Source organism: Balaenoptera ricei, chromosome 5, assembly GCF_028023285.1.
Source record: "Balaenoptera ricei isolate mBalRic1 chromosome 5, mBalRic1.hap2, whole genome shotgun sequence".
Lineage (NCBI taxonomy): Eukaryota > Metazoa > Chordata > Mammalia > Artiodactyla > Balaenopteridae > Balaenoptera > Balaenoptera ricei.
The window spans coordinates 140383976-140454756 of record NC_082643.1 but is presented as its reverse complement, the minus strand read 5'-3'; the positions used below and the strand labels follow the sequence as shown (position 1 = coordinate 140454756).

At 53.8% G+C, this 70781-nt stretch overlaps 1 protein-coding gene across 2 annotated transcripts; it reads right to left on the bottom strand.

The window, feature by feature from the left end:
- Positions 1–44865: 44865 nt before the first annotated feature.
- CPZ (carboxypeptidase Z) lies at positions 44866–68260 on the bottom strand. Of its 2 annotated transcripts, XM_059923665.1 has the most exons (12): positions 68066–68260; positions 62948–62980; positions 61660–62034; positions 58885–59100; positions 56306–56502; positions 55610–55771; positions 55041–55199; positions 51021–51156; positions 49180–49319; positions 47307–47363; positions 45997–46096; positions 44866–45319 (listed from the first exon to the last, which is right to left on the bottom strand). In XM_059923665.1, exons 1-12 carry the CDS (start codon positions 68151–68153, stop codon positions 44970–44972), a joined length of 2013 nt encoding a protein of 670 aa, XP_059779648.1. In that variant the 5' UTR covers positions 68154–68260; the 3' UTR covers positions 44866–44969. The 2 variants fall into 2 exon arrangements, with proteins under 2 accessions (XP_059779648.1, XP_059779649.1); XM_059923666.1 differs by lacking the exon at positions 47307–47363.
- Between the last annotated feature and the right edge of the window lie 2521 nt (positions 68261–70781).

Below are 70781 nucleotides of genomic sequence, written 5' to 3'. Positions count from 1 at the left end.
TGGTTATCAAATTTGCACTTGGCAGTGTCTCTGCCCCCTCTCCTGGAGGGAGGGATGACCCACCCACGCCCAGCTGACGCCCCCTGCGCAGAGGGGCTAGGGAGATGCCCCAGCTGGTGGCCTACCGCCTCCTGCACGGTGCTGCTGTGGGGACCTTGTTCTTTAAGTGTCATCTGTGTACCCAGCACTTTGTATTCAGCACGTGCCATCTGCGCTGCAATCTGGCAAGCTGGTGTCCCTTGGCGTCCGCACTTCACCCATCCGGGAACTGTCAGTGCCCGCATCCCTGTGGCTGATACGTGGCAGAGTTGGGACACAGACCTCCGAAGCCAGCACCCTTTAGGGAGCTGGTGCTGCTTCTCCATGTGGCCTTCTGTCCTCCTGTGGTCAGGGTGGGTCAGAGTCAGGTGCTGTGAGTCTGGGTGTTCCTGTGGGGGAAGGATCCCTGTCGGGAGTGGAACTCAAGGCAGCCCATAGTCTGACCAGAAGGGGGAAAGGGAATCAGGGAGGAGAAGGCAGGACAGCAGGTGCACGTGCCCACTGCGGGTCGCTCGGGTCCCTTCACCAGCCAGCTTGTGCTGCGTAACAGAGCACTGCAGGCACTGGGCAGGTGACGGTGAGCCCGTGACTCGTGTGGCTGTGGTCGGCTGGGGAGCGCTGACCACCGGGGGAGACGACAGGGAGCCCCACTCTGCCCCACGTGTCTCTCGTCCTCAACAGGCCAGCCCGGCACACTCTCGTGGCGGAGTACCCAGAGGGAGGTGCAAAGACACAAGGCTTCCGGAGGCCGAGGCTCTGAACGGGCGCAATGCCACTTCTACCTCATTCTGTTGCTGAGGGAAAGCACGACCGAGTTACACGGCAAAGGCCTCGGAGAAGGAGCAGGATTGAACCCAGAATCGAACCCATGCTAGAGCTGGCTTTGTCCCCAGGGTGGACACAACCATCTCGGCCACTGCCAGACTCCGGTGACCACCAGAGGCGCCCCAGCCATCCCCTTACCGTCATCTGGTCAGTTCATCTAAATGCCTATCATGTCCACCTGCATGGGTGTCCAAGCCCGAGGGGGTCCCTGACCCCGGCAGTGACCCCTGACCCTGCATAGCCGCGCTGTTTGCCACTGCGGCTTCACTGTCTCCCACCCGCGGGGCTGGGGCTCAGCAGACACCCGCTGACCGGCTGAGTGACGGCTGCGGCGGTGAGAGGGATGCGGGGCCTGGAGCCTTACCTTCCTGAATGCGGCCTCGTCCATTATCGGCCAGGGGCGCTTGTCATCACGCTCCGGGCGCAAATCAGAATCAAATGTGGTGCCCGAGACGGCGAGAATGCTCCATTTCACATTTGCAAAAAATCTGGGAGGGGGCAAAGCTCTTTTCTGTCAACTTGAAAGGGAAGGAGAGGCGGCGAGGAAGGAAAGAAGCTGCGATAATTCTTTAAAACTTTGTTTTTCATTTTCCCCTCCTGGCTCCTTGGGCTCCAAAAGAGAACGGACCTAATCCCACAAGAAAGACGGCTCAGTCGGGGCCTAAGCAAACCCACGTGTCTCTGCAGCTCTTTGGATGTCTTGAAATGTTTTTCAAGTGTCCAGGCCCCCAAACTTTCAAGCATGTTTGCAGAAGAACTCTTCCCCACCGAGGCTGAAAGGGGTTCGTTTCTCAGATCCCAAGCAGCTCCGGCCACATGCCTTCCATAGAGCCCCCTCTTTCCAACTCTGTTTGAGAGTCATAGAGATCGACTTTATTGATTAACAGCCATCGGGCACGTTATTCCTGTAACGTAGGCTAGGCCTCCTGGCGGAAAGGGGGGGTCCACACAGTGAAGTCCCTGCCCGGCCCCCCCCCAGCCGAGCATGTCCCGCGGGGCCCCTGTCCGGGGCTCAGTGCCTCTCCTAACCCCCAGTGGTCCTTCTGCACCTCCAAGGACACGCTGCTTCCTGCCTGCAGGAGCCTTGCATTTCCCCCAGGGCAGGCTCATCGGTGTGTTCACAGTCTAGTCATCACGGAGGGACATTCAGGTCGCTTGGTCTCCAGGGTAGCTTGAGTCCTCCACTTGCACTCTGGCTATTGTGTCAGAGAGGGCTCATCTGCTCCTCCTCACCCTCTCCCTGCCGTGGGAGGTTGACCTGGAAGGTCACATCCCCAGGACTCCCGTGCCCTGTGCCTTCCTGCTGGATTTGGCCAATAGTGAGCTCCAGTGGAGATCAGAGGGAGGGAGGAGAGCAAGGCCAGAGTCCTCAGGGCCCTGGGGCTTCCCCATGAGGTCGCCTAGAGCTGCGGCATCTGGAACTGAAGGTCTCTTCCCCTTTCCCTCTCTCTTTCCCTCCCTCCATCTCTCTCCTCTCCCCTCCTCGTCCCTCGCCCCCTCCCTCTCTCTTGTGCTGCAATAGCTGCTCCCTTCTCTTGTCCGGTCAGGACTAGAGGTGGTAACAGCTCGGCTGCTACCAACCTTGGCACTAAAAGCTCCCTCATGGCCCTCTATGCCCACGCCTTGGTAACGAAGCCCCCTCTAGGCGGTCCTGCCATCTGATCCTGGTGGTCCCTTGATGACACATGCACCTCCCTAGATAATGCTGTGTTAGGGGGGTGAGCAGAGAGCTCTAGAGTGGCCAGCACTGGGGTCCTGGCTCAGCCGCTGCCCTGGTGGAGATGGACCACACCTGTCACAGACTCAGCAAGCCTGGTGGGGACCCGCTGTGAGCTTCATCCAGCCAGGCGCACTGCACCCAACACCTGCTTCAACCCCTGCAACAGCCAATAGTTGGGCCTTAGTGTTTGTTCAGTGAACAAAGGAATACATGGATGAGGCAATTTCCAAGCTTTGCCAGGTTATGGCCCAGCAGGGGAAGAGAGGAGGCTTGAGCGAGCCGAAGGGTAAATACTGAGCAGGTGAGGGAGCCATGATGGGAAACAGAGGCTGCCCTGGGGCAGAAAAACAGACCAGAGCGCAAATCCTAGTTCTGCCCCACCAGCTGTGTGACCTTGGGCCGGTGTGTGAACTTCTCTGTGCTTCAGCCTCTTTACCTGCAGAACAGAACAGAGAAGTGCTGTCTAGGCTTCTTTCTGTGCCAGGATACTGTGCAGGTCAATTGAGGAAATGATTTGTAGATGATTAAATCCTGCTTGTGAAAATTATCAATGCCATTATTCATGACTATCACTGGCCGACCTGGGATTCTGACTCCTCCCAAGTGCCATTATAAGCTCACAGAAGACACACAGCCCCTTCTCAGTCTGTCACCCATACATGGCCCCAACCTCGGCATCCGCCTACCCCCATGCTTCCCACTCATTGAACTCACAGTGGACCATAGAACTAAATGTAAGAGCTAAAACTATAAAACTTATAAATAAACTTGGGGTAGGCAAATTCTTAATAGGACACAAAAACACTAACTATAAGAGAAAAAATTGATACATTGGGCTTGATAAAACTTTTGTTTTACAAAAGAAACTTTTAAAGATAATGAAAAAGATGAGCCACAGACCAGAAGAAAAGATTTATAAAATATATATACGGTAAAGAACTTGTATCCATCATATATATATATATATATATATATATATATATATATATATATATATATAGTGCAAGAGATTTGAACAGTATGTAACTAAAGAATATATATTCCAGGACCCCCTGGGCCACACAGCCAGATGCACTGGGCTCTGGCCTCACCCTCCAGTGGGCCAGTAGCCTCTAGACAAGGCAGGGCCTGGCAGCCAACCAGGCTGGAGACCAGCACCACCTACCAGTGCAGCCACAGTAGTCAGTCCTGCCACAACAGAAGGGCCCATGCGACCCACATAGGGGGCACCCCTAGAGTATACAGCTCTGGTGACTGGAGGGGACTGTGCTGCTGGGACCCACAGGGTGTAGCCTACATAAGGCCACTTCTCCAAGATCAGAAAATGTAAACAACCTAACAAATCATAGAAATAAAAACAGAGAATTAGGCAAAATGAGGCAACAGAGGAATATGTTCCAAACAACGGAACAAGATAAAACCCAGAAGAAGAACTAAGCAAAGTGGAGAAAATCAATCTACCCAATAAATAGGTCAAGGTAATGACCATAAAGATGCTCAACAAACTCAAGAGAAGAACGGATGAACATGGCGAGAAGTTTAACAAAGAGTTAGAAAATATGAAGAAGAGCCGAACAGAGTTGAAGGATAAAATAACTGAAGTAAAAAGTAAACTAGAAGGAATCAACAGTAGATTAGATCATACAGAGGACTGAATCAGCAAACTAGAAGACAGAGTAGTGAAAGTCACTCAAGCTGAACACACAGAAGAAAAAAGAATTTTTAAAAATGAAGATAGTTTAAGAGACCTCTGGGGCAACATCAAGTGTACTAACTCAGGGATCCTAGAAGAAGATAGAGAGAAAGGGGCAGAGAACTTATTTGCAGAAATAATAGCTGAAAACTTCCCTAACATGGGGAAGGAAACAGACATCCGGATCCAGGAAGTACAGAGAGTCCCAAACAAGATCAACCCAAAGAGGTCCACACCAACACACATTGTCATTAAATGGCAAAAATTAAAGATACAGAGAGAATCTTAAAAGCAGCAAGGGAAAAGCAACTCGTTATGTACAAGGGAACTCCCATAAGGCTATCTGCTGACTTTTCACCAGAAACTTTGTAGGCCAGAATGCAGTGACATGACATATTTAAAGTGATGAAGGGATGGGGCTTCCCTGGTGGCACAGTGGTTGAGAATCTGCCTGCCAATGCAGGGGACACGGGTTCGAGCCCTGGTCTGGGAAGATCCCACATGCCGCGGAGCAACTGGGCCCATGAGCCACAACTACTGAGCCTGAGCGTCTGGAGCCTCTGCTCCGCAACAAGAGAGGCTGCGATAGTGACAGGCCCGCGCACCGCGATGAAGAGTGGCCCCCACTCGCCGCAACTGGAGAAAGCCCTCACACAGAAACGAAGACCCAACACAGCCAGAAATAAACATAATAAATAAATAATAAAAATTTAAAAAAAAAAAAAAAAAAAAAAATAAAGTGATGAAGGGAAAAAACCTACAATCAAGAATATTCTACCTAGCAAGGCTGATTCAGAAGTGAAGGAGAAATAAAGAGTTTTACAGACAAGCAAAAGCTAAAAGAATGGCAGCACCAGTAAACTGGCTTTACAAGAAAGGTTAAAAGACTTCTCAAGTGGAAAAGAAAAGACTATACTAAAAATATGAAAATTAGAAAAAGAAAAATCTCACTGGTAAAGGCAAATATACAGTAAAGGTAGTAGATCATTCACTTTTCAAGCTAGTAGGAAGGTTAAAAGACAAAAGTAGTAAAATCATCTATATCCACAATAAATAGGGGATACACAAAACAAAAGATGTAAAATATGGTGTCAAAAACATTAAACATGGTGGAGGGGGAGCAAAACTGCAGGGTTCTTGGAATGCACTCAAAATGAACAGATTATCAACTTCAAATAACGGTGTATATATGTATATCCCTCCTAGTAACCACTAACCAAAAATCTATAATAAATATGCACATACAAAAAAGAGAAAGGAATCAAAACATAACACTAAAGAGAGTCATTATGTCACAAGGAAAGAGAGTGAAAGAAGAAGAAAAGAACAAAAAAGAACTACAAAAACAACAAGAAAATGAACAAAACGGCAATTAAGTACATACCTATCAATAACTGCTTTCAAAGTAAATGGACTAAATGCTCCAATCAAAAAAGACAGAGTGGCTGAATGGATACAAAAACAAGAGCCAAATATATGCTGCCTACAAGAGACTCATTTCAGATCTTAAGACACACACAGACTGAAAGTGAGAGTATGGAAAAAGGTACTCCATGCAAATGGAAATGAAAAGAAAGCTGGTGTAGCAATACTAGACAAAATATCAGACAAAATAGACTTTAAAACAAAGACTGTAACAAGATACAAAGAGAGATATTACATATTGATAAAGGGCTAAATCCAACAAAAAGATATAACAATTTTAAATACATATGCATCCAACATAGGAGCACCTAAATATATAAAACAAATCTCAGACAAAAAGAAATTGACAGTAACGTAATAACAGTAGGAGACTTTAGCACCCCACTTACATCAATGGACAGATCATCCGGCAGAAAATCAATAAGGAAATACTGTCCTTAAATGACACATTAGAACAGATGGACTTCATAGATATACATAGAACATTCCATCCAAAAGCAGCAGAATATACATTCTTCTCAAGTGCACATGGAACATTCTCCAGGATAGATCACATGCTGGGCCACAAAACAAGTCTCAGTAAATTTAAGAAGATGGAAATCATATCCAGCATCTTTTCCAACCACAATGGTATGAGACTAGAAATTAACTACAAGAAAAAAAAACTGCAAAAAACGCATGGAGGCTAAACAGTATACTACTAAACAACCAATGGGTCACTGAAGAAATCAAGGAGGAAATTAAAAAATACCTGGAGACAAATAAAAATGGAAACACAATGATCCAAAATCTACTGGACACAGCAAAAGCAGTTCTAAGAGGAATGCTTATAGCTATACAAGCCTACCTCAGGAAACAAGAAAAATCTCAAATAAACAACCTAACCTTACACCTAAAGGAACTGGAAAAAAAAGAATAATCAAAACCCAAAGTTAGTAAAAGGAAAGAAACAATAAAGATCCAAGCATAAAATAAATAAAATAGAAACTTAAAAAAAAAAATAGAAAAGATCAATGAAGCTAAGAGTTGGTTTTTTGAAAAGATAAACAAAATTGAAAAACCTTTAGCTAGACTCATCAAGAAAAAAGAGGACCCAAATAAATAAAATTAGAAACGAAAGAGACTACATTACAACTGAGACCCCAGAAATAAAAAGGATCATAAGAGATTACTATGAACAAATATACATCAATAAAACAGACACCCTAGAAGAAATGGACAAATTCCTAGAAATGTACAATCTCCAAAGACTGAATCAGGAAGAAATAGAAAATATGATCAGACCAATTACCAGTAATGAAGTTGAATCAGTAATTTAGAAACTCCCAACAAGTAAAAGTCCAGGACCAGACAGCTTCACAGGTGAATTCTACCAAACATTTAAAAAGCTAACATCTATTCTTCTCAAACTATTCCATAAAATTAAGGAGGATGGAACACTTCCAAACTCATTCTACAAAGCCAGAATACCCTGATACCATAACCAGAGAAAAACATCAAAAAGAAAAAAAAAGAAAAAGAAAGAAAGAAAGAAAGAAAGAAAGAAAGAAAGGGAGAAAAGAAAATTACGGGTCAATATCACTGATGAACATGGATGCAAAAATCCTCAACAAAATTTTAGCAGCAGCAATATGAATTCAAACAGCACATTAAAAGGATTATACATCATGATCAAGTACATACAACTCAACATCAAAAAAAAAACAAAAACAAAAAGAAACAACCTGATTAAGAAATGGGCAGAGGACCTGAATAGACATTGTATGTCCAAGGCAGACATACAGATGGCCAAGTACAAGAAAAGATGCTCAACATCACCAACAGGGAAATGAAAATCAAAACCACAATGAGATACCACCTCACATCTTTCAGAATGGTTATTATCAAAAAGACAACAAATAATGAGTGTTGGCAAGCATGTGGAGAAAAGGGAACACTTGTGCACTGTTGGTAGGAATGTAAATTGGTATATCTTCTATGGAAAACAGTATGAGGTTCCTCAAAAAATTAAAAATAGAACTACTATATGATTCCAAGCAATTCCAAGTCTGAGTATTTTTCTGAAGAAAAAAAAATACACTAATTCAAAAAGACATACACACCTGTATGTTCATTGCAGCACTATTTCCAATAGCCAAGATATGAAGCAACCTAAGTGTCCATCAATAGGTGAATGGATAAAGAAGATACTTTATACACACACACACACACACACACACACACACACACACACAATGGAATACTACTCAGCCATAAAAAAAGAATGGTTTGGGGGTTTTTTTTGTGACAACGTGGATGAACCTAGAGGGTATTATGCTAAGTGAAATGTCAGACAAAGAAGGACAAACACCACATGATTTCACTTATATGTGGAATCTAAAAAACAAACACACAAACACACAAACATAACAAAACAGAAACAGGTTCATAGATACAGAGAACAAACAGATGGTTTCCAGAGGGGAGAGGGGTGGGGGGATGAGTGAAATAGGTGAAGGAGATTAAGAGGTACAAACTTCCAGTTGCAAAATAAATGAGTCATGGGTATATAATGTACAGTGTGGAGAATATAATCAATAACTATGTAATAACTTTGTAGGGTGACAGATGGTGGCTAGACTTATCATGGTGATTGTTTTGTGATGTATAGAAATATCAAATCACTATATTGTGCACCAGGAACTAACATAGTGTTGTAGGTCAAGGATACTTCAATTTTTTAAAAACCCACAAACTAAACAAGCCAAAAACCAAAAAACAAACAAAAAAGAAGATATATTAATGTTCAATAAGCATGTGAAAAGAAGCCCAACATCATTAATCTTTGGGAAGATGCAAATTAAAACACAATGAAATGCCATTACACTCCCCAAGCATGGCTAAAATTAAAGAGACTGACCACACCAAGTGTTGGTGAGGACCTGGAACAAATGAAGCTCTTATCCTGCTGGAAGGATTACAAGTCATGTCATCTCTTTGGAGCCAGGTTGGCAATTTCTTATAGAGTCAAACAGATATTTACCATGCGACCAAGCAATTCCACTCCTATTTATTTACACATGAGTAATAAAATCGTATGTTCACACAAAGACCTGTACACAAATGTTCAGAGCAGTGTCCTCCATTGGTGGCCAATTGGGGGTTTTATTTTTTTTAATCATTATGAACTCATGAATTTAAACATATTTAATGCATCTTAGATCACTGCAGTTAATATCTGCATTATTCTTAGTGAAGTTCAAATTTTGCATGTTTGGCCAGTGGTGGCCTCATCTCTTTGATTTATGAGTCTTTTTTTAAAAAGGTCTTTTTAAAAACTGTGGTAAAATATACATAATATAAAATTTACCATTTTAACCATTTTTATTGAAGTATAGTTGATTTACAATGTTGTGTTAGTTTCAGGTGTACAGCAAAGTTATTCAGACTTATAGGTTATTATAAAACATTGAGTAGGGTTCTCTGTGCTATACAGTAGGTCCTTGTTGGATTTTAACCATTTTAAGTGTACAGTTCAGTGACATTAAGTACATTCACATTGTTGTATCACTATCTCACCACTATCCATCCGCGGAAATTTTCCATCATCTTTTCCAAATAGAAACTCTATCCTTGTAAAACACGAACTCTTCATTCCCTTCTCCCCCAGCCCCTGCACCCATCATTCTACTTTCCCTATAAATTTGACTCCTCTAGATACCTCATATAAATGGAATTATATAATATTTGTCTTTTTGTGACTGCCTTGTTTCGCTTAACATGTTGTCCTCAAGGTTCATCTATGTTGTAGCATGTGTCAGAATCTCCTTCATTTTTTAGGGTGGAATACTATTCTGTTGTATGAAAAGATCACACTTTGTTTATCCTTCCTTCCGCAGCCTCTGTGAGTGGAACTAGCCTGTGTGCAGGAGGTGCCTGGCGATACTTTTGAGTGGAAGAATGACGAGGGTCAGGGTACTGGATATGTCACTTCCTCTGTATCCCTTCTGCCTTATAGGACATTTGTTTACACACCTGCTTGTCTCCCCCATGTGACCCTGAGCTCCATGAAGGTGACGATAAGTCTAAACTATTTATTCTCCAAATACATAACGATGTACCTGGCAACACTGAGTGTTGGTGAGTAGACAGTTATAAACGGGATTTGGATGAGTCAAGGGGCCTGGAAAGGCCGAAAGGACGGGGCTAGGAGAGAGACTGGGCTGACTTTTGGAGAGGGGAAGCCCAGTTAGCCCACGCCTGCGGTCAGCACCAGGGACAGCTCCCGGCACCCACGCCCAGGGCTCTCCCATCAGCCCCATCTCTGTGTGGATGCCCTAGGCCTGAGGGCTCGGATGGGGAAGGCCCCTCCTGCGGTTCCCTGTGTCGCGTCTCCTGGGGTCCCAGGACGCATCAGACAGTGGCACACCCTTTCCTCGGAGGATGTGGATTCAGCTGGTGAATTCTGACTCCTCTGGCTGGTTGGGTGGGGAAATGGAACAGGAGACGGTAAATGGCTAAGAAGGGCAGTGCAGAGGGGCCGGTGAGGGCATTTTACTCACCTGGTAACTGAGGGCTAGGACTGCAGGACCAGATCCTGCTCCAGGCAGGGGCTCGTCCATCATGAGAAGAACGCTGGACTGGGGGCAGGAGGTTTGATCTCAGACCGGACCTTACGAAGTCGCATCACGTCTGCAGGACCGAAGCTTCACTGGTGGGTCTGGAGGTGGGCACTCCCACACCCTCTCGAGCTATGGTGTAGGGGACTCGTCTCTCCCTTCCGACCACCCACCTCTAGAGGCAGACCCAGGCTTTGACCCTTGACTCTGAGACGGTCGCCAGGGGAAATAAACCTTCTGTCCTGGTGGAGAGAAGAGAAGCCGAAAACGGGCTTGAGCAAGGAGGTGGGTGGGATCAGGCCCAGCCTCTCACCAGCTCTGAGACCTTGGGGTTATTCAATTACAAACGGGCACAATCACACCCACGAGGGAGACACGAGCTGGTGGTCTCCGTGCTTCACGCTCACGGGGCCCACGCTACGCAGAGGACCCGGCAAAGAAAGCAGCCCCTGCCCCCCCTTGCCCTCCCCGCAGTGGCGGGACCCCGTCTGAGTGTCGGTGGGCAGATGAGATTGTGGCCTGAGCTGTGTTCCTTTCCTGGTCTCCTGACTGTCAAGCTGCGCCCTCTCTTCCAGAAAAGCTTCTAAATTTAGGCAAACATCTTTTCCTCTGATGAGAAAGGCAATGCCGGTAACCAGAATAGCTCAGAGTGGGGCGGGAACGGCCCAGGTAGGACCAAAACGGGGAGCAGTTTCCCAGAGCCATCCTCAGATCGATCTCTGGCAAATTGTTCCTGGAACCGTGCTTTTTAAAACAAGGTGGCCACCTCCCTTTCCTCTGAGAGTGTCGGCCACAGGCAGGACGCAGGTCTCTGCCCCTTCCCACACAGGAAGTGTCCCCTTCTTTCTGGGAATTTGGTGGGAAGGCCGCAGATGTGGGATTCGGGGACCCCTGGCGGCCCATCTGTCCACTGGGACATGGGCTGGATGATGTGTGATGTCCTTTCCTGCTCAGGTCTCCAGGATCCCAAGTTTCTCCACCTCCCTGGTGGGGGGGGGGTCAATTCAGAAACGTGTATGATTTAAAGGACAGCTGTCATTTGAGGTATGCAGCCCGTGCCTGGTGATTTACTTTATTTTCAAACTCACAACAAACCCATAGAGTAGATGCCATTACTGCCATTCGACAGACAAGCCAGCTGCGGCTCAGATAGGTCACCAACATGCCCGGTCACAGGGGACAGGGCAGAGCGGGGACCAAACCCAGGCCTGTTTGACTCCAAAATTCTTCCTTTCCCCAGACTCCTCCCGTGCCCTCTTTAGTGAGCTCATAGCAGGTAACAGGCCCCGGGATGGTGTCGGAGATGCGGAGACAAGTCAGAAACAGCCCCTGCCTCAAGGCCCCACGGAACAGAGGGAAAGATTGGTGCTGACGAATGTTAACAAGATCAATACCCCAGAAAGAAGCTGTGCAGCGGGGTGAATAACATCCTCCAAATCCAGGTCCACCTGGAACCTCAGAATGTGGCTATATTTGGAAGTGGGGTGTTTTGCAGATTTAATTAAGCTAAAGATCTCAACACGAGGTCATCCTGGATTAAGCTGGGCCTTAAATCCAAGGACAAGTATCCTTATAGGAAGAGGACAGAACACACAGAGGGGAGGCCACGTGGAGATGCAAGAGAGAGTGGAGGGATGAGGCCACACGCCCAGGGACGCCTGGGCCACCAGGAACGGGAAGAGGAAGGAAGGATCGTCCCCTAGAAGCCTTGAGGGAGCCTGGTCCTGCCGACATCTTGATTTAGACTGCCGGCCTCCAGAACCGTGAGAGAATCAGTATCTGTTGTTTCAAGGCCCAAGTTTGTGGTCGTTTCTTACAGGGACCCTAGGAGTCTCACCCGCCGGGACCGGAGTGGGCCGAGCCAGCAGGTCCTGTGCTCCCACGGGGAGGAGACCCCTGGGCCCCTGTCACTTGCCCATGAAATGACAGAGGTGGAGATGTAAGGGGGTCCTGTGCAGCCCCGCAATGTGGAGTTCTCAAGCCTGGGGAGCGTCAGAATCACCTGAGAGCTCATGAAACACCGGCAGCCCGGCCCCGGAACGTCTGATTCCACAGGCCTGGGGCTCGAGAATTTGCCCCTTCCAGCAAGTGTCAGGGACCCCAATGCTGCAGCTCCAGGGACCCCCACTCCAAGCCCCTTGACCTGGTGGTGCACCCACCCTCCTTTCCTCCCCCACTGGCCCCCCAGCTGCTGGGGATGTTGGTGCTAATGGCTCCCAGACACCCTCCTCCCTGGGGAACAGCCCCCAGCCAGCCTGAGCCACCTGGCCTGGCGATGCCAAGGCTGAACCCACCCTTCCTCACCAGGTGGCCTGTGGCCATTGCCTGGCTGGCGCCGAGACAAACGCCCAGCCCTACAGCCTCGAGGGGCCCAGAGACACGCTGCCATCCTCCAGTTTCTCCTGAGAGCGTGCCCCCAATAAGCCACTTGCACAGAATCCCTGACTCAGGCTCTGCTTCCAGGGAACTGACATAATACTGAATACAAATCCACCCACCCATCCATCCAGCCATCCAACAAATAGTGAGCTGTGTGGGTCAGCAAGAAAGAAGACCAAGGAGGTCCTGCCCTCATGGGGCACAGCCTCACAGACACAGCCTCACAGAACGTGAAATCTTTTTTTAAATTTTATTTTATTGAAGTATAGTTGATTTACAATGTTGTGTTAGTTTCAGGTGTAAAGAACATGAAATCTTACCCGCTACAGCCAGCCCACAGTTCCTGGGAAGGGCTCCAGGGATCTGAAGAACGAGGAGGAATGAACCGGTGAAGCGCAGAGAGAAGGGCGGTCCAGGCAGAGGGAAGAGCACGTGCAAAGGCCAGGAGGCAGGAGTGAGTTGGAGGAATCAAGCCTGTGTGACTGGTGGGCCTGAGAGGGAGACGCCAGGAGTCTGGACACGTAGCCCCAGGCTCCCTTAGTAACTGCTCTCTGCCCCCAGAGCACTGGGCAGACCCTGGAGGGAGGGGACGGGGCTGGTGCTGGAGGGGACATGCCCCTTGAGAGGGTCACCATGGCTTCAAGGCTGCAGAACTGTCCTGTGTCTGGCAGTGGGTCGGGGGCACAGATGTGCGAGGGTGCCTGGCCATCAGGGTGTCCCAGGTACCACTGGGGAAGGTCCCCCAGGTCCCCCCGAGTCTCGATGGGACCCTCCCAGGGCGTGTAGCCCAGCTGCCGCTCCCCCCATCGCTCAGCCCCTCCCCCTCCCCCCGCAGCTCTCTGGCTCCTGCTTCTCTTTACAGCAGCGCATCAGGAGAGGCGCCTGAGTCACCGCCTCTCAGCACCTCCTGCTGCTGCTAACCCCCATCCAGCAGCCCCACCAGCCACTCCCCAACGTGTCCCAAAGGAGACCACCAATGGCCTCCACGTTGCAGCCCAGTGGCTGCCTCTGTGTCCACGTGACGTGGCCTCTCGTGGCACTGATTCAGCTGGACCATCTCTCCTCCAGGAAACACCTTCTTTACATGCTATCCAGGGCAATCGCCTCCCTCTTGCCTCAGTCTCCTCGCTGGCTCTGCCTTTCCCCCTTGACCTCCTAGCTCTGGAGCGCTCCAGGGTTCTGCCCTCGGTTCTCGTCTCTGGCCACGAGCATTCCAGGTGATCTCATCCATCTATAGCTAACAACCCCCCACCCCCTCCAAGTTCACAGCTCCAGCCTGGCCTTGAACTCCAGACCCACGAGGCCAGCTGCCCACTAGGCCTCTCCACCTGGTGCCAATAGACATTGTCAACCTAGGGTCCCTGACATGTTACACCTGCAGCCTCAGAGTTAGAGGGGACGTAAATCCCGAGTCATCTTGGGTGTCTGCACTGTCCTCCCACCCACATCCAAGCTGCCAGTAAGTCCTGCTGGCTCAGCCTTCAAAATACACCCAGACTTGGACCATTTCTCCCCTCTTCTGCTCCTCCCTGCCTAAGCCACCGTCATCTCAACCCAATCATTCCAGTCTCTTTACTGGTCTCCCTGCTTTACTACTGCCCCCAGAGACTGTTCTTGAAACAGTAGCCAGCATGATCTTTTTCTCACCTCACTTCTTTTCTCTGCTCCAAAGCCCCCAGCGATTCCTCATCTCACTCAGAGTAAAAGCCAAAGTCCTCCCAATGCCCTAAATGGTTACCCCATCTGGCCCCCATCACCTCCCCGTCGCTCACTCTGGACCGGCCACTCTGACCTCCACGCTGCTCCTGGAGCGTCCAGACACAGCTCACCCCAGGGCCTTTGCACGGTCTGCCCTTTCCATTCAGAGCCCTCTTCTCCAGTTAGCTGCCCAGTACACTCCCTGAAGTCTGTGTTCAAACAGCCCTTCCCAGTGAGACCTGCCCTGGCCATGGTGTTCAAAATTGCAACCCCCAGCTCCACGCCCACCCCCAAGCTCCTTTACCCTACTGTAAACACGTAAAACCTTCTGTTACACTATTGAAGTTGCTCTCCCCACTAAGCTGTAAGCTCTGTTGCAGGCAGGGATTTTTGTTCGTGTTGTTTTTCACGGCTGAATCCCCAGCACCTACGACATAGTAGACTCAGGTGCTCCAACATCTGGAGATTACTGCATAGAGGAGAAGCAGACGCAAAGAGGTCTGAGGAGAGCAGCAGGGATGTAGGTGGAAGCAAGGGGGCGCTCCTCCCACCCCAAGTCAGCCCATGCCCGGCACTCAGCAGCTCTGCTCCCCACAGCTTCTCAGGGCGCACATGTCTCTGATGAACAGGGGCTGGTGTTTCTCTAAGGCCGGTGCTAAACCTGGGCATGCATCAGAATGACCCGGGGGGCTTATTAAAACAGGCTGCTGGGCACCACCTCCCCAATTTCCGATGCAGTAAAACCGGGTTAGCGCTGAGAATTTGCATCTCTAAGTCCTTCTGATTGATTCTGATAACGTACCTCTATAGAACAGTGGAATTTCTAGGACATAGGGTATGCGTGTCTTCAACTGTACTAGAAATTGCTTTACAAAGTAGTCCTATCGATCTGTATCCCATCAGTATAGGATCATAAATCAAGTTTCCACATACACATAGGTCTGTGTCTAAATATTCCATTTAACTATCTATAGACACACCTTGTTTTATTGTGCTTTGCTTATTGTGCTTCACACACACAGTGTTTTTACAAATTGAAGGTTGGTGGCAACCCTGCATTGAACAAATCTAACAGTGCCATTTTTCCAAAAGCATTTCCTCACTTCATGTCCCTGTGTCACATTTTGATAATTCTCGCAATATTTCAAACTTTTTCATTATTACTATATTTGTGATGGGGATCTGTGATCAGTGATCTTTGCTGTTACTATTCCAAAAAGTTACTACTTGCTGAAGGCTGAGATGATGGCTAGCACTTTTTAGCAATAAAGTATCTTTTAATTAAGGTGTGTACATTGTTTCTCTAGATATAATTCTATTGCACACTTAATAGGCTACAGTATAGTGTAAACATAACTTTTATATACACTGGGAAGCCAAACGTTTTGTTTTATTGTGGTGGTCTGTAACTGACCCTGTAGCATCTCCGAGGTCTGCCTGTATGGTCTATTCATGCACCAATATCACACCACCGTTGTGACTATAACTTTGTGACACCCATGGTATCTAGTAAGGAGAACTCCTCCTACCCTCACCACCCTCTTCATAAGCGTCTGGCTAATTGTGCCTTTTTTGCTGTTCTACTTAAATTTTACAATTGGTTTACCAAGTTTTATTAACAAGAAATCTGTTGAGTATTTGATTGGAATTGTATTGAATCTATAGATTCACTAGGGGAAAAACTGACCATTGAGTTTTATCCACAATAGAACTCACCATTAGGTCTTACCTATTGTCTTCCAGTAAATATTTTATAATTTTCTACCTAATCTTCTGCACATCTTTTCTCAGATGTATTTTTTAATGCCTCATTTCTTGCTGCTATTAAAAATGAGCATTTTCTAACTGCTGTTGTCATATAAATGAAATTGACTTTAATTTATTCCTGTTCTAAATAGAAACTTTACTAAATTCTCTTATTAATTCTAATAGATTCTGTGTTATTATTTTGGGTTTTCTATGTAGAAAAACCATACTGTAGAATAATAATGACAGTTCTGTTTCTTCTTTTATAATTGTTATATAGCTTATTTCTTTTTCTTGTATTATACTGGCTGTTATTACCAATACAAAGTGAATAGAAGTGTGATTAATGGATTTTGTGTTAGACTTTAAAGAATTGGGGATTTTTTGTTTCATTACTGAGTATGATGTTTACAGTAAGATTTTTTTGTTTTGTTTTTCTTTTCATTTTTGTTTTTTAAATATTCTTCATCAGGTTATAGAAGCTCCAGTCCAACCCTAGTTGCTAATATAGTAAGTTCTTAAAGGACACAAATGGATTTTACTGATCAATTTTGTAAAATATTTTCTTTTTTTTTTTTTATAAATTTATTTATTTATTTTTGGCTGCACGGTTTTTTTTAAATTAATTAATTAATTTATTTTTGGCTGTGTTGGGTCTTCGTTTCTGTTCGAGGGCTCTCTCCAGTTGCGGCGAGCGGGGGCCACTTCCCATCGCGGAGCGCGGGCCTCCCACCGTCGCGGCCTCTCTTACTGCGGAGCACAGGCCCCAGACGCGCAGGCTCAGCAATTGTAGCTCATAGGCCCAGCCGCTCCGCGGCATGTGGGATCCTCCCAGACCAGGCCTCGAACCCGTGTGCCCTGCATTGGCAGGCAGATTCTCAACCACTGCGCCACCAGGGAAGCCCTAAAATATTTTCAATATCTGTTAAGATGATCATGTAAGAAAAACAAAAAGAAAAAAGATGATTATATAATTTCTCCTTTGATCTGCTAATGTAATGAATTACATTAATGTTTCTAATGTGGTAACAATTTTGCATTCTTGGAATGAACCCCAATTAATCATGACTTATTACCTTTTATGCATTGTAGAATTTGATGTGGTAGTATTTTTTGTTGGATTTTTACACCTATGTTCATGAGTGACATTTTTCTAATTAATCTAATTTTTGTATCAAAAATGAGCTGGAAAAGATGTTCCACGACATACGTCATCAGGGAAATGCAAATTAAAACAACAGTGAGATACCACTCCACACCTATTGGAATGGCTAAAAAGCTTTGTGTCCACACAAAAACCTGCACACAAATGTTTATAGTAATTTTATTCATAATCTCCAAAACTTGGAAGCAACCAAGATGTCCTTCGGCAATTGGATGGATAAATAAACTGTGGTGCATCCAGTCAGTGGAATATTATTCAGTGCTAAAAAAAGAAACAAGCTATCAAGCCATGAAAGGACGTGGAAACTTAAATGCATATGACTAAGTGATAGAAGCCAATCTGAAAAGGCTACATACTGTATGATTTCAACTCTATGACATTTTGGAAAAGGCAATGTGGAGACAGTAAAAAGGTCATTGGTTCCCAGGAGTTGGAAGATGTGGGGGAGGAAGGAGGGTGGGATGATGGGTGGAGTGCAGAGGATTTGGGGGCATTGAAATTATTTTTTATGATACTATAATAGTGGCTACATGTCATTGTACCCTTGTCAGAACACACAGAATGTACAACACTAAGAGCAAACCCTAATGTAAACTACGGACTTCGGGTAATTATGATGTGTCCGTATAGGCTCATCTACTGTAGCAGATTGTAACAAATGTGCCATCCGGTAGGGGATGTTGATAACGGGGGAGGCTCTATGGGGGTGGCAAGAGTTATATGATAAACCTTCCTCTAAATTTTGCTGTGCACCTTTAAAATGCTCTTTAAAATAGTCTATTTTTTTTAAAATGAACTAGAATATGTTTCCTATTTTTCTATTCTCTCAAAGAATTTGGGAGTGATTGGGGTTATTTGTTCCTTGAATATTTGGTTGTACTGACCTGTAAAACATCTAGGATTGTGCGTGTGTGTGTGTGTGTGTGTGTGTGTGTGTGTGTGTGTGTGTTTCTGGGAAGATTTTTAAACTATTGATTCTGTTTCTTTAATGCTTATAAGACCTCCTCTTGACTTCTTTTCCGTATTTTCTACATCACTGTCTCTTTGGGTTACATCCTGGGTGATTTTTTCATGTCTCTTTTGCCTTTCAGTAATTCTCTCTGTAGCTGTATCAACTCTGCTGGTTAATAGTTTTTCTAATTGCAGTCTTTACATTTTCAGTTTCTAGAATTTTTTTTTGCTTCTTTCAAACGGTTGATAATTTCTTCTCCTTGGTCAAATTTTCAACACCAACTTTTAATTCTTTAAATTTATTCATTGATGATTCCACTGTTACAGTCTCTGTGGATCTAATTCTGCAGATTTTAAATGTTGTGACTTTTCCTCAGGTATTATTTTTTCACTGATATTTTATATTAATTGTAACTTACTTTGCAGAAAATGTCTTGAGGCCTGGGTTGAATGCACCCCCTGGACAGATTTGCACTCCCCCCTGCCTGACACCTGGAGTCTCCAGTATCCTAGGACCACTCAAAGCCTCAGTCCCACCTTACCTTTGTTGGCTGAGGAGATGCACAGCAGTGTGACTTCAGGCCCTCGTGGGAGGAAGTCTCAGGGGAGCTTTCTCTGTTCTACTCAGAACTCACCATCTCCCTCTGTGAAGTGGTGTCTTTCTCATCCAGTTCCAGAAGTATTGGCTTAGGTAGGGGTCTCCGTCCCAACCTACGACCCTGCTTGGGCCCTGGGTTTGTTTCTTGTCCCCCAGTTATGTGGGACCCTTCAAGGCTTATCTCTAAGACACCCAAAATAGGCAGAGGTCTCCCAGTGAACCGTGCCTTTGTGCTGGCTTGCTGTCCTGGGTTCATGGTTCTCATCGTTTCTAGCCGTCGAGGGTTTCCCCTTCTTTTTTACTAGCTCAAATATGCATCTTAAAAGATTTTACTCGAAATGTATAAAATGTGTGTATAGTGCATATTTATTTCATCCAGCATTTTAAGTTGTTCTGAACTAGGATGATTTCTCCAGACATCTAGATCACTACCTTGCCAGAAGGAGGGTCCTTTAATTTCAAAGAAAGAAAAGCCCACTTATTCTTTGAGCAGTATGTGCATCGTTGAGCACCTACTGTATACTGGGCGCTGTAGCTGATGCTGTACCTGCCCTGGAGGGCTCCCCTGTCCAGTGAAGAGACAGGCAGAGTCACGACAAACTTACAAGGGTGGCCACGTGTCAACCAGGCTGTAGCTTTCACTTTAATCGGAGGCTATGGAAGCAGAGAGACGTGAGCCATGGTTATGCCCACCTCGAGGAGACTCAGCTAGGGACCTCCCTGGTGGTCCAGTGGGTAAGACAATGCACTCCCAATGCAGGGGGCCCAGGTTCGATCCCTGGTCGGGGAACTAGATCCCACATGCGTGCTGCAAATAAGAGTCCGCATGTTGCAGCGAAGATCCCGTGTGCCCCAACTAAGACCCAGTGCAACCAAAATAAATAAATAAATATTAAAAAAAAAAAAAAAGACTCAGCAAGCTGGTCGCAGTAGGTGGCCCTTATCTGAACTGTGTGAAGAACTGCCAACCCTTCACCTTAGCGCATGGAAAGATGACTCTGGGTCACAACCATGAAATTTACCAATATATCCCGGGAATGATAGCTGTTGCTTACGGTGAGGTCTCCCTGTAGGAAAACACTGACCTGCCATAGGAGCTGATCGAAGGAGGGGTGGTGATGCAGTCCACGGCCATCTGAGTAGTTTTCTAATTGCAATCTTATTCTCGTTTACCCTCTGAAAACTTAAGATGATTTATGGACCCTCGTTAAGTGCGGCAATCGTTGGATGGGCCTGAAGTCATTACCAACAATTAAGAAGCTGCCATCGATTCCACTAACCAGCAAATGGGCAGTCGAAGGCCACTGGAGACGTGTCCTCAAGGGAGGTCATCTTCCCCCTCCCTGGGGACCTGTGTGGACCACCCGTACCAAGTCCACAGTGGACGCTGGTGTGGCAGCATGGTGGGTGGGCAGAGCACAGGCTCCAGGGGAGGGATTCAGGTGCACACCCAGCAGTGACCTTGAGCGAAGCCTGCGCCTCTACTTCCTCCCCGTCCACACGAAGGCGAAAGTCCCCACCTCGTTGGTGATTTTTGACTACATGCCATAATGTGTGTGCCTGGAATATGGCGGTCGCGCAATCAGCTATCGCTGTTGCTATGTTTAAACAGGTCATCAGTGGGACCTGGGGTAACTGGAAAGCCAGCTGCAGTTACAGGGCTGCAACCCAACATTACATGATGGAAATCACCTTATATTATTATTAATACAAATACAACGTGCTGCTGGATGAGGCAGAAATGACCCAGAAGAATAAGGGCTCCCTCTCCTTGGACAAGGCAGCCCCACTCGTCAGCCTGACAGGGAAGACAAAGCCCCGCTGGCCCCCGTGCTGGGCCTCGGGGCCAGGCTCCAGGCTTAGTTAAACTGTTTTTATCTCCCATAAATCCTCGTAAGCTACTTTAAGGCTCGTCAGACCCCTCAATTGCCATTTAAGTGTTTTTTCTGTGCTAACTGCTTCTTGTTAAATAGTTTGACATTTATGCGTCTAGACTTTGGTTGTTTTGATATTGATTTGGTCCAGCATGGTAATGGAGGAGAAAGACAGCATTTGTTTTGCTGTCAGTGGCAGTAGCCATATATCTCAGTTAAGTGGATTACTTTTTTGTTTTCCCATGTTGGAACCCAAAGCGAAACCCACACAGGGTTTGGAAGAGGTTGCATCCTCCCAAATGGCTCCCCAACTCTTTGGGGCAGGGAGATGGTTCAACACAGGGGTTGAAGGTACAGTCCCGGGTGAGGTTTCCTGGCAGCTGCAAGCCTGTTCTCGCTGAAGGTCACAGGTGCCAGAGTCACAGGTGGGATGGTGGTGGGCACTTCAAGGGAAGGTGAAATTAGTTCAGCTTGCTTGCAGCCTCCTGGGCTTGCCAAGCCCTGTCATGCCTTTGTACCTTTGTCTATGCTGTTCCCTCAGACATGAGCACCCTTCTTTCCTCCATCTTGTGAACTCCTACTCACTCCTCAAGACCCCAAGCATATGCTCCCTTCTCAGCAGGTCCTCCTTTGCTTCCCAATGGCGCATGCGGTGATGTGGTGATGTGGGCACCCAGGGGCCTCAGAATTGTACGAGGTCAGCCAGACCCTCCTTGTCAGAATGTGGGTGGGAAAGGGTGTGACCTGCCCAAGGCCACCCAGCAAGCCTGAGGGGCAGCTGGGCCTGAGAGTGGGCTCTCCAGCTTCCGCCCTGACCCCTCTTCCACCATGTTCTCTGTACACCCTCCCCAGCTTACTCCAGGGGTGGCAATTCTCATGATCCAAACTGCTGCTGCAGACACCAGCCGGGGAGCTCGTGGCCAGAGAGTGAATTTCCGATCAATACCCAGGAGCCTCGCGGAGCCACCGGCCAGCGGCTTGCGTGAGTCATGCCTGCAGGAAGTGAGGGAAGCCCCTTCTTCTCTCCCCCTCTCTCCTCTTGTCCCTCACGTCCTTCGTCCTCCGGTGTCTCTTTCAGAACATTCTAAAAACACAGAAAAGCATCGAGGAAAAGTTCCACACTTGTTCCCAGCTCCCAGAATCCACAAATAGCCACATCTTATTGTTTGTATTTAGATCTGTGGGAATAAAGGAAATAAAAGTCACGGATACAGTTTGCACGTCTCCTGCCCATTCTTCTCTGCCTCCCCCCACCCCTCCCCCTCCCCCTCCCCCTCCCAAGGCCACAGGGTTCTGAATGTGGTTTCTCCTGGCGTTCACCTTCTCTTCTTCATGGATGGCCGTCTGGAAACGATGGATGGCATTGCATTGCATGTTTTAAAATGTATGCAAAATGCTCAGACCTTGTTTCAACTGTGCTGTTGTATTTCCCCATATGAGTGTACCTCCATTTTATTTATCCATTCCACACGATGGCCATACAGGCTGTTTCCAATTTTTTTTTGCCACGACCAGCAAAGCTGCCACCAGCCCCTCCCTGTGTGTGCCCCCCGGGTGTGTGTCATGGCCTCTGAGGGTGAATCCCTGGAAGGAAAGTGCTGGACGCTTCTCCTTCTCACATCCCTGGATGAGCCCACCTAACTGATGCCTGAACATCTGTCTGTTTATATGCTCGTTGGACATTCAGATTTCCCCTCTGTTTATATCTTTTGTCCACTTCCACGAGATTGTCTGCCTCTTCCTCCTCGGGTCACGGCAGGGATGGATACATCCAGGGTATTAATTTTCCTTCTGATGAATAGACCACAGATGTTTTCTGTGGCTCAATGTTTATCTTTGTTTTTGTCTTTTGTCCTACAGACCATTTAAATTTTGACCTAATCAAATCGATCACTCTTTCCTTTATGAGTTATGATCTTTGTCTCTTGACTCAGAATTTTCCTGCCCTGAGATTCTGAGCTCATCTTATGTATTTTCTTCTAATAGTTTTGTTTTCCACATTAAGATTTTAGATCCAACTAGAAGTTTTATGGAAGGCGTGGATCTAATTTTTACTGAAACAACTTTACATGTCTAGGATAAAGCTTGCTTTTTCATGATGGATTTTTTTAATAATCTGTTGACTGAACTTGCTAATCCTTCATTTAAGGTTTTATATGTGTGTGTATAGATTTGGCCCACATTTGTCTCTTCTTTTAAAGACAGGTCTAATGCCAGGGTGCACCACCTCTTCAAGCTGCTTTTATTTTTCTTCTCTGAAAGTTTGAATGAGGTAGATATCGTCTGCTAATTGAAGATGTGTTAAAACTCACCTTTGAAATGGCCTGGGGCTGCTCAGTTATTTTCATCGTTGTAGGTTTTCTGTTTCTCCTTAAGTAAAATTTGATATCATATTTTTCTGGAAAAAAATCTACTCCTTCTAATTTTTCACAATATTCGTATAGGACTTCCCTGGTGGCACAGTGGTTAAGAATCTGCCTACCAGTGCAGGGGACTGGGGCTCGATCCCTGGTCCAGGAAGACCTCACATGCCTCGGAGCAACTAAGCCCTCGCACTGCAACTACTGAGCCCACATGCCACAACTACGGAAGCCCACACACTCAAGGGCCCGTGTGCCGCAACTACTGAAGCCCGTGTGCCTAGAGCCCATGCTCCGCAACAAGAGAAGCCACTGCAATGAGAAGCCCACGCACTGCAACAAGGAGTAGCCCCTGCTCACCACAACTAGAGGAAGCCCGCGTGCAGCAACGAAGACCCAACGCAGCCAAAAAAAAACCCCACAATATTCATGTAAAGTTGTTCATAATAGTTTCTGAGGATTTTACAACACACTATTGTGCTTGTAGCTGTGTCCTCTTCTGCTTTCCATATTCTTTACTTTTGCCCTGTCTTTTTCTCTTAGTCAGTCTTGGTAAATATTTGTTTGTTTAATATTTCAGAGAACCAAATTTTGGAGCTTGTTGCTATTTATACTACCTTAGGTTTTTAACTGTTTTATTCTTGCTGTTGAAGGCAGAGCAGGGTGGTGATTGATAACCTGGACCCTGGACTGAATCGGCTGCTGCTTCAGCTGTGTGACCTCAGGCAAGTTACCCCACCTTGCTGTGCCACTCATCTATAAAGAGAAGAGAAGAGGACCCAGTTCATGGGTTGCTGTGAAAAAATTAATAAGGTGATACACAAAACGAGTTGTAAGTACTCTTTTAACCTTTAAAAACCAACTTGGCAAACTAAGACTAGAAGAGGATTTCCTTAACCAATATTGAGTACCCACCAAATATATGCAAACAGCCTGCTTGAAGGTGAACTATTAAAAACATTCTCTTACACATCAGGAGCCAGGCAAGTGTGTCCACCTCAAGTCAACACGACTAGGAGGTCCCAGCCAGCTCAGTAAGGCAAGAAAAAGAAAGAAAAGAATGATTTTAGGAAAAGAAGCCAGGCTGTCATTATTTTCGCATGACATGATTGTTCCCTGCCGAAACCCAAAATAATCTATAGACAAATTATCAGAATTACTAAGAGATTAGCAAGATGTCTAAAAACTAGATCAGTACGTTTAAAAAATATATTACTTTAAGCTAGCAACAGGTAACAGGTAGAAAATCTAATTTTTAAAATAGTAACAGCAATTAAAGAACACCTAGCAATAAATCTAAAAGAGGATAGAAAAAAGCTCTGTGGAGAAAGTCATTAAACATTATTGACAGACATTTTAGGAGACCTAACAAATGGAGAAATATACCATATTCATGGAGACAAATCCTCGCGAATTGAAAGATGTCAGTTCTTCCCAAATCAGTCTATAGATTCAGTACAATTCCAACCACATTTCTGTGTGTGTGTATGTGTGTGTGTCTTAATGAACTGATTCTAAAATGTCATATGTTGAATTGCATACATTTTTAATTGGTGAATTTTATGATATGTGAGTTCAATCTACATTTTTTGGACAAAGGCTCTATCCAGTGGAGAACTAGGAAAATGGACCAGAGTGGGCTCAGGAGGTCAGGGCTGTGCCAGCTTGTTCCCCAGGCCCAGGCGGAGCACAGTGTCTGACGCACGTCAGCATGTGATAAACGTTTGTTGACTGACTCGGCATGTTTGGTGCATGAATGACTGAATGAGCAAGGCCGGAGTGGTTCAGCATCTGCCCCTGGTCATCCAGCCGGCGGGTGAGTGGAGAAGCTGGGATTTGAGTTCTGCCCTCCCTGGCCCACCCCTCCTGACCTGCCGGAGGAGGGAGGGCAGCATGGGAGATGGGGGCAGGCAAGGAGAGCCGGGAAGGCTGCCGGCACATCGACCTGTCTGCGGGGGAGGGTGCTGGCCAGGATGTGCAGGCCAGTGCTTGGGAGTGACCCCGGGCGGCGAGGCTGGAGAGAGGGGGCCGCAGTCAGGACGACCCTGGCACTGCCTGAGCGGGGCTAGACTTCAGACTGGGGTCCAGGGGGACACTGGGGATTAGAAGAGTGAATGTCATCTGCGGCAGCCACATGGAGCGACCCGTGGGAACACGTGGCTGAACGACATTTCCCGAGTTGGAATGCGGGGCAGACGGGGTTACCTCCCGCCCGTGCTGTGACAGGCAGGGCTGGAGCCTGGGGTTTACTGAAGCCACCACTCTGCGTCCCCCCAGACACCGGAACAAACGCCTCCAGGGCTCAGGCGGCCTCGGAGCGAGAATTCTGACTCCCAGTCTCTGTAAGATGCTCCCATCTGATATGCAATAAGGCGAGAGCCTTGAGACCCTTTTTATTGTAAACTGTTGTAATGAAACTGTTCTTCCCTCACCTCCCAACCCACCAGGGACCCTCTAGGCCAGGTCTCCTGATTTATAAAACTTCAGGGTAAAGATCCAGGGTGGTCTCTGGTTTCCCCCGTGGTGGGAGGGAGGGAGCAGCGCTCAGGAAGGCCCGCAGACGCAGTCAGGTGATTTAGGTGGTGAAGCATGTATCCTCCTGATGCAGTGGGAGCCCTCCCCACGCGACCTGAAAACCAGCTGTTTTTGGCAGGTGCCAGGAAAAGCGCGGGGAGCCCTGTGACGAGAGATCCCTCTTGGGGAGGACGGCCCGGCGCTGCAGCTCACCCTGGGGGACCCGGGGCGGATCTCGTGGTCCCCAAGCCTGGGTTCTCTCATCTTGGGCTCATCCCGCCCCGCCCCCTGCCCAGGGCTTTCTCCAGCCGCCAGGCTACGTCTGGAGCACGAGCAGGGTGCGTTCACGGGCCGTCGCCTGGACAGGCTCGCTCGCTGAGATCCTGCTGTGGCTCCAGTGTGTGTGTGTGTGTGTGTGTGTGTGTGTGTGTGTGTGTGTGCAGGGTACTGTGTACGGCTGAGGATGCATTTGATTCTGGAATGTCTCCCCCTTGAAGCCTGGATCAGGACAGAATCAAGTCATCCGTAGCACCTGCAGAGCCCACCCTCCCCGCAAGACGCAAGGGCGCCCCTGGTGGGGGAGCAGCTGCCTGGGGGGCCCTCGCAGCCTCTGCAGGCGGGACTCCTCGTCACGTTACCATCACTACTCGCGGGACAGCCCACAGCAGCCTCAGGACCAGCCTCCTCATGTGGAGATTGGAACCAGGGCGGGGCTCCGGAGCCCTGTGCGTCCCCACAGCCTCCGCCAGCCCGCTTCCCCCCCACTCCCACCTCCCTCGGCTCCTGTGCCCCCCACCTCCGCTCCCACATCAGACCTGCCCCACCCCCGCAGAGAACCGCTGCGTTTCCCAGCGCTGCGCTTACATGGAGGACTCCAGTCAGGGCCAGTCGCTGGATCATCAATAAATCTTCCCCGAGCCCCCATACGTCTCTCCTCCATAACGCTTATTACCTAGAGCAGGCCCCCTCGGGGGTCTCCCCTTGGAGGGACACGTTCCTTTGATCAATCACTTCAGCCAGGGTTCATTCAGCACTCACACGGTTCATTAAGCAGCTGGTCTGTCCCAGGGAGGTGAGAGGACACAAGGATGCAGCTTCCTCTACCTTCTCCTGTGTGTGGACGTGTATGGAGAGGACGCTACTTGCTTACAGAGCTGACCACGGCACCATGAATCACGCTCTGAACGAGGTGTGCGCAATGAGCAAATAGCCATCAATTCCACACCAAGAGCCTGGTCAGAGGTGGCGATGTTTCAGTGGGGCTTTGAAGGATGTATAGGAGTTCATTAGAGGAAGCGAGTCCTAGGAACAAGAAACCACATAAGGAATGGCAGGAAAATGCATTGCACTTTGCATTAATTCTCTCCAGCTGCTGTAACAAACTACCCCAAACTTAGTGGCTTAAATTTCTTCTGACAGTTCTGGAGGTGAGACGTCTGAAATGGGTCCTACAGGCCTAAAATCGAAGTGTCAGCTGGGCTGGTTCCTTCTAGAGGCTGCAGGGGAGGGACCATTCCTTGTCTCTTCCAACTTCTAGAGGCTGCCGGCATTCCCTGGCTCCTGGTTGCATCCCTCTGGTCTCTTTTTCCATCGTCGTATGTCGTACTTCTGTAGTCGAGTCCCGCTCTGCCTCCCTCTTATAAGGACCCCTGTGATTACATGTCGGGTTCACCTGGATAATCTAGAACCGTCTCCAAATCTCAAGGTCCTCAATCACATCAGTAAAGTCCCTTTTTCCGTACAAGTGCCCGGGCATTGCAGTGGATCATGTACACCTCTGTCTCCAGACCCGCTGAAGGGCAGCCCATTCTCCAGTGGGGCCTGTCTACATCTCCCCTGGAGTGGTTCATAGTGTGGTGGTCTGCCTGGGACAGGAAATGTAACTTGTGTGTCTTGTTTTCCAAAATATCAGCAGGGTATCCTCTCTGGAGCTTTGGATTCAGAGCCCCAGGCCGAGGGGCCGCCCAGGGACCCTGGCTCCAGCCCTGATTTTCTATTTCCAGCAGTAAGGAAAAGTGCCCGGGGAGTGAGGGGTTGCAGCAGCTGCCGGGGCTAATCTTTCCAGTCCAGAAGTTTTGGGGCCACATGTTAAATTACTGTAATGGCCATGGTGACAGCATTTACTCTATGGAAGTCTGGAAACACTACAAGTCAGGGCTGCTTGGTTGGTTTTTCCTTTCTGGAGAGCCGGTTGTTAACATTCCCAGCACAGTATGCACACACACAGCCGGCCGACGGGGCTTCCACGGCCAGGTGCCCTCCTGGGGGCTTTGCGTGTTTGGAACCACTTGTCCTTACATCAGCCCTTTCTGATGCATACCTGCATCACCCAGCCCACTTTACAGAGAGGCTAAGTGACCCTGCAGCCAGTGGACGTGGCGCAACCCAGAGCTGGGCCTGGCGGTCTGATGGCGGAGGGCGTGCTCTCAACCACCACCCGCCAGCTCCTCAAGGCGGCCTGGGGACCCCCAAGACAGCGGGGACCACGGCCGCTCACCCCAGGGGTTCTAGCCCACGCCTTGGCCAAGACTGCCCGGCAGGGGCTCAGCTCACGTTGCTTGAGGTCTGAAGGCAGACAGGATGCAAGTGAGAGCGCGGGAGGGCTGGCCTGCGTGCGGGTGCCCCTCGGCAGAGACAGAGCAAGTGGGATGATTCTGGAAGGCTGGTCTGTGAGGCCCAGCTCCCCAGGCCTGAGTCAGGCCTGTCTCCCTGCCTGCAAAACTCCAGGGCTGCGGAGAGCACGCTGGGATTCAACACCCAGATCCTGTCTCTTCCCCACCGCGTGACCTGCAGAAAGTGAGCTCACCTTTCCACCTTGGTTTCCCTGTCTGTGGGGGTGATATTGACCACCTGAAGGTTGCGCTGCGCGCCTGGTTCCCAGGAAAGTCTGCCCTGCGCCGACAGGGGCTGAGCCCCCCAGCACGGCTCCGGGCTGAGCCCCCCCAGCATGGCTCACGGGGCTGAGCCCCCCAGCACGGCTCCGGGCTGAGCTGATGCTCCGGGGTCTCCAGCCCCGTGAGCCGAGGGAGCCGAGGGTCCACGTCCTCTGCTTAGCGGCCCCTCCCACAGGCCTCCCCGCAGACCAGCAGCCTCCCTGCTGGGTGCCCTGGAAAGAATTAGGCGCCTCCACCTTCTTGGTGGAGCTGGGTTTTGTTGTCTCTTTTCGCGGAGAGTCGCCCCTTCGGATTTTCACCCTGCGGATCTGGGCGTGCGGAGGAAGTCTGCTTCTTATTTTGGCAGCGCTGGAGCGAGCCGAAGCGCTGGGTGAGGAGGCAAAGCAGCGTTCTGGTCAGTGGTCAGGAGGCATCCGTGTCAGCCGCCCACGGCCGCGTAGGCAGATGGCTTTGATGTATGTTGGGTGGGTGGGAAGACGGAGCGTCAGGGTGGGGGAAGCCGGTATTCCCGGCCCTGGAACGCCCTCCTTCCCGGGCCTGGCCCCTCTCCTCCCGGCCCCCGAGACGGACGGCACCTGCCCGAGGTCTCAGCGCATCCCAGGCACCCAGTTCCGGGCTCCGGGTTCCATCCATCACCTCCTTTCCTCTCTCCACCCCGTGAGACTGGGTCAGGGGAGCAAGGGCTGGGACAGCCCAGCTGGTGAGCGCCCCAGCCAACATTCAAACCCCGGGGCTCACGCCTCCTTCTTCGCGGGAGAAGAGTCGGAGGTGTGGATACAGTGGCTGACAATCATGAGGCCGATCGCCAGTGTGTCCATGAACCCCATTGCTGGGGGCGGTAACCCACCCAGTGTCAATCTCCTGGGGTTTTCCTGGGTCGTGTGCAAAAAGGGGTCCCGTGGTCAAATAAGTTGGGGCACCGCTGGGCTAGAGTGAACTGGTTTCCTTACTCAGGGCTTCTCAGAGCCTTTAACATGATAATGTGCGCCGGAAATCTCCAAGATAATCCCCCAAATTTATTGGGCCAAGGGACCCCTTTGCTCTGGGGGACACCCCAAAGGCCTTCTCCTCCATGGCACGTGCTCCGGAATGAAGGCTGAGACCTGCAAGTTGACCAAGCCATCACATCTGGAAGACACTGCCCCTTTCTCTGCCCCATCCTCCCAGCCTGGGCTCCAGCTGACATAGCCAGGGCCGAGGGCACTTCACACCTCGGCAACTTCCCCACGAATGCCCTCTCCACTAGCCGCCCCACCCTCCCCGAGAGCTCTGATTGTGCCTTCAAGATCCACCCATGCCTCTTCCTCTGGGAAGCCCTCCTGGAATATACCCCCTTACCCCAGACTGCCTCTTATAGCTGCCTCTTATATCTTATATCTGTCCACCATGGGCTCGTGGTGGATGCACAACTGGGGGTTTAGAGGAAGGCAGCAGGCGCACAGCATGGAAGGTCCACCTGAGGTGACCAGGAAGGACCGCGGTCAGGCACTCTCTAGCTCACAGGCTTTTATTCGGCACAAGACCTGGGTGCACATTTCTTTGTGAAAGTATTGGAATGAATTTATGATTTAAAAGCCTTCCTTTGTTTTGTTCATTTCTGTTCTAGGTTAGCCCACATCTCTCGGTCAGCATGCAGACCTGGGTGCTGACTTCTGTCTCTGAGGTGTTTCAAGAATGATTTGAGGGACTTCCCTGATGGCGCAGTGGTTAAGAATCTGCCTGCCAATGCAGGGGACACGGGTTCGATCCCTGGTCTGGGAAGATCCCACATGCCGTGGAGCAGCTAAGCCCGTGCGCCACAACTACTGAGCCTGCGCTCTAGAGCCTGCGAGCCACGACTACTGAGGCCGCGTGCCACAACTACTGAAGCCTGCGCGCCTAGAGCCCGTGATCCTCAACAAGAGAAGCCACTGCAATGAGAAGCCCGTGCACCGCAATGAAGAGGGGCCCACGCTCGCTGCAACTAGAGAAAGCCTGAGTGCAGCAACAAAGACCCAACACAGCCAAAAAATACATATAAATAAATAAATTTTAAAAAAAAGAATGATTTGAGCAAAGAGTAGCAACTCCAGTGATGATTTTTATAAACCACGGTTGTTCTATCAGTGATTCCCTACAACTGAGACAGAAGGGTGAGGAATCTGATTCATTTAAATTTTTATACAAATTGGAGGTTAAAAGGAGAGGCCTGGGGATTTCAGTGGGGCCTCAGGTCAAATGGTGAGGGTAGTCCCTTCCTGCCACCCTCCTGTGTTCGCTGGCAAGCAAGCAGGACCCCCAGGCTAAGTGGCTTGCCTAAGACCCTCAGCTATTAAACGGGGCCAGACCCCCCCCCCCAGCCCGGCCCCCCCTGGCGACAGCCGAGGCCTGAGGCTCTGACTCCTCGTGGGAAGGGCTTTCTCAAGGCGGGAAGGGGGTCAAACCCAGGGTGGGTCACAGGGGATCGGCATTCTCCAAAAAGCCCTGTGAAGTAGTGAGCTCCCTGTCACGGGGCTGGAGGGGGGTCACCAGTCAGGATGTGGCCCCCGAGGACCGCTCCTGGCCCACCGTCTGGCCCCTCCACCCACTGGCGTCGCCCTCCCCTTCCCAGGAGCCGCGGAGCCGCAGGGCCCAGGGGGCCCGGTGAGGGCTGACACTGATGCGCTCGGGCAGCCGAGAGCAGCTGCAGACAACTTTCTTGGCCTTTCTGAGTAATGAGTCCACTCTGACCACACCACTTCCCCAAACAGTCAGGGAGCTGGCCTGCCCCGGAGAGGCCCGCAGCCAGCCCGTGGTCAGCCTGTCTGTCTGCACACGTTTGACCCTGGTCCTCCCGAAACCTTTCCTCACACCTAAAGAGCAGACCTCTGACCTGGGCCTGCAGAACTTAATCGGCGCCTCTGGAGTCTGTTTATCTTACGTATTAGTTCTGGCAATGTGAGCTCGGCCCGGAGACCGCCTGACCCCCCGATTCTGGGGGGGTTGGCAGCCACTGCACTTTCACCTTCACTCAGCACGGGAACCTCGCCGGCCAAGCCAGATGGGTCAGAACCAGCAGTACCGTTCCTTCTTTCCGCCACTCATCGCGTGTCTGGGGGATGCCCGCTCGGGGCCACCCTGTGCTGGCAGCTTGCGTAAGAAATTCTGCACACGGAGGCAGTGGACCAGAGCCTCCAAAACCCATCCCTTCTGTCTCTCACATTTCATTCTTGAATTGAGCTGGCTCAGAGTTGAGTGTTTCAATCCAGGTCAGGCCTGAGCCCCTCCAGGACAACTCTTCTGAACTCTTCGAGTCAGATGCAGTTGGATCAGACGGAACCGGGAAATTGCACGGGAAACTGCATTAGGAGCCTGTCGCCTGGGTCATGGGGGCTGGGACCTCATGCGGTGGTTGGAACCATGGGCAGGACGGAGCTGCCCCCAGTTCTCCCACCTGCCGCGAGGCTTGGAGCAGGTCACACGTCGCCTGTAAGGTGAGACTGGTGATCCCTGCCAGGTAGGATGGCTGTTAGGGTTAGAACAGCGGATGTGGTGTGAACAACACGTGGGTCACAGGGCTCCTCCCATCCACAGACCATGTTCCATTAGCTCATGGCTGTATCTCCAACACCAGGCACATAGTAGGTCCTCAATAAACGTTTGCCTAAGGCAGTCATTTATCACCCAATTTCTCTTTTGCCAGACCCCGATCTAAGGACACCCTGTCTTTCCTCTGAATAATTGACATTTTAAATCTTGTGGACACTGCAAATCATGCAATGATTCTGTTCTCATCTTTGGTCTGAAGTCTAGGCTTGAACTTCCACCACCCTTCACGTGCATACAGGGGCTTCTGGTGGCGTTTTGTGTGTTCTCCTTACCTCTGACTTATTCTTCTCTTCATATTTTCCCTTTGTCCAGATTCCTTCATTTATTCATTCTTTCCTTTAATGATAGTATTTCTATAAACTCTCAGACGTTTGGGGACATGGAATAGAATTTAAAAAATTTTTTTTCTACTTCCACAGCCTTCTTTTTCTTTTTTCTTTTTAATTTAATTTTTATCTCATGTTGGAGTATAGCTGATTTACAATATTGTGTTAGTTTCAGGTGTACAGCAAAGTGATTCAGTTATACATATACATACATTCCTTCTTTTTCAGATTCTTTTCCCATACAGATAATTATAGAATATTGAGTAGAACTCCCTGTGCTATACAGTAGGTCCTTGTTGATTAGCTATTTTATACATAGTAGTGTGTATATATTAATCCCAAACTCCTAATTTATCCCTCACTAGAATTTTTTTTTTTTAAATCACACAGATAAATCCTCAATGGGCAACTAGGTCTCAGTTATCGACTTGTGTAAAGGGAAAATAAAAGTAACAGAGGGCAGCCGCACTTTCTCAGCCCCACCCTTGCCACGATGTTCCTGGGGGTCCAGCACATTAATAGCAAACAGCAGGTGCCAGATTTTGAGGGCCCACTCTGTGTCACACTCTTAGTGACTTCATTTGATTTAGTGGACACGATGCCAGTTTGATGGATGAGGAAGCTGAGATCCAGAGATTTCGAGCACATTCTCCAGGTGATCCCAAAAGGGAGTGCAGGGGTTGGAATTTGAACCGGAATCTCGCCCACGCCTGAAGTCTTCTCCCGTGTCATAAATGCCTCCGAGAAAGCCTGAAACCAGCACGAGTCTCCAGCCTCGCAGGAGACAGACTGTCCCACCGTCTGGCTCACAGCCATCCTCCCACCCAGCCCCGGCATCACGTGTGGAGCAATCGAGCCGGCAGAGAGAAAGCCCCCCACCCCCCAGCGGGTCTCCAGCTCGGGTCCCATCTCAGAAACAGGCTGACGTTTCCCACAGGAACTCTGAGTTAAACTAATCAGTCATGCCTCCTGATGCGAACTAGAATACATGTTTACCATAGAAAATTGGGAAAACGCTGGAAGCAGAGAGGCACAAAATGAACATCACGCCTCCGAGGACAATTCTGAAACAAGTGCCAGGGCCGTGTTGCCGGGGATCTTCTAGCTTCTGTCTGCGCTTTCCACGTGGCTCCTTCACACTCTGTTATCTTCCCACAGAACCAATGAAGAGGCGCTGCGTGAAGTTTCTTCTTACGTGTTCCTTGTAGAAAATGGAGGAGCCCGCATTTGATGGGCGTAGTGCCTGGCGTGGAGGTGAGGTTGGATCAGACTCGCGGAAGCGCCTGGCCCCAGCCGGGAGGAGGAGAGCGCTGGTTGGACCCTCCAGCTGCTGGCCATTGCCCTTGTCTGCTCTTGTCGGACGCGGCGCTCTGGGGGTTTCTAAATCATTTCTGTTCTTTGTGAACAGCGCCTCGTCCTGCCCTGAGTCAGCATCTTTTCTCTTCCTGTAACGCTTCCCATAAAGGTCGGTATCTGTGTGTCAGGAGCCCAGAGCCCAGGTCAGGCCAGCACGTGTATGTGCACCTGCGGCTCCGGGGCCTCGCCTGCAGGTCTCGGCGCACACGTGCTCGGCGAAGCACAGGCCCAGGGCCTGAGGATGCAGCCGCAGGTCCCGCGGTTCATGCTGCCTGCTGCCCCCAGAGGGCTTACCTGCTGCCACCGCCAGCCCTGCCAGAGCCCGCCCTTCCTCCACCCAGCAAATCTCGTCCTCTAACGAGACAGCCGCCCCCACCGCAGTGACAGCCCATGCCCATGTGCAAATCAATTTGTCTCCACTGAGGGGAGAGAATTGCAAAGCAAACCAATTACGCGCATCCCACTGCACTCGGGGCACGCGGGCCACAGCTTCGGAGGGATTTGCTTCCTTCACTCTCACGAGTGACCGCCCTGGGGAGAAACATAATGCTCCCCAGCTCCTGAGGAACAACTGCCCAATTCCTTTTCCCTCGAATGATCCCGTCACCAGATGTGAATAGAGGACCAGCCATCGCTTGAGAAGGGCCTGTATCATTTCCTGGGGAGGCCTTAATGGAGCACCGCAAACTTGACATCTTAAAACAACAGAGGGACTTCCCTGGAGGTCCAGTGGTTAAACTTCGCCTTCCAATGCGGGGGGTACGGGTTCAATCCCTGGTTGGGGAACTAGATCCCACATGCCTTGCGGCCAAGAAACCAAAACATAGAACAGAAGCGATACTGTAACAAATTCAATAAAGACTTTAAGAAAAAATAGAAATAAATAAAAGAATTTTTTAAAAAGGCCACAGAAATTCCTCTCTCACAGTCTGGAGGCCAAGAGCCCGAGACCCAGGTGTGGGCTCACCTGAGGCTGTCAGGGTAGATCCTCCCAGGCTGCTCCAGCACGGGGGCCACCCCAGTCCTTGCATCCTTTGGTTCATGGCTGCGCCACTCCTGTCTCTGCCTCTGTCGTCACGTGGCCTCTCCCTGTATGCCTGTGTCTCTCCTCTTCTTAGAAGGACACCGGTCATTGGAGTGGGACCTAGCCAGTCCAGCATGACCCTGTATTAACCTGACTACACCTGGAAAGATCCCATTTCCAAGTGAGTACCTGGGGCTTGGACGTCAGCATAGCTTCTGTGGGTACACAGTCCAACCCCCAACAGGATCCACCCACCATCCTCCAACCTGTGGACCCACCGGGGAGGGAGGCCCGGGGAGCGAGGCACACGCCAAGGCCTCCTAGGCAACGTCTCATCTGGTCTCCCCAGGAGGGGGCATGTGACCAGGGGGGCAGGCCTCGGCCTCGCAGCCAGGCCGGGCACACAGGGTCACAGTGAGACCTGCTGTCCCCGCTGCCATTGCTGCACAGGGGGCCTTAAGGCCTGGCAGCTGGCCCACAGCACTCGGCTGGGAGCCCGACGCATGGGGGCTGCCTATAGCACGGGTCGATCCCAGAAGACGCATTGGGCACGATGCCCGACTGGCCACCAACGGCCTGTGCGACTGAAGCCCAGGCCTCAGTTTCCCCTCCTACGGCCTGAGGGACGGGGAGAAGCAGGGTCCAAGTCCTCCTGCCACCTCCACCTCGGGAGCCTCCAGCTCCGGGAAGGGGCTCAACCCTGTCTCCCTCCAGAATCAGGGCATCCGGAGGCGTCCTGCTGATGACGACCCCATCTACCTGATGGCAGGCTATGCCCCAAGTTCTAGCGGAAATGATGCGTGCCCCCCCAACACCCCGCTCCTGCCTGCAGAGGCCCGCTGCCCCGCGGCCGTCAGTCCACTCATTGTTGAAGGCAGTGGGGACCGGGGTGTCCATGCTTGTCTCCATTTAATCCCGAAACAGCCCATGAGGACCGTGTTAGCACCATCCCACTTCCTGATGAGTAATAGGAAGTGGAGCGTTTAAGTCACTTGTCCCAGGGTGCTGGGCTAGGAGGTGATGGAGCTGGTCTGACTCCAGCCTCTGAGTCGGTTGCTTGAAAAGTGAGGCCCAGAGGCCTCTTCCGCTGGTCACTGCGTCTCTCACTTGGTGGGAACTTGGGAAACCCCGCCGGCCACTCCACTCTGACACTGCACAGTAGTAACTTCCAGCTGCTTCACTGTAGGGCCCCCTCCACGCGTCCTCGGACCCCCCCGCGCAGCTTCCTTCTGAGGCTGGAGGCGGCTGACGAGGAGTTCCCCCCTCCTGGCTCTAGACAGCCCGCACGGAATAAGGCGAGAAGCCACGTCTGGCCCCAGTCCCTCCCAGGACCCATATTATTTAAAGAGGTATTGGCTGCCTTCTGTGGAATCAGTGAGGAAGGACAATGCCATTCTGACTAGGCTGATGGAGACGGTGAAGCCTGCACGGAGAAAACAGAATCTGCGCTGGGGTCAGGGTTTCAAAGGACTTCCCCCTCCCCGCTTTTTCTATTGAATATTCTTTGGGAGCCCTGACCGGGTGGCAAACGTGGCCAGCCTCAGACGTCTCCTGAGCTCCTGGCCCCTTGTCTACATCGTCTTCCTCCACGAATCCTCCGCCCCCAGGAAACCAGGGCGCACAGCAAGCAACAGCCAAGGAGGCTGAACTCCAGCCTCCCAGAGCCCATCCTTCACGCCCGCTGTTCTGTTCATCACCTCCAACCAGGTGGCCCAGCGGAATCACGGTTCTCAGTGATCCACTCTGCTGGTGGAGAGAGGCATAGCCCGGGCTGGTGCTGGCGGCCCAGACTGTCCCTGTGCACCGGAGGCCAATCCTCTGGACACCGCTGCCATCTTGGTAAGACGTCATGGTTTCGGTTCAGCTGGGAGAGACGCAGACTGGCTGAAACAGACTCCGATTCTCTTTATTGAATTGGGTGCTATTGAATTTATGAAACTCAACTTTCCGATGACAAAAAAATTATCTGTGTGGCCAAATAAAGATGAACGAAGCTCAGAGCCAACTCCAAAGGCAATTTCGTCCGCTAATCCAGCTCATGGGTTGCTTATCGCGTCAGGGGATGGTGTCATCTGCAGGGTTGGGATATAAAGTGCCCTTTTGGATTTTTCTTAAGCTAACATTAGAAAATTGTGTATAAATTTAATCTCAGCTAAAAGGTAAAGATAGTCCACAGCCAAAGGGCAAGGCCACCATCACATGGCAATTGCTGTGCTTTATGTCCAATCAGACGCAAACTAAGAGGGGAAAATAGGGTTCTCTAGACTAATCAATTACATTTGAGTAATTGATCGTATATTATTATTGATGAAAGCCTGTAATATGTGAGTTAGAAGAAAGTAGGTTCTCAAAAGATTAGATTTGTATACGAAAATGGAAGAGAAAAAAATGACTCTCGTAAAATCATTTGAGAGTGGTTTATGGTTTAATGCAGAGTGGAGCATGGAGACTGGTCCCAGATTGCTCTCTCCTCTCCCTGCGGACTGTCCACCTGGGAAGGAGGGACCTGGACGTTTAGCAGAGGGGAGCACGGAGAGTCCATGGGAGCTGCCGGGATGGTGGAAGAGTTGTCATGGGAAGAGAGAGGATTTGACGTAAGAAATGGGCCCCCTTTAAGGAAGTGCTTTCTCACAATGCGAAACACCTATACAACATGGCTTCCCTGTAAGTGGGTAATCTTCCCAACCCTCAAGGCATGTAAGCAAAGATTGTAAGACTAACTATCAGAGATGTTGGAGAGGAGACTCTGCTTGGGCAGAAATGTCTCTAGAAGCCCCTCAAGGTCACTTCCAATCAAGAGTCTAGGGTTCTAGAGAATGCCCCAAACCTAAGTTGTGGGTGCGCTGGAAGGGACCTTGAACGTGCACACCCTTGCCGCAGGCGAAGCCCCTCCCTCACAGCCCCCAAGTCTTGTTCAGCGGCCCCCTCCGATTTCCCAGGGTGACTCCCCATACCATCACCCTCCCACCCCCCTTCACTCTCACCCAACAGTTTCTTGTCCTGCTTCACAGGGAGAAGAGAGGCCCTGCCTTTCCCATGCCTGCGGCCACCCCACCCCAGCCTTGGCAGGGGCCAAGAACCCTCACCACCCCTGCTCTGACCCCTTGGCTGTCTCTCCTCCCCTGCCCCTCCCAGTCCCTAAAGCAACGACCAAAAAGCAAAAAGGGGGCTCAGGAAATGCTTGGTCTACAGTCAGGCCACATCTCCCCCACCCTGGGAAGATGAGAACCCTCGGTCAAACTCCTCCATCTTCTGGCGAGGACCAACGCCCATTTTCTTCCCAGGCGGCCCAGGAAAGCGTGGCCAGCACCCCCGGGGCACCCTCAGCCCTGCCCTACCTCACCGCTCCACAGGCGCGTCCAGCTTTCCTCCTGCTTCTCACTCATTCATTCCTTGTTCAATGAACATCAGAAACGCACTCGCCTCTCACAGGACCTGGGACGCGGCGACACCTTCCCTCCCCCGAGGACCTCACGGTCCCCAGGGATGGGAGGATGCGTGTGTGATAGCATCCCATGACCAAGGACAGACGTGCCCCAGACCCACTCCCACAGTCTGTACCGCCCCTCAGTCCTTGATGTCCCATCACTGAGCACCGTCACCTGGATGCCACTCAGTATCACTCAATACTTCATCTCTGGGCGCTTCTTCCAACGATCCTTCTCTCTACCTTCTCTAAAAAACAGAGATAAAAGTCATAAAACATAAAATTCATCATTTTAACCATTTTAAAGTGTACAGTGGATTTTAGTATATTCATAGAGTTGTACAACCATCACCACTACCTAATTCCAGAATATTCTCATCACCCCCCAAAACCCACACCCATTATATTAGCAGGCACTCCCCACCCCCGCCTCCCCCAGCTCTCAGCACCCATGTTTTCATCTGCTCTCTAATACATGATCGGTTCAAGTTACCTACTTCTTCTTAGGTTACGTTTTGTAATTTATACTTATTTTTAAAATATATTTTATGTATTTAATTCACATTTTTCCAGGAGACCATCTCTTTTTCTCCAGGTCTTCAGTTTTATTGCCACTGAGTTATAGAAAACTTTCTGTAAAAAGATATTTTTAAATCTCTTCCAATTTTTTAGTTATTGTCTTTTTTTCTCATTTTTGATCATGTCTCTTTTACTCTCTTTCTTAATCAGGTTTGTGAGAGATTGATCTGGGGGTTTTTTTTGTTTTTTTTTAAACTTATTTATGGTTGTGTTGGGTCTTTGTTTCTGTGCGAGGGCTTTCTCTAGTTGCGGCAAGCGGGGGCCACTCTTCATCGCGGTGCGCGGGCCTCTCACTATCGCGGCCTCTCTTGTTGTGGAGCACAGGCTCCAGACGCGCAGGCTCAGTAGTTGTGGCTCACGGGCCTAGTTGCTCTGCGGCATGTGGGATCTTCCCAGACCAGGGCTCGAACCCGTGTTCCCTGCATTAGCAGGCAGACTCTCAACCACTGCGTCACCAGGGAAGCCCTGATTGATCTGTTTTGTTGGTCTTTTTAAAGAGCCAGTTCTGGGGCTTGTGAACACTTTCTGCTCTTTTGGTTTCTTTGCTCTCTTTATGTTTTTTTCTTTATCATTTTCCTCTTCTTATATTCTGAGTTTAAAAAAATACTTTCGGGCTTCCCTGGTAGCGCAGTGGTTGAGAGTCTGCCTGCCAATGCAGGGGACATGGGTTCGAGCCCTGGTCTGGGAAGATCCCACATGCCACGGAGCAGCTGGGCCCCGTGAGCCACAATTACTGAGCTTGTGCATCTGGAGCCTGTGCTCCGCAACAAGAGAGGCCGCGATAGTGAGAGGCCCTCGCACCGCGATGAAGAGTGGCCCCCACTTGCCACAACTAGAGAAAGCCCTAGCACAGAAACGAAGACCCAACACAGCCATAAATAAATAAATAAAAATTTAAAAAAAACAAAAAACAAAAAAAAAACACAATAGACAATGCCTTAAAAAAAAAAAAATACTTTCTTCAGGTGATAAGTTTACTCCTATATTTTTAGTCTTTCTTCTTCAATGATGAATGTATCTAACCAGTGTACCAGCTTTCACTGTGTCCCACTGAGAAGCTTTTCTTGTCACTGCTCTCAGATTAATTTCAAATTTCAGTTTTCATTTCCTTTTACTCCGAGGATATAGTACAGAGTCTAACTGTCTTACGAAAGCCATTCTCCTCTTTTCTATGGTAACAGAGTCCTCAGTTTTTATTGGACATAGTCCTACCCAGGATAAAAACTACAAATTCCAGCATTCCTTAAGCTAGGCATGACCATGTGACTGAGTCTGGCCAATGGGATGTGAGCAGAAGTGATGGGGGCAAGTTGGGGACCATGTGGATGAGGGCAGCCCTGGGATGGTGGAGCAGCAGGATGATGGGACCTGGGCTCTCGGGGAGCATCCTGCTGTCTGACCACAACCCAGGCCAGACTTTTAAACTTCCATCGTGTTAATTCACTCTTCTGTTGGTTCTCTACCATGCAGCTAAATCTATTCTCTAAGATAAAGCATAATTTAAGAGAGTGTGCATCTTACTTTCCAACTGGTAAAGGGTTGGGTTTTCTTGGGGGGGAGAGATCAAAATTTTATTTATTATTTCTAATTTTTCTAGCAGATGGCTAGAGAATATCTCAACCTTTTAAATTTTTTCTAAAGGTTTACTTTGTGACTAAGTACATTATCAATTTTCATAAATGGTCAGTGGCTCTTGGAAAGAATGTGTAATCTGTATTTGAAGTATGAAATATTTTGTATACATCTACTAAATTGAGTTTGCTGGTGATTCCATTTCTCTAAAACTTGATTTATTTATTTATCATCTACCAGATTGGTCTGATTCTGAAAATGGTACATTGCAATTCCTGTTGAAATTCTGCTTTTATTACATTCTCCTCGTATTTTTAAATAACTTGGTTTTATATAGTTAGCTGCTAAGTTGATTAGTGTATAATACAGATTTATTATTTTATCTTACTCATAAATTGTCCTTTTAATCCTTCAGAATGCCTCTTTCCCATTTAATGTTTTTGATTTTCAGTTCCACCTTCTCTGGACTAAAAATGATGTCCTTGCTTTCATTTTGTCTGCATTTCTTGGCATCCTTTCAACATCCCTTTATTCTCAAGCATTCTTTATCACTTGCCTTGAAGGCTGCTTCTTTAAGAGAATGTAAAAAAAGAATATATATATATATGTGTGTGTGTGTATATATATATGTACACACACACACACACACACATATATATATATATATCTGAACCACTTTGCTGTACGCCTGAAACTAACACATTTTTAATCAACTATATTTTAATAAAAATTTTTTTAAAAAGGAGAAAAAAAATAAAATAAAATACATATAGGCTTTTTTTTAAAACCCAAATTGGTGGTCTCTGCTTTTTCACAGGGAATTCAGCCCATGCACAGTTTTCGTGGTCTGCATTTTACTCCTTCCGTGTTCTTTATGCTTATTGTTTACTTTTTCCTTGCTGTGTGATCTTTTCCTTTTCCTCCTTTTTTCTGCTATTTACCCCCACCCCCTTTCTCCTCATCAGCATCTGTGAGTCATGTGGGCTCTCTCTTTCCGCCAGGGGTCACCTTCCCTTTCCTGCTTCTACATCAAACTCCCAGTTCTGCATGGAAATCAAGACCCCTACCCCCAACCAGTCACCCCCACCCCCAGCTGCTGCGAGCTCTGCTCCCTTTCGAACCTGTTCCTCCCCGGTGCCCGGCCCCATGCAGGAGAGCAAGGACCAGCTCCTGCAGCCAGCACTACCAAGTGCCTGTGATTCTTTGCTGCCCCTCAGTTTTGTGCCCTCAACTGCCAGGACTAGTAAAATCTAATAATTTGACCTTGTATCTTTAATGGGTTGTCTCCCAGGACAAAAGAAAGAAAAAGGAAAATCTTGAGCTGTTTTCAGTCATCACACCATGGGTGGTGGGGTGATGGTGTCATCTGAGGCTGGTGTGTGTGTATTCGGGATAAAGTAAATGAGCAATTGTAACAAACACTCACTCTATCTTCCCCATCGCTGTTGAAAACCGGGTTTCTCAGAGCAGCATGGGGGGCTAAGTAATTCTGAGTTTGGATTGGAGCCATGAATGTGAACTCATCTATGTTCCCCCTTCAAAGGAAACCTATTTCCAGCTCTGTCTGTAACAGGGAAGAACCTTTGTATTCTGTTACAAGTTCATCGCTAAAGGGATGTTGCCTATAAGCTTAAATTACACATCATTGCCCATCTCTGGGAACCCTGACTCCCAGGTAATGAGCATTAAGCTAAAATACCTTTGTTCAGCTCGCAGGAAACATCCTGACCAGGCCCACCTGTGAATGACTGTAGGGAGGAAGAAATTAACACATCCCCTCTGGAGGATGATGAGAACCAAGAAGTGTTTGACTTTGCTCCCTCCCCTTTTAGTATAAAAGGAGTCTGGGACTTCCCTGGTGGCGCAGTGGTTGAGAATCTGCTTGCTGATGCAGGGGACACAGGTTCGAGCCCTGGTCCGGGAAGATCCCACATGCCGCAGAGCAACTAAGCCAGTGTGCCACAACTACTGAGCCTGCGCTCTAGAGCCCGCGAGCCACAACTACTGAGCCCACGTGCCACAACTACTGAAGCCCGCGCGCCTAGAGCCTGTGCTCCACAACAAGAGAAGCCACCGCAATGAGAAGCCCGTGCACCACAACGAAGAGTAGCCCCTGCTCGCCGCAACTAGAGAAAGCCCACGCACAGCAACGAAGACCCAACACAGCCAAAAATAAATAAATAAATTTATTAAAAAAAAAAAAAAAAGAGTCTGAATTCTAACTCAGGCGAGATGGTTCTCTGGGACACGAGTCCACCATCTTCTCTGTCTGCTGGCTTTCTGAATAAAGTCGTTATTCCTTGTCCCAGCAACTCATCTCTCGATTACTGGCCTGTCGCGCTGCAAGCAGTATGAGCTTAGACTCAGTAACATGTCCTCTGCAGGGCCTGGAAGCCATGGCCAACCCCTGGGGGAAAATGAGGAGCCAGCTGTGCGGGTTACATTTTTAAACATCATTTCCCACGATAGAAACCAGGAGACTTGAAAAGACGGGGTGGAGCCAGAGGACCCTGGCTCAGGGCGCTGTCAGAGGGCAAGGGTGTGGCCAAGGACTCCTGGTTTCTATCGAAAGGACATAGGAGCCACCACAGGGACTCTGTTGGCCACAGACAGATGATGAGAGCACCAGTAAGGGGCGGGGCGTGGCCTCTTGGACTTGCATCTCCTCATCCTCATCCCCATTTCCGGGGCCCTGCCCTCAGCACCTGGCATGAACCAGGCGCCAGACAGAGCTGTCTCTGCCTCTCACACCGACTCTGGGAGGTGGCTGTGATCAGCAGAGAAAGTGAGAGATGCCGGGAGAGCAGGAGCCCCACACACGGGTCCTGCAGGAGGGGTCCAGCTGCCGCCCACACGCTGCGAGGTCCTGGGCTCGTCCCACAAGCTCTCTGGGCGGTACCCATATCCGTGCAGCAGGGATACAGTGCCCAGTACACAATAGGGCCAAATAAGTGCTGGTCTTCGGGACCACTGACACATGAGTGGGTGAATGTGAGGTAGAGGGGCTCCGAAAGCTGTGATGTTTGACCAAAGCTCCAGATCCTCCCTGGATGCACACACGTGCTTTGCTTTGCAAATTGTGCACCGTTGTATGGGGGCCGGATTGTGTGACTGGAGGATGCCCTCGCCCCCTCCTGCACCTTCCCCCCCAAAGGCAACACCACCCACCATCGGAAGCATGCCTGTTCCTGTTGGCTTTGGCCCAGGCTGACAGGAAGCAATCCCACAGTGCTGATGATGCTAGTAAGGGTCAGGCTGGTATCCAGCTGGGGTGAAGGCACTGCTCCAGAGGGATACCCCACTTCTGTGTGGGGTCAACCCTGCCCAGGCCAGGGACACTAGGATGCAAAGGACCCCAAGAACACAGCCAGGAGCAAGCAAGGATCCCACTTCTCTTATGGGTTGAATTGCGTGCTCCCACACCCCCCCCCGGAATTTATATGTCAAAGTCCTAAGCTCCAGTACCTGTGAATGTGACTGTATTTGGAGACAGAGTCTTTACAGAGGTGATCAAATTAAAATGAGGCCATCAGGGTGGACCCTGATCCAGTAAGACATAAAAAGAGGACATTTGGATAGAGAGACAGACAGGCATGGAGGGAAGAGGATGTGAAGAGACAGGGTGAAGATAGCCATCTAGAAGCCAAGGACACAGGCTTAGAGCAGATCCTCCCTCATGGCCTCAGAAGGAACCAGCCTGCTGACACCCTGACTCGGACCTCCAGCCTCCAAGACCAGGAGACAAGTGTCTGTGGTCTGAGTCCTGGTCTGCGGTGCTTTGTTACGCAGCCCTAGCTGACTAGTGCACTCTCTCTATGAGCCTTCTCTGATAGGCTACCTCACTCCCTGCCTGATAGATCCCAGGATCTAGCTGACTAGTGTACCCTCTCTACGAGCCTTCTCTGATAGGCTACCTCACTCCTTGCCTGATAGATCCCAGGACTGACCGACCCACCTAACTTCAGAAGTGGACTAGAAGGGGGTCCTGTGGGGAGTTTGGGGCCTCAGGTGCCCCTGGACCTAAGTTGGTGGCAACATAGGATGAGGATGGGGCTGAGGGAGACCCTCCCTCCTGGAGTCAGGAGCCTCTGAGCGTGACCATTGGGTGACGCTTCTTGCCAGCTCTCCTGCCCTTGAGGCTGTGACCCTGAGGGGGTCACCTGCTGCCCACCCCCCACTCCCCCAGCCAGGCTCCCCCCACCTTTCTCCTTGGCCTCCCACCTCCACGTATTCCCAGACACACAACCTTCAGCTGTAGGACCCAGAGTCTCGGCTCCCAGCCCGGCACCACCCTCTCCACGTGTGCCCTTGGGGTGTCACAGCCCCTGCTGAGCCTCGGTTTCCGGTCTGTAAAGTAGAGGCCCCTCTGGATTCAAGGCCTCACTTTCTGGGAATGGGCCACACACAGAAGGGTTTGAAGGGCAACACCGCTACTGGCCACCTGTGGGACAGAGGAGCCCTTGCCCAAGGGCCCTCTCTCCTCCAGGGACCGTGTGTTCCCCTGCAGGGCCTCACACACAGAGCCTCTCATCATGGCGGGAGGGGAATAGAAACACTTTAATAAAACAGAAACGGCTTTGTGGGATGTCTTTGGAAGATGGAATCAAGGGCAGGAGACCGCATGGCGGGGCGGGGGAGCCTAGTACTTGAGCAGCCAGCGCGGCTGGTGCTGGCCAAGCGACGTGAAGTAGGACCACCACCAGGGCTTGCTGCCGCCGGCCGCGGGCTGTCTCCGGGCCCCCAGGGGCTCCTGGTTGGGCTCCTCGGGCTCCCTGTGTGGGCCGGCGCCTCCGGGCCAACTTCTCCGTGGCCCGAGAAGGAATGTTTTGGGTCCGATCCTCAGCGGCTGGAGAATGAAGTCCACACGGCCGGCACTCTTCATCCGGGCAGGGATGGTGACTTTCTTGATGACCTTGGCGTAGCCGGGGGCTTGAGCGATGACGATGTGGGACCCTGGGGGCAGCAGTCTCCAGTAGTCACCATCTGGGGCTATGGACAAATGGAATGAAAATGACTCTGATACCTGGGCTCAGACAGCTTTGTGATGATGGGTAATGGGGGGCAGGGGGGCGTCAGCCTGGAGGGCAGCAGACCCCAAAGGTGTACGTCTGCATTGGCCTGGAATGTCCTTCCCACCTGCTCCCTCTGTCAAACTCCTATTCATCCCTCAAAACCCTGCTTAGGCAGCACCTCCTCTCTGAAGCCTTCACAGACCATTCCATCCCCCACACAGTTAACAATCCCTCCCTCCTCTGGACTGTGTTTCCACAAGGAACTCACATCACAATGTACGGTATTTTTCAAATCAGCTGTGAAATCCCTGAGGGCACCCAGAGCCCACATGGGCACCCCAGCTTATCAGTGGGATGTAAGCTCTAGGACAGGAACCAACGGGCTCCCTCCTGTAGTCTTTGAGAAGGTTTGCCCAGCAGTCACTTCTTGAGGAACATGGAATCCACATCGATGGTCACTGGCAGCCAGGACGTGAGCGCAACCCCTACCCACCCCCCCGCTGGACCCAATGCTGCAGGAGACACAGCTCGTGGTGGACGCAGACCCCAGGGCTCCCCACCCTCACCCCCCAGGCCGGCGCAGGACGGATGGGGCGGCGGGCATGCTCTGAGCATGGCAGGTGCCGGCACCACGTGGCCCCAGGAAGTGCTCACCGGTGGTGATGTCATGGCGGATGCCCTTGACTAAGATCCGGGCGTTTTTGACCGGCTTGCCAAATTTGTCCATCACCACGCCTTTGATGCCCCGGTGCACCTGAGGAGACCAAGGACAGGGCGTGGATACGGCACACACCCTCCTGAGCGCCCGACAGCCCGCCTAGCCAGTCCCTACCCATCTCCAGGGAAACGGCCTGGCTAAGCCCAGCTCTGCACCACTCGTCTCCCCATCTTGAGTAAGCCACACCCCCTCTGGGCCTTGGTCTCCTCATCTGTGAAGCGAGGGTGACCAGTGAGCCCACTTCTGGGGTCCCCCTGCGGCAAGCAACCCCGTCCTGGGTTTGTGAACGGCCCACCGTCCAGCTCGGGGGTCTGGCTGACATCATCTCCTGGGCCATGAGCGCTGAGCAGCAGACCCCTTCGTGTCCACCTGCGAACACATCTGAGCCCCCTGCCTTCACAAGCAGAGCCGGTGTGGCAGGTTCTCTCTGAGCCGAGGTCCCGAAGGCAGCGTGGGGCAGCGGGAGGACACGGGCCCGAGGGTTTGGACCCTGGTGTCAGTCCTGGCCGGGCACCAACCCACTCCTTGACCTTGGAAAGCTACCTGGCATCTCGGCCCACTCTCCCCGTCTGTAACACAGGGTCACTGTGCCCACCTCAGGAAATAAGAATTAATACACGTGAGGCGCAGCGGCCGAGCTGGAGGCAGGACGGCCCACCCTCCTGATGGGTCCTAAGCACAGCCGCTCCCGAGCACACGCCCTGCAGCTCCTGATCACAGTCAGACTAGGAAGCCGCACTTTCCAAAGAAATCACCTCCTGGAACCCTGAGCCCATGCACAGTTCTCCTAAAACAATCAGCAACAAACACGCTGAATACCCTTGCTCTGTCAGGCTGCAAACAGCCAGAGGCTGAAGCTCACGTCAAAGGCGGCCGGGACGCCCGGGGGGGAGGGGAGACAGCACGTGGGCGCTGTCCTATCCCCGGAGGCTGCCGCTCACGCCTTCAGGGCTGCCCCCGGACTCCCAGCCTCCATCCTGGCCCTTCCTTTGCTCAGGACACCTGACCAGTTCCCTCACCTGGCCTACTCCTCTCCCCCTTAGAGACACAGTTCACACTCCTCTTCCTCAAGGAAGCCCTCCCTGATGACTGGACACATCAGGGGCCTCTCCTGGGGTCCCACAGTCTTGGTTTCCCCTCTCCCAGCCCTGACCTCACTGCGACATCATCTGCCCTTTCCCCTCCCCCCCCAGCCTGAGAACAGAGGCCAGCACACAGTAGGGCCTCATGTAATACAAGCACGCACCAGCGAGATTTTGGTCCGGCCTCGCTCTCGGGCTGAGGAGTCATCTTCATGCAGAACCTGGGACGCGGAGCTCTCAGGCAGAGGAGGAGAGATGGCGCGCCCGCCCCTCCCCTCCTGACCAGGGGGATGTAGACGCCCCCCTCCCCCCGCCCCCCGTCCGGGCCTGGTCAGGATCACTGTGCAAAAGGCCTCAGTGGACACGACAGACGGATCCTTATCAGGAGGCCCGGGCAGCTGTCCTGGGGGCCATCCTGGGGGGCCGGCCACGCCCGGCCATGTGCTGCCCGGCCTTCCACGGTATCGCGCGTGCTATTAAATCTTTATACCCCGAGCCTTCACATACAATATCCACGGAGCAATCCCAGCTCCATTTAAGGCTCCTTAAAACTCATTTTCACCAGACAGCCGTAAAATGAAACGAGCCAAGAGGCCTGGCCTCGAGCCATTATCGACGATGCCAGGCCCCGCAGCGAGGTCACTGGCACAGCCGCAAAGAAGGAAGCGGGCTAACAACGCCCGGTTATTATCTGTGGCCTTGCTTCCTGCCTATTGTTGCAGCTGCTGGTCCGGAGGCTTGGCTTGCTTCCTGCCTGGAGAGAGGTTCCTGATCTTTCTAGAAAGCAGGGGGCTCGACAACAGAACTGGCGTTTGGGGCAGGCACATCTGAGTTCGAGCTCAGCGCAGTGGCTGGTGACACTGGACCTGCCCGGTCACTCTCTGACCCTCTGTCTCCTCCTCTGGCTGTATCACAGCCTCTGTGAGCCAGGATGGGAGCCCAGCGACCCCTGACCAGCACGATCCTTCCCCCTGCACCCCTGTTCCTCCATCTAAAAAATGCACTCACAACCCCTCGTTGTCTCCCCTCGGGCAATCCTGTTTTCCTCTCAGGACCTGCTTCTCACCGGGACACTGCAGCAAAACGCCATTTTTATGATTCTTAAAAATGCTCGGGGATAAGCAAAATGTAGAGGCTTCTACTGCAATACAAAAGCACTGTATTGTTCCATCTTGAATTCCTGTGTCCCTTTCATGAGTGTTATCCTATTCAGAACCACATCCCCTGGTGGCGGGCCATGCTGGGGAGACTGAGGGGTGGGGCAGGGCTGGGAGAGGCAGTGGGACCTGCGGCATCTGGTCCCCACACAGCCACCAGGCCACTGGGAGACCTGGCTCTCGGGGCCCAGTGACGGGTGATTGCAGACACGTTCTCCGAGGCCCCCGCTCACAGCCTGCCCACCTCTGGGTGACCTCAGCCCACAACTGGTGGGGGGGTTACCCCTCAGTCCGGGTGCTTCACTGCCCCCCCAGCAACCTGTGCCCTCCCTTCTGAGTCCCAGGGGCAGATGTGCGCAAGGCCCTGCCTGGACCGCACAGACACCCCGCTGCCCAGCCATCACCTCCGGGCCTGCCCCCGACCAGGGCCCGCCCCCGACCAGGGCCCGCCCCATTCCTCCGGCCACGGCACCCCTGCAGGCCTAAACGCCCCACTGAATTCTAACATGTGCCGTCCCCCCTGCCAGAGGGGTCCCTGTCCTGTCACCTGATCTCCCTCTTTCTTTAAGATGCAGCCCAGGTGCCGCCTCCTCCAGGAAGACCCCCGTGGCCTCTGAGGCTGGGTCAGGCGCCTCCCCTGGGCTGCCCTGGTCCCTGCACTCCCCTTGTTGAGACCTTTCCTGTACTGGGGGCTCTGTTTTATGCCCCATGGTGTCCCCAGCCACCCCAGGGTGGCCGGTGAATCTTCACTCGTGAACACAGGTGGTTAACGAATAAACAAGTGCAGTCTAATCATGTGACAGCGTGGGCGCTGAGCCCCTACACACGGCCTGGGTCTGGCCCGCCCCACGCCAGGCCCCGGGGGCCGCCCAGAGCTCACCATCTCCACGAAGTTCAGGAGCGGCTCTTTATTGTGCTGCCAGATGGTATAGAGGGCCTCCTCGGCCGGGAACTTGACGCAGCCCAGCTCCACCGTGATCTCAAAGCAGTTGCTGTGTAGGTAGTTGAAGTCGGACATGCCTGCAGCACAGGGCGTGGCTCTCAACATCGGCCGCCCGCAGGGCCCTGGGCCGGGCAGCTGGGAGGGGCTGTGGCCCTACCCCCGCCTCCCAGACGAGCAGACCGAGGCCCGGGAACTTCACAGCTCCCACCCAAGGTCCAGCGAGCGGGCAGCTGCACTGTGGACCAAGCAGTCTGGCGCCCACGTCCGCGGGCTCACGCAGCATCCCTGCGGCCCCTTGGGGGGTAAGGAGCAAGCCCACTTCCAGCAGAGAAGCTGGGAGCATGTGGGGGCCATACGTGCCCCTGGGGCCCAAGCTGCTGGCCCTCCCCTGGCCTGAACCCCCAGTGATAACGTCCATTTACCTGGACGGTCCCGAGAACAGCCCAGGGAAGAAGGTCCTACTACCTTCATCTCCGGGGAAGCCTGGCCCAGCGAAGCCGATGGCCAGCCAGGGAGATGGCAGAGGCTTCGGAGCAAGTGGGGCTGACCCCCCACCCCCCGTGTCTGCCCTCCACCCCATCTGCTCTAGGAGGTCTTGTGCAGCAGAAGCTGCAGCCGTGCTCTGAGGCAGCCCCGGGCCCTGATGGGGCAGCGGGGGCCCCGGGCCTTCAGAGCTTCAGAGCCTGCACCGAACCCCGGTACCCAGCGGCCACCTTCCCGACTTAACGTTCACGTCCACAGAGAGGCCGCACTCCCCTGCAGATGGCCCTTCTGTCCCTGGTCACTGGCCCCATGCCCTCCCTGGGTCGGTGTCCTGAGGGAGAGGAGCCCAGCTGGCCTCTCCCAGGCTCAGCCCCCCAGTGGGGCCTTTGCAGACCCCGGGAACAGGTCGTGCCTGAGACACGGAGCCCACCCCCCGAGGGTCAGGGAACCCGCGCGTCTGGGTCCTGGGAGGGAGAGAAGCCGCCCTGACCCCCGGGAAGGACCACACGTGCCATCGTGGGCAGCAGGGGTGCAGAGCAGGGGGTGAAAGTGGCTCTAACGGGAGCTGAGGGGCCTCGCTCTCCGCCTCCACAGGAGAAGGGGGGGCACAGGCAGGGTGAGTTCCAGCTCTGCCACGTGCCGTGGCCCTCGAGCTGGTCCTGCCCTTGTCTGGCCCCGTTTCCTCATCTGCCAAGTGACATGAATAACAAGGGTCGTGCTGGCGTGGAGGGGTGGCCGGCAGCACGTGGAAGCACGTGGGCCCAGCCTCCAGTGTCCCCGTGACACAGGGTGTCACCTGCTCCCTCATTTCAGGGAAACAGCAAATATGGTTTTAGCGTAAGTACATCCCGCGCAATATCTGGGACTTGCACAGTACTTATACAGAACTGAAAACTCTTCCTTACTTCTCTGAAATTCACATTTAACTGGGGAATCCCATATTCCATCGGGCAGCCCTACTAAACCCCAAAAGGCAAAAAAGAACTGGTCACGGGTGGAACCGTGAGATGTTAAGTGACCATTAAATAAACCACAAAAATGGCAACGGGGAAGTCACAGTCTAGCCCTTCCTCGACAGTCGCACGTGAACTTCACCAAGGCCGCAAGAGAACCGAAGTCAGCCACGCCCGAACCCTCCCACCCCCAGAGCGGAAGTCCCCCCACACGTGAGGCACCCCTGCTGCTCTCCCTCGTTCCGGAAGCTCCAGAATCGAGTTCCCAGGAGAAGCTGCTGCGAGGAGGCAGCGGCCCGCACCGCCCCACGCCAGCCCCGCCCCCGCCGGTCCAGGCCGCACCTCCCGTGAAGCTGTACCAGTCCGCCCCGTTGATAACGCTGCCCTTCTTCAGGAAGTTCCCCCCACACCTGTTCTCCGACTTGTCCATCATCATGGGGTGCACGTCGGCGTAGGCTTTGGCCAGCAACTTGAACATCTGGAGAGGAGATGGAGAGAGATGTCCCCTCGAGGGCAAGACCGGAAGGTGGGCGCTCCGCGGGACGCCCTCCGAGCTGGGGGCAGTGGGGTGAGGAGGGGCCACCGCAGGGAACACCTGCAGCTCGGGTGGGAGGGGGACCAGGGTCCACGCAGAGGGCACAGCACGTGCAAAGGCCTGGAGGCGGGACGGCCAGAGCTCGGGGCACCGGTGGTGGGTACATGGGCGCATCACGGAGCCCCCACGCACCTGGCTAGGGAGCGTGGGCTTCCTCTCGAGAAGGGGTCACCCTGTGGGGATACTGGCAGGGCACCTGGAGGTCGGCTTTGCAATTTATAAAGCGTTTCCTGCCGCTGTGCAAAGGGCAGGCCCCGGGAGAGGCGGGAGGCTGGCACGGGACTCATTTTCACTGACTTCATCCCCCAAGCGAATGGCTATGAAAACTGCCACTTCATTTCCCTAGGAGACAGCCAGCCCCCGCAGGCACCCACCGGCCTGCTGCCATAACCACGTGCAGTTCCCACCACGGCTGGGATGCAGCTCACAGGGCCTGCCACCCCCTGTTGGGGAGCCTCGGGGGCAGGGCCCGTCTGGGTGCGGCCCCGATTCCTGGGTGATGCAGAGCCCCTCCCCCCCTAGCCTCCCCCAGCCCAGAGCTCCCCCCTTACACTCCCCGCCCCACAGGGCCGCCAGGTCCTTCTCCCAGGCTGGACTCAGCCACCTGTATGTCCCAGGACCGGACACGGGTCTGACCCAGGGCGGAGGCTCCAAGTAGAGGTCAGGTGGAGCAGGGGCCCACCTGTACTGGGCCTGTTCAGGCCCTACAGCCCTGAGAGAGGTCTGTCCTGGGCTGGGCATCCGTCCTTAAGAAAAGGGGAGGTGGGCGGGTGGGGTCAGAAATGGGGAGCTGCTCCGGGCCAGAGTGAGAGTCTCTCCTGGCGACTCAGACCCTGGGACCCTGGGTTTGGGGAAGGATGAGTCCACTTTCTCAGGGATAGGACTGCAGTTTCAACTCGGTCCCACAGACACAAACCAAGCGCCCAAAATACAAGCCCACGCGTGTCCTTCAGTCACCGAGGTCGGCAGTCAGGGACCGCCATCCTGCCAGCGGCCCCTGCCACCCGTGGGCTGTGGTCACCCATCTTCAGTCAGGCATCCAGGTGGTGATGGGGCTGTTTCTGGAACTGTGGCCGTGCCTCCAGCGCCTGTCCGCAGAGCGGGACCTGGGCTGGTGGGCGTAGGTTGGGCCAGCCCCTCTCGAAGGTCTGCTCCCCGACCACGCTCCCTCCCGGTCTCTCCCTCCATCCTGCCCTGGGGCCTCCTCCTGTCACCTGTCAGTCAGCCCCCTCAGGAGAGCAGGGAAAGTCACCACCAGTCCCTACAACCCCCGGGCGCTGGAGCCCCAGGCCCGGCTGGGAACAGGCCCGACCTGGGGGAAGGATCTCCACCCAGGGTCCAGGCAGGGGTGGTGGGTCGGTGGGGGAAGGACACAGAGACAATGACCCCCCCCCAAATGAAACAAGGTGGGGTGCGGTGGGCTGCTAGGAAGGGCAGACATGGGCTGATGAGGGGCCTAGGATCACAGGTCAGGGCCACGGAGAAGGACCGGCCAGCCTGGGACCTGGATACACCGCAGCTCCTTCCCACTGCGGGGTGGGCTGCGTCAGGGAGGGCTTGGTCGGCAGGACGGAGCTTGAGCCCAGCTGGGGAGTAGGATTTGGGCAGAAAGGGCAGGTGTGAGGGGGACAGAGGGGGGCGAGGCAGGCAGCCCTGGCCGGCCTGGACGTTGCCCTGAGGCGCTGGCCCCCATCCACCGGGCACCGTGGAAGTTTGGGGGCGTGACTTGGACCCCCTGGCCAAGCCCTCCTCACGTGCCCCAACTCCCCAAGCCTCTCCTGGGACCCTGGTTTCCACAGAGGCCACCACTGGCTGCAGGGCTGAAGGAGTATCGATTGATGATCGATGATTGATGGCCGGTGGGGAAGTTCTCAGGGTTCTGACTCTGCGGGGACTCCTTGAGGCGAACTTCCCCCCAGAGGCGTCTTCACGCACCTGCCCCTGAGATCCAGAGATGCTGAGTCCAGCGACCAGGGGCTCCTCCTGCCTGGACGACGCAGGCCTCACCCAGGTATTGGCCCTGATCCTGACAGCACAGCGGGCGGAGGCCAGGCGCAGCGGAGACCACCCAACCACCCCCGGGGGCCCTGGCTGAGCTCCAAGCGTAGAACCTGGCACCCCTCCAGGTGCTAAGCACGTGCTGGTTGTAGTGGTCAGTGAGGGAGTGAATGAATGAATGAGGGAGTGAACGAGTGACTGAATGAATGAGAGAGTGGGAGCAAGAATGAACAAGTGCAGGAACAATCGCAGGAGACACGGGTTCTGCACCCCCAGCCCTGGAGGAGGCTGGCCCAGCCCATCCCTGCCGGGCCTCCCCAGCCCCCACTGCCCACAGGCCCCTGAAGCCTCACTCCTGGGGGCCTGGCAGAGTCTCCACTTGCTCCACTGGGGTAGCTGCCCCTTGAGGACACCCTCCTTAAAGTCCACCTTAAGGCTGAGGATCCAGCACACACACACACACACACACACACACGCACACGCACACACACACAGCATCCCTGCGTGTCCCCGGCCTCCTGGGCGGCCCCTTGTTCTGGCCAGGCCACACCTTCACTGGGCCAAGTAGATGAGCATCCTTTCCCGTTTCTGGCTCCGTCTCCCACCCTAAACTAGGACCCTCAGCGCAGGGCTCAGTCCTGCTCGCTGCGGTGGCCATGGGACCGGCCACACACAGGGAGGGACTGGGTGAGGCAGGGTTGACCTCTGGGTGGCCGCAGGAGGAGAACACGAGGGGAGGCAGCTCCGGGCACTTGTCTGTCCAGGACCAGTCCCACCCTCCCTGCCCTGCCCCCAGTACCAGGTGGAAAGTGCGAGTAAGGCAGCAGAGGCCTGGCCTTGCTCTCCACCCTGAGTCCGGTCCACCAGGGGGCCTGCTGAGTGACCAAGCGGACAGCTCAGACCCGCCCAAGCCTCCCCAGGCTGGTCGAGGAAAGGCTATCAAACTCTGTCTTCCCGGAAGGGCAGGAAAGTCTCCTGCCTCCTGACGGGGGAGGGAGGGCAGGAGCTGGCCTGGGGGCGGGGGGTCATCAGGGCAGCTGGGGCAGCTAAGCTGCAGTGCACTCGGCTGTGACCCACCAAAGATCACCCCCTGCCTGGCCTCAGTCTCCTCAACCCCCATGCCCTTCCCAGAAGACCAGCCTCTAGTATCAGTCAGGGCAGGGGGTGCCCCCGGGGAAGGGAAGAACGGGGCTGGTGAGGGGTCCGGCCATCATCACAGGTCTCATGCCTGCTGGTCTGAGCAGCGAGCGAAACAGGCCTGGAGGCGGGAAGGGTCTCCTCAGGGCCCAGGCGACCGCTGGGGCCAAAATTCCTACTCTGATCTCACTGCATCCTCAAGTCCCAGGGTACCTGACCCTTAACAAACTGGCCGGACCCACAAGAAGGAGGGAGGCGCCAGGAGCCAGCCGGGCGCCATGCACGATGCAGCACTGCCCTCTGCCGGTGTCGCCCGGAACCCCAGCCTCCCTAGGACAGAAGACACGGGGCGGCCTGGGGGGAGGGCACTCGGCCAGGGTCCCCACCCCAGGAGCTCCCAGACGAGATGAGACACTGATGGAAGGGGGGCAGCCAGAGGAGGGAGGGGCTGCTTCCAGCTGGCTGGAAGGCTTCCTGGAGGAGGGGGTTTGGAGGTGGGCCTAGAAGGCTCCTAATGTTTCCGAGCTCCATGGGCTTCACCGGCTCAGAACCGGAAGGACTCCGGGGCCCCGTGGGCACCACCCACACTGCTGCCTCTCCTGCACCCACAGCACTTCTGCCCAGCCTCTCACCTTCTCGTCAGGCGTGGGGGAAAACATCTTCTCCTCCTGGGGATGCTTGGAGAAGTCGAAGGGATAGGACACCACAAGGTCGCCCCCGTGGAGGCTGGCGGAGAGCACGAAGGGGATGGTCCTCATCCACTTCATTATTGCCTTCGTCTCAGGGGCCACCTGCCCAGGCGGACGAGGCAGCCCTCAGGACCAGGCATGTCCCCGCCGACCACCCAGCCCCCTGCCCAAGATTCAGGAATCCGTTCAGGCCCCACCGGGCACTCGCACGTGCCCGTCCTCTGGCCTGGAACTCTCTTGCCCACCTCCTGGGGGTGCCACCTCCTCCAGGCAGCCCTCCGGGGCACTGCCCCTGAGCACCTGCCAGACTCTGGGTGCTTTCGGTACACGCTCCCCGAATCCCACCAGCGGCCCAGTGAGGACTATCCCCATTTTGCAGGCAGGAAAGCGAGGCTCAGAGGCTAAGGCTGTTAACCGCCAGCCTCTTCTGCCCTGGGGAAGGAGGACCCCCGAGGGTCCCAGAATACCCAGAGACCCTCGGCTGCAACAGCGGGGCGCGCGGCGGCTCCTACCTTACCCCACCAGTAGTGCTGTGGGATGGCGATGCGGCCACTGCGCATGCTGCGGGCCGAGGCCAGGCGGTAGTACTCGGACGTCAGGTCGGGGAAGTTGCGGTTCAGGTCCAGGTTCTGTGCGTTCTGCCTCCCGCTCGTCCACCCGTTGTAGCCGGCACCCTGAACACACAGGTCGCCCCCCACCAGGAGTCAGCGCGCCCACCCTGATCCTTCTGGAGGGAGGCGCAGGGCTGGGCTGAGAGTCGCGGGCAGGGCTGTGGTTTCTCTCTGGCTTCACGCGATGAACTTGGGAGCTGCCCTTGACCTCCCCTGCCATCTCTCCAGCCTCTGGGCTGATCCTCCAACCTCAGGCCCCGCACTGGCTGTGCCCCGCCTGGAACACCCCTCGCCAGGGCTGCACTGCTCGCTCCCACCCCCCCCCCCAGGCCCTGCTCAGGGTCACCTTCTCCCGGAGTCGTCCCCCCCCCCCGCCCCCCGCTTCCAGCCAGCACACGCTCCGGCCCCTCCCACCCCCGTCATCCTGTTTCCACGGCGCTCGTCACCTTTCAACCCACCATAGAACTACCAGTGTCTGTCGGCCCCGTTGACGCCCACTGAGTCCTCACGCACAGAGACCCTGCACCACCGCTAGGGGCTGAACGAACAGGGGAGGGTGGAAGGCAGTGGCCACGGGGCCGGCCCGGGGGTGCTCACCTCGGCGGCCGCCACCTCATAGCCGTCGGGGTTCATGGAGGGCAGCAGGTGGACGCGGGTGGTGTTGAGCAGGCGCTGGATGCGGGCGCTGCCCAGCAGGTACTCAGAGCACAGGTACTGGGCCAAGTAGATGAGCATCTCCCTGCCCGCCACCTCATTGCCATGGATGTTGCCGATGAGCTTCACCTCGGGCTCCACTGGGGGGGATATGGTGACCTGGGGGCATCGTCTCAAAGCCCCGGGGTCCCCAGAGACTTGAGGGCCCACACGGCAAGGGTGGCCAGTTGTTTTGGAACCTATTCCTACTCGTTTTGGCCCAAGCGACTCTGTGACTAATGAGGTCTCATCAAGGTCATCACTTTTGTTGAGCACATCTGTGATGTATAGCCATAACTATTAGCACGATGGATCAAAGATACTGATTAATCATAATATAAGTTATCATTGGTCTGTGGGAATTTCATTCATGGCCACTCTTCACGTTTGTGCAATAGAGTAGGGTATACATTGGTGCTTAGATGCGAAGGCAGCTGGCCCTTGGATGGATGGATGGATGGATGGATGGATGGGTAGGTGGAAGGAAGTAAGGAAGGGAGGGAGGGAGGGAAGGAGGAAGGCAGAAAGCTGAAAGTATGGATGAAAGAATGGATAGATGGATGGGTGGCTGGAGGGATGGAAGGAAGGAAAGAAGGAAGGGAGGAAGATGCATGGAAGGATGAAAGGATGAATGGATGGATGGATGGATGGAAGGAAGGAAGATGGATAGAAGGATGGAATAAAGGAAGGAAGGAAGATAGATGGAAGGATGAAAGGATGAATGGATGGATGGATGGGTGGATGGATGGATGAACTGATGGATGGAAGATGGATGGATGGATGGATGGATGGATGGAAGGAAGGAAGATGGATAGAAGGATGGAATAAAGGAAGGAAGGAAGATAGATGGAAGGATGAAAGAATGAATGGATGGATGGATGGGTGGATGGATGGACGGACTGATGGATGGAAGATGGATGGATGGATGGATGGATGGATGGAAGAGTAGACCAGGAGCCTGACAGCCTCACTACCTGTGTGACCTAGGACAAGTCACCTCTCCTCTCTGAGCCTCACACTGCTCACATGGCAAATGGCATCTCCCTCCCTGGCTGTGAGCAGCCCAAGGACCGCCAGCTGTGGGAACAAGCGGCCATGTCCCTCCCACATTCCAAGGGTATAAACAACCCTGAGGCTTTCCACACTGGCCACCGCCCTTGACCCTCTCACAGGGGACACCCCTCACCCACATGTTCCAAAGCTGCAGACCAATCAGTCTGAAAGCCAGAGTCCTGTCTTCAGCCCAGGCCTGGAGGGGTAGGAGACAGGGTGGGCCTTGGAGGCTGGAGTGGGGCTAGATGACCTCTGACCCCTGACGGGAGACAGGGCTTAGGGCTCGTGACGTCCACGCTGCCCAAGCCACCAGGATGGAAACTGGCTGAGTGTGGCCAGCCCAGCAAAGGGGCCGGAGCCACTTAACCAAGACAAGGGGTAAGGACCAAGGTCAAGTGGGGCTGTTTCTAGACCAATCCCGTCTGACTTCCACAGTCACAGGGACAGACAAGCTGAGACACCAGACGAGGAAGGCCTGGGACCCTCACTCATCGACTCCCCAGCAGAGGCCAGAAGGGGGTCCCTGTGCCCAATGCTCTCAGTGCCCTGGAGGGGGGGCTCGTGGTCATCTTCTCCCCGCCACCCCGGAAACAGGCTGCAGCCAGGGCGCTGAGTCTTTGCTAGAACATCTGGATTCTTGAGCCAGAGCCCCGAGCCCCGCCCCCAGGGCCCACTGCCTTTCCTCGACCTGGCCCTGAAATTCCGTTTCACAGTAATTTTTTTTCAGCATCTGCACTGCAGGCCCTTCTCAGTTATGGCGGAAGACCCAGGACTGTGGTGGAGTCTGACACCTCCTCAGCCCTGCAAGAACACGGCTCCGCGGGCCAGTAAGACGTGGCGCTTTCCACGTGGTCCCCCATCTCCAAACAGGACCTAAGCCTGATATGAGCTGAAATGGACGTGGGTTTTAAATAACTGGAAAAGTTGCTGTATTCACATCACTCGCTGAATGCGGACCACGCAACTTAAAGGAGGAAACGTCAAGGGCCAGGACCCAGAGCCCCACATACCTGCCTGGGGTCCGGGTGTGCCAGGGCAAGGTTGCAAAAACAACAAAAGGTACAGACAAGGCACAGTTAAGTTTGCACTGCAGACGCACAAGGCCCGACGTGCCTACAGCCACTGTACACCCTCACCTCATGCCCCCTGACTTGCGCAGCCCATTTCTCCAGGACCGTGGCCCTCCCCGCTGCTCCTCCCAGCTCCCAGCAATGTGGCTGTGACAGCGGTCACACATGCCCGCTGGGACGGGACGTGCACCCCAGTGCCCCAAGCACACCCCGAAGCCCCCGCCCGCGCCCTGTCCCCCAGACATCGGGGACTTTGATCAGGACCCCGGATCTGGCTCGTGCACCCCAAGGCCAAGCAGGCCAGAGCCTTTTCCGGGCCCGGGCCTCTCACCCCTGCCCCCGACGGCGACAGCGGCTTACTCAGCTCGTGCTGGCCAGGCAGGCTCGAGAACTCGATGACCAGCAGGTCCCGGCCGTCGAAGCTGCGCCCGATGCTGTAGGTCTTGGCTATGTGGGTGCAGCGGGCCGCCGTCTGCTTCAGCACACGTACCATCTGGGCGTAGGAGTGGTGGGTGAAGCGAAGGACGGTTGGCGGGTGGCCCGAGGGCAGCGCCTCCTCGACGACGTCCAGGCCTCCTGGGGGAGGGACGCGGGTGCCAGGGGTCAGCTGGGGCCTGCCCGCCCCCCTACCCCCCCCACGATGACGACAAGGGCCCCTGACCGCTCCCGGCGCCCTCACCCCGACCCACACTGCACCGTGGCAGCTTGGGGGTCGGGATCCACCTGCCCCCCTCAGATGGCTCCCCGGCCAGTCGGTGTTTGCTGGTAATGAAAGTTCTCTGTATAATGCTTAATATCAACAGCTAATAACAGCCCCCAACAGATGTATACGGCAACACAGTTCCTAGCGTTGCTATGAATAACAATTAGTTTGGAAATTTTACAAAATACAGAACAGTAGAACATGAAGGAAGAGGCGCACCGACAGAATCCTCAACCCAAGGAAAACCTCCGTTCAGCTGCCGCCTCCTGACTTTGGGTGTTTCTGTGTCCCGGGAGCATCAAGCTATAATTGGAGGCGGATGCAGGTTCCTGTTCTGCTTTGTTGACTCAGCATCGCGGTGGACACAGTTTCAACATCTTGTCAGGGAGGCAACAAGGCTCTGAAAGGCTCCTTTCTGTCCACTATTCCACTACCCTCCTGAGGCCAAACGTTAGCTGTTATTACCCACACAACAGTGAGCATGCGGGGGGAGGGGGAGGGAGAGGGAGGGGGAGGGAGGAGGAGGGAGGGGGAGGGGGGAGGGGGAGGGGAGGGAGGGGGAGGGAAAGAGGAAGGGAGGGGGACAAGAGAAAAGCTTTTTCCCCAAATTTAAAGTTTTCTTAGGAGAAATTCCTGGGCTTCCAGGTCGAGGGACGGATGTTTTTTAGCACAATCCACAGGCCAGCTGGCTGTCCCCTCCCACCCACATAAGCACCCCAAGGCCGGCCCCAGTGGCCCCTGCCCACCCCCTTCCCCGGGGTCTCTGCGCGGAAAGACACAGGTCCCCACAGGCTGGTCCTGGAGGAGCACTAATGGGGAATGCTTTTCCCAAGCGTCTCACTTGCCCTGTGGTTTTGTTTCTCCTCAAAATGGTTTCCGAGGGAGAAGCAAGCAGCTGGAACTGGCAATTTGGTGGCAGAATTGCCCAAAATAAACTCTCTCCAGCCCGCTCTGTGGGCTCTCCCAGGGCAGGCAGGCTCAACCCCACGGAGATGTCTGGTTTCCTTCCTCTGCTTCTCGTTCCCCACCCGGCTGCCCCCGCTGTCCACGCTTCCTGCGTCCTCACGTGAAGATGGCTCCTGTCTGCCTGCAAGGTGCCACCCATGGGCCACCGCATCGCACAGAAGCTGCAGGTGGACGGAACCCCCCAGCCCCAGATTCAGCTCCAGGATCAGCCCTGAGCCCCGCACAGCCAGCGAGCGGCAGAGCTGCAACCCAGGGCTGACTGGAGGCCAGCCCAAGGCACCTCTGTGTGCCCCCCCCACCGCCATCCTCGGTGTCCCAGCCGGGAGCCATGGACACAGCAGGTGCCCAAGAGCTGTTTGGTGAATGGACAGATGGATTCATCCACCAGTGACTGGCCTGGCTCACACCGGCTCCACCAGCCAGGAGCCGGCCGCCTGCTGCCACTGGCCTTCCCAGAACCTCCACTTTGCCGTCTGTAAAATGGTTACACCAATATTCAGGGGTTTTCATGAGATCGTACGTGTATAGCACTTGGCCCCAGATCACGTGAACCTCCCCGTGAGCTCCATGACATGAGCACGTGAGAAGCCAGAAGCCGATGTCATTCTGCACTGCCCAGTGTCACACACAATGGCCACATGTGGCTATTTGCATTTAAGCTCAAATTCACTAAAGTCTAATCAAATCAAAATTTAGATGCTTAGTCACACTCAGGAGCCACGTGTGACCAGTGGCTACTGACTGGGGTGGCGGGGGCACAGAGGGTTCTGTTAGTGGGGCTGCTGCGGGTTCCATGTCTGGGGTGGCGGGGGCACAGAGGGTTCTGTTAGTGGGGCTGCTGTGGGTTCCACTGTGCACTGGAACTATCCCTTCTCACCCAGTCTGGAAGCCCAGCCAGGGGGTAGGGAGGCCTGCAGAGGCACTTGGCCTGCACGGCGCCCCCCACCTCCAGCATCTCTGCCAAGCGGGGCCCCAGGAGCTCCTTGCACACCCCCCAAGACGGGGGGCTCACCACCACCCACGGCTGCTCGTTCCATCACCACCACCCAGGGCTGCCCATTCCACCTCCACTGGTTTGTCCACACGAGAAACCACAGCCCATCTCTGCAGCCCCTCTTCCCCTCTCCCCTGGGGCTCCACGGACCCCACTTCGAGGAGTCTGGCTGCCACTCCCGGCCAGTATTCTACGTGTGATCTTTCAGGACTGACCACAGGCATCACCAGGCTTTGCCGGCAGGCCTCACGGGGGGACAGGCCCTCCTCACAACAGTGCCCTCTGTTCTCTGATGGCGGGGGAGGGGTGCCGTCGAGGACTCGGGCCCTCACACACCTCTGCCCTCCCAGCCGGGCACCTGCATCCAGGGCCTCCTTGTCGGCGCCCTGGCCCAGGCACTTCCCGCCCGACGTGTGTCCCATCCGCCCGCCCGACCCCCAGCTGCTCACCACCACGGGATGCCAGAGCTCACCTCGCAGCTTCTCCAGGGGGTTGTAGCAGCCTTCCTCCTGGCCCACGAAGTAGCGGCCGCAGTCAAGGAAGTAGGGCCACGCCATGTCGATGGCGTCGAAGGCGGGCTGACAGGCGTCCCGCAGCGCCTCGCAGACGTGCCGGCAGGGCCTGCGCGCCCGGCCACCCTCACACCGTGGGACCAGCACGGCACAGCCCAGCAGACGCAGGTCCGGGTTGCACTGGCCCTCCAGAAGGTGGTGCAGGACACTCAGCAGGATGTACTCGGAGCTGGACTCCACCGCCGCCCGGGACCGGTGCTCCAGCAGCGTGGGGAAGGTCGTCTGGTTGTAGGAGGCGTCGCTGCAGGTCTGGAGCTGCAGGTCCACGCATGTAGCTGGGGGAGGGGGCGTCACCACGTCACTCCCTCCCACGATGGCCCACCCAGACGCCTACTAAGGACCTGCTCTGCCCAAGCCGACCCGCTCAGGGCCAGGGCCTAGGGGATGGGCACCTGCAGCGTGGCAGGGAGAGGCCAGGGCCTGTGCGAGGACCAGAGAAGGTTCCCAGGGCTCACTGGTGAGAGAGCGGGACAGGCTGCTCTGGGTCTCAGCTTCCACATCTGCCAAAGGGGTGCAGGAAAGCCACCCTGGCCGAGGGTCTGCCACGTTAGGGCATGTCACTGACTTCTGTATGGGGAAAATATTTTCCTACTTTTAAAAAACTCTAGTCCCTCTGCTTAGAATATACCAGATGCCTAAATCTGGCAGGAGGAGCATTGAGGAAACGTCTGCTTCTGAGCACCTCTGATAGATCAGACCCCACGTCACCTCCAAAATCATCCCGAGATCAATACTCCCTTCCTCGTTTTACAAAGGAGGAACTCAGGGCCAGGGAGGGAAGGGGCTTGTCCCAGCCCTGGACTCAGCAGGTGCCGGGCACAGAACTGGGAACGCACAGGATAAAGAGCTAATGCAGCGGGTGTGTGCACACCTCACGATCGGAACCGAGCTCACTTAGATCCCGCCTTGGGCGGGGAAGGGGGGAGTGGGGGGGGAGGGGAATGGGAGGACCTGCTACAGGAACCCGGGGCAGAGCCAAGGTCGGGAGCCCAGCTGCACAGAGGGAAGGGCCTCCTTGTCTCGTTTTGTCTAATTTCTAGCTGTTTAAAATGGGTCCGGATTTAATCGATGGGCCACCTTATTCATCACCCACTTTAGAACGGTGGGTTCCACCCCCGAAAACGCTTTGATAGTGTGAAGGGCCTGCATCACTCCTACAAAACGAAACCGGAAGCCCGTGCACCGTACCGCTGTCCGCAGCTGCTGTCCCGGGGCATCCACCTGGGGGGAGAAAGGGCGGTGCTATCAGGGGGGCGGACCCCCGCCCATCAGTCGTCCCCCAGATGTGCACAAAGGCACTGCTGCTTCTCACTGGGTACTGGCCAGGCCCCCAGCCCCCTGCCCACCCTCCCCTTCACAGCCACCCTCTGATGTCCTCATGGCCGTCCCCCCGTATTTCACAGGAGGGGAGACTGAGTCTCGAAGAGGTCACACGACTCCCCTAACGGAAGACAGCCAGGACGAAAGAGCCCTGACTCAAGAGTGTTGGCCGATCGCCGTGGTGTGAATACTTCCACTGTGGCCAATTACAGCTTCCTGCAGCTGAACTAGTTCTCACCAAATTCCCAAATATTTAACAAGCAGCCCTCAGAGGCTGGACCAGGGGCTGCACCCCACCAGTGACTCTCACCCCACGCTAGTCCAAGTTCCCCCGAGAGTCAGGCAGGCAGCGGCCCTCTCCCTTCCAGAACACTCTGCAGTGCGCTGTCTCCTGTTTCCTGAGAAGAGGACCAACGCATGAACTGTCCTTGGACTTGTGGGTTTCAAGGGTCCTCCCCGAGGCCCAGACACATGGACCCAACAGTGAGACCCCTGGGAAGGTCACTAAGACCAACCTCAACCAACACTACCTGCCAGGTTCCCCATCAGAGGCAGGTCCCAAGTGCTCTGTGAGAGCTAAGAGGAAAAAACCGGCTCCAAGAGACGGAAATCAGATTTAAAGCTCAGCTGGTGCAGGGGTCCTGGGAGGGGGAGGGCACTTCCCTGGTGGTGCAGTGGTTAACACTCCGAGCTCCCAACGCAGAGGACCCGGGTTCGATCCCTGCTCAGGGAACTAGATCCCACACGCATGCCGCAACTAAGAGTTCACATGCCACAACTAAGGAGTCTGGCTGCTGCAACTAAGACCAGGGGCAAATAAGTAAGTAAATAAATAAATAAACAAACAAACAAAAAAGAAAGCAGGAAGTGGGCGCAGGGGGAGCCCAGAAAGAGCAGTGAAAGGAGGCTAGGACCACAGGGAAAGGCTGTGTCTAACCCCGTAACCTCATCGGGAGCTAGACCTGGACCACAGCAAGGGTGGGAGCTGCTTCTAGGGATTCGCCTTAAGATCTGGGGGTCGTGGAAACCTGCCTGAGCACACGTCAGTCCCCAGTGGCGGGGACGTGGCGGGGATGCGGCGGGGGCCAGGCAGCCCCCCGTGAGGACCTCTGCACACGGTTCCCCCACTGTGGACAAGGCGGCCGCAGTCCCTGACCCCTCGGGCAAGCTCTCGAAGCTCTCATGGGATGGAGACGTTCAGGGTGCCCTCTCACCACGAGATGAGCCAAGGATTCAGGCTGTCCTAACCGGCTGGCACCACTTGGCAAAGTAACAGGCAAGAGAATAATTTTCCTCAAGTATCCAGGCAATGGGGCTGCCGCCCTTAATGCAACAGAGAGGGCTGCTGCGTGCCCACCACCCGTGCCCTCGGCTACCCCGCAGTGCCCGCTGGGAGGAGGCTGGCGGTGAGTGAGGACACCTGCTCTCAGCCTGCAGCCTGGGAATTTCCACGCACCCGCCCGACTCCATCACCCGACTCCACGCCTTTATGGTCTAAAGTGTCTCCAGGCTTGTGCCCACTGCCCTGTGCGGAATGAGGAGGCATGAGGATGAATCAAAACATAAGGGAAATAAAGAAAGAACCAGAAACCGGCCCAGGACTCAGCTTGCAACACTGCGCTGTTATCTGCTTGTCTGCGTTGATGTCGGGAGAATAGATGAAAGGACGCGATTGGAGCAGGACCCCCTGGGAGCATCCGTGCCCAGGGCTCACACTCAGAATTCACGCTCAGCCGACCCGCCCTCACAGCCCGTGCGAGCTCGGACCCATACGGACGCCACGACTCAGTCAGCTCAGGAGCCCAAGGCCTCCCTAGACGGATGGCTCCAGCCAAGGCCCCTGCCCCCTCCTTACGCCTGCACCCACCACGCCGAGGCTGCGCCTGCCGTGTGCCCAGCCCAGAGCCGAGGGGGGCGAACCTGAAGATTTGCTCAGATTCTCGGCAGGCGCTCAGTGAGTAGAACCCCCGCCGGCCCTGGGGCCTCTGCTGGCCTCAGGCAAACGGGTGGCGGGGAGGCCGGAGCACAGTTACTCCCACACCTGCTCCTTCAAAGCCATCAGATGCCACACGGCCGCTTGGATTTGAGTGGATTTGACAAGTGGATCCTCCCGGTTTCACGTGGCTTCGAGCCTCCCTGAGTCACAGATGAGAAAGCTGAAGTTAGGGAATTAAACTCCTCTCTGTGCCTCAGTCTCCTCATCTGTAAAATGGGGATGATAATAAGAGTGCCCACTGTTGCTGGAGGGTCCGATGAGGTGGTGCTGAGGCCAGGGCCTGGGCCCAGTAAGGGCCCAACACACAGTGGCTCGGGGTCGCACGGGGAGAAGGAGGGACGGCCCGTTGTGACCCTCCTGCCAGACAGCAATGCCCAGTGGGAGGACAAGGGGGCGGCATCTGCTGACTTGGTCACCAACACTTCCAGGGTGGGCACCAGGAGCAAGACAGAGAGATGGGTGGACTCGTTTCCTGCGGCTGCCGTAACAAAGAACCACAAATTGGAACAACAAACATTGTTCCTCTCATGGTTCTGGAGGCCAAAAGCCCGAAATCAAGCTGCTGGCAGGCCACACCCTCCACAGGGTCCGGGGGAGGGTCCTCCTGCCTCCTCCAGCTTCCACCCCCAGCAACCCTTGGCTGTGGCCACATCACCCTGATCTCTGCCTCTGTCACCACACGTCCTTCCTGGTGTGTCTGTGTCCAAATTTCCATCTTCTTCTAAGGGCACCAGTCATTGGATTCAGGGCCCACCCTAAACCAGTCCTAATGTGACCATACCTGCAAAGACCCTGTTTCCCAATAAAGTCACAGTCACAGGTATGCGGAAGGGGGTGGCTAGGACTTCAACATATCTTTGGGGGACACAGTTCAACCCATAATGATAAGCAAGCCCCAGGGGGTGCCTTTGGGGAGCTCGGGCTGGGGGTGGTGTCAAGAGGACACACCATGCAGTACGGTAGCCACTAGCCATGTGTGGCTATTGAGCACTTGAAATGCTGTGAGTCCAAATTGACATGTGTTTTAGGTGCAAAATATCAACTTTCAGATCTAGCACTTAAAAAAGAATGTAAAACAGTTCATTCATAATTTTTACATTGATGACAAAATACTGAAACAATGTTTCAGATATACTGGGTTAAATAAAATTTGTTATTAAAGTTAATTTCACCTGTTTCTTATTATCTCACTCGTGTGCCTTCTGGAAAATGTGAAATGATGTATGTGGTTGGTATCATTCTGTTGGGCAGCTCTGGTCCAAAGGCTGCTTTTGAGCTGAGCAGTCCACACGTGACCGTTACACCTCTTGACCACAAGGTGTCAGCATGTCTTCAACGAAGGAAGCAAGACTGACCTGGGGCTGAAGGTCTTAAAGATGAGGAACAATAATAGAATGAGGTGAGAGAGGTCGGGCCATCTGCCCAAGACCATACAGCAGTGTAGAGGACTCAGGATTTGAACCCAGACCTGCCTGGCCCCTAGGAGCATGAAAGTTGCTCCCGCTAAAGACCTGAGGGAGGCAAGGGACAGGCGGGGGGGAAGGGTCTGGGCCCGCTCTGAGCCCTGGGACAGTAAGGACCTGGATATAGTCCTGGACATAGAAGCCTGGACTCAAGCTGCCTGCCCCTGCCCACGTCAGCGTGCGGTCTGGAAAAGGCACTGGGTTTCCACGGACCACACATGCTCATCTGTAAGGAGAACATCCAACTAGGAGGAAGGAATTATTCTAGAAACAGTCACTGATGCCACCATGGAGTGGAAGACAGAGATCCACCCTGCCCATCCCTCCAGGTGAGGAAGGGGCAACCTGGGTCCAGAGGAGGGAGCTGCATTTCTCCCTGGAAGAAGGGGAGGTCAGGGAGAGCTTCCTGGAAGAGGGGACTGTAATCCCTGACAAGCCTATACTTCTAGACATTTCCTGGGGCCTCAGGGGTTCAGGGGAGGGTCCATCCATGACACCACGCCAGTTCCATCTGCATCCCGTGCACAGATGTGCAGGCGTGCGTGTGAACACACACACACACACACCCATACACACTCTGCCTGGCCCGGGTCTTTCTGTAGCAAGTGGGGGAGGAAAAAGATGAAGGGGGGCAGAGGAGGAGAGAAAATTCAATTTGGGCTGAGGGAGAAGAAAAGGAAAAGATGGCCCTTGGCACATTTGAGAGAGGCATTTTGCTCCTGGCACACCCACTTGGCTGGTGCCCGCAAGTTCTCAGGTATCCACAAACGTCCAGCGCTTGAGAGATTCCGAATCTGACACGCCCAGACCCCTGTGCCCCAGGGGACCCCCGCCCTCCAGGGGCACAGATGTCTGCTGCTGCTAAGGACCCTGAGGGCAGTGGACTAGATACACCCTCACCTTTAAACGTAAAGGGAAACCGAGGCCCACTCCACTCCAGAACGGGAGGTGTGGTCAGGACCGGAGCCCGGGCCCCCAGCTGGCCCCCGCCTCAGCCCGGCACCCCGCACTCCCAGGCGCACCGCCCCGGGGGGGGTCCCTGGCTCCCGCCACTCTCCCCCTCCCCCTGCCCCAGAATCCTACCCCCTCCTCCCCGGCCCTCTGCGCCCACTTCCGGAGACGCTGTTGTCCACGCCACAGAGATGGGAGGGAGGGGTCAAGAGTTTGCCCGGCCCAGAGGCCGCCCCCTTCCTGGAAGGACCGGGGACCTCGGACGACCTCTCCTCCTGCAAAGTTCTGGCACCTGCTCCCTCGGACCCCACCTGCAGGGCGCCCTGCCCGCTGTGCCCAGACCGAGAAGAACCCCCTGCCAGAGCACTGGGTACCTCCGCTGCCCCCAAGCTGCCTGTGCGTTCCGCCCGGGGGTCCCAGCCTGGATGCGCTCAGAGAGCCGGTTGCCCCCTCCTGGGCAGACCCCGAAGTCCAAGGTCACAGGGTGCCCACTTGGGGACCATGGGTCACGCGGGGGAAAGTTCCCGGTTCCGGGGCGCCGAGTTCCACCCCAGGGCGCGGGCGGTACGGCCTTACCCGCGGCGTCCGTGTTGGGCTCGCACCAGGGCCGGGCGGCGGCGAGGACCAGCATCGCGAAGAGAAGCGGCGGCGGCGGGGTCCGCATGGTGGGCGGCAGGCAGGGTGGCGGGCAGTGATGTGGCACTCGGGCCGGGGCGCAGCGCCGCTCGGTCTCCCGCCCCCCACGAGCGCGGAGTCGGGTTACAGCACGGCGGCGCCAGGAACCGCGCAGAGCGATGCGGCGGGAGGGACCAAGGAGCGCTCAGCCCGCTTCCGGGGCCGGTGCTCCGCCCCGAGGGGTGGGTGTCCCCCGTGGGGCTCGGTGTCTGCCTCCCACCTGACCTCCAGATCCCCTGCTGATCCTGCCTACGAATCCTGATTCCTGGACCCGAGGGGTCTGTGGGCAAGACGGGGTCCTGGCCCGCGCTGGACCCAACTGGCAGGGAACCAGGCCAAATCATCCCCAGCTCTGGGCCTGGGTCCCAGGAGAGGAGTGATGGAGTGTCCCCACCTCCCCACGCTGTCGCAGGCTGTGGATGCACCTGAAGGGTCTGGGGGGGTGGCTCCGGTACCAGGAAGGGAGGCAGCTCCTCGGTAGCCTTGGGTGACTCCCCGCCTCTGAGCCTGCGCCCTGGCGAAGAGTCCCCTCCTGGTTTGCTCCCAGCAGGACCTGGCAGGGAGTCTGGCACCAGGGGTCCTCAGTGAAACGTGGCAGTCCCTCCACTCAGCCCATTAAAGGAGCCAACAGAGGTCCAGGTGGTGGCATAAAGGCTCACTGGGGTGTCTCCTCCATCCCCCCCACCCACCAGATGACAGGGCAAAAGCAACTCAGAGGCGGGCAGAGAGCCCAGCGCAGACACTCTAACTCCAGGGGGACCTGTCTGCACCTGGGGGTGCGAGAGAGCCCCTTCCCACTCCCCTCCCCTCCCCCATGCTCCTGCCTGCATCACCAGGAGCCATCTGGGCAGGAGGCCCGAGGGGCCTGGGAGGAGGGAGGCCCAGGACCTCAGCCCCAAGGTGAGAAAAAGGTGGTTCCTAGAGCCCCTCTCTCCTCCCAGGGTCAGGACTGCTTGGGGGTTCAGCCAACGCCTTTGAAACCACCACCCCCCCCCAAGGAGCTGGACAGGTGCTCACTCTGCCATCCAGATGTGCACACATCTGCCTGCCAGCCACTTCTCACAGCCCCACAGCTGTGGTCCAGCCGGCGTGTACGTCGCTGTGCTCGTGCCCTGAGCACTGGGAACACTGCGGGCCAGACACGGAGGTCCTCAGCCCCGCGTCGTCCCCTGGGGCAGGTCCCTCCCCAGCTGGGCCATTGGCCCAGACCATCTTTGGAGCCAGGTTCCTTTATGGGCCTCCTTCACCAACTGTCCTGGTTGGCAGGGAGGCCGGACCCTGGAGCCAGATGTCACCCAGCCCTAAGACTTGGGACGAGCTGCTTAGCCCAGAGGCTGAGGTGACAGTGACAGTACCTACTGTGGAGTACACGCAGGAAGAGGGCTTTGATCCATCCTTGGCTCAGAGAAGGAGCCGCTCACTCCACTCCCGTCAGCACCTCCAGAGTCTGCGGCGCTGGCCTCCATGCTACCCTGTGTCCGCATGGACTGCAGGCTTGTCCTTCCAGAAGCCCCTGGCCTTTCTCCGGGCAGTCTCCCGGGCACTTTCCTTTGACTTCCCGTCTGAGGCTTCTGGCCCACACTGGGAGTGTGAATGCAGACCCCAGTCTTCCTGAGTGCCAGCTGGTGGTGCCCGTACTGGGGGAGGTGTGTTCCCTCCCCCTCCCTCACCCCCATGCGCCCACGTGGGCACAGGTGAGTGTCCTGGCTGTCCCCTCCGCGACGGGTTCAGTTCTCAGCCTGAGCCCTTAGGGGGTCAGCTTCACGCCTCCGATTACAGCCCTCTCATCCGGTTTGTTTTTCTCGCTGAGTGGTGCTTAACAGTAACGATACAGCTTTAAACCAGAAGTGTTTTGGCTTGGATGAAAAAGATCAGTGTTAGCTGTTGTTTTTAAAGACCCAATGAGAAGAATTTGGTAATCCCCTCTAGGACTACCCTTTTTCCTCTCCAATGAAGTTGGAAGGAACAACCTCTTGCAAAAGCTTTTTAGCCAAGAGGTTGATGCACCAAATCGTTCTGATCCAAATCAGATCGTTCTGATCCGAACGATCCAAATCGTTCGTCGGGGGCAAGTCACAGGCAAGGTTAACCCTTTCCAAAGGCCAAATCCTCCCCACGCACTGAATCCCTGCCACCGAATGATGGGCCAGAGGGGTGGGGGCAGCCTGCAGCGAGACCTGCGCATCAGGATGGAGCAGGTGAGCCAGGAGATGCAGGGAACCTGAGTCTGCAAGCACCCGGATGCCTGGGCCGGCGCACGAGCCCGTGGTGGCTGCTTGCAGAATAAGATGCTGGGCGAGAAGCCACACGGTGTTTCGGAAAGCGCAGAGACTCTGCCATTCCTTATCTGCCACTTCACCCTTCGAAGGACGCTCAGCCAGAGACTGACCTCGGCAAGGGGCTGCTGATGACCAGGGGCGGGTGCCCAGCAGCCAGGAGCCCGTAGGTGATGGGAATCCACTCCCCGCCGGCCAGAGATGGTTTCCTGTGCGCCCCTCCTTCAGTGCCTGGCTGAAGCGTCAAAGCCTCGGGGAGCCACCCCATGCCCCCACCTCCCCAGGAGCCCCTCCCCATGCTTCCTCTGGGACAGCGCTTAGTTCAGTAAATTTACCGTGTT

Bases quoted from the DNA above. Each gene is read 5' to 3' on its own strand.
- CPZ (XM_059923665.1), bottom strand. From the start codon at position 68,153: ATGCGGACCCCGCCGCCGCCGCTTCTCTTCGCGATGCTGGTCCTCGCC. The intron at 55,200-55,609 runs GTAGGAGCCGCC...CCGCCTGGGCAG, and splicing joins AGCACTACTGGTGGGGTAAG to GTGGCCCCTGAGACGAAGGC. The intron at 46,097-47,306 runs GTGCGTGCTTGT...TGGTCTCCTCAG, and splicing joins GCCGGACCAAAATCTCGCTG to GTGCACCGGGGCATCAAAGG.